The sequence below is a fragment of the Dermacentor variabilis genome, chromosome 8 (genome assembly GCF_050947875.1).
Source record: "Dermacentor variabilis isolate Ectoservices chromosome 8, ASM5094787v1, whole genome shotgun sequence".
NCBI lineage: Eukaryota > Metazoa > Arthropoda > Arachnida > Ixodida > Ixodidae > Dermacentor > Dermacentor variabilis.
Window position 1 is genome coordinate 57,358,602 of NC_134575.1, and position 72,089 is coordinate 57,430,690.

Here is a 72,089-nt window from a genome sequence, read left to right on the forward strand (position 1 = left end):
CAAGCGTAGCCGCAGACCCCTTATCAACTGAAGAGCTACAATACTTAAATAGTACAAATGCAAACCAGGTAGCATATACCTCTGCGTAAATTAGTTTGTGTGCTAGCTCGTCTTATGTGACTCTTCTAATTAGTTTTTCATGCTTCCTTACTAAATATATATAAACCACCGGCTAAGAAAGAAGCGTACAGCTATTTCGAATTGGGTGCCGGTAGTGCCATTGCCTTTTTGTCGATGTGTTTTCGGGCGATGTTAGTCCATTACTGCGAGCTACAAACTAAACTACACACGCTTTTCTTTAGGCAGCCTGTAGACATTCTCATTTATATGGTAGGGTATAGTGTGGTACATTGCTGCTATGGCTGTGTTATGTATTTTTTGGCCTTTCCCGAAGGTATGTTCTACTATCCAAAAGTATACCCATTTTTTTCGCTGTGTTCTTTTGTATCGACACTAAGGATTTGTAACTAGTGCAGCATACATAGTCGCTTGTGAATTTTTTTTTTATTTTTGCACTTCTTTCTGCGTTTTTATTTTGTATTATCTTGCAGCTATCTTGAAATAATCTTTCTTATATTGTACAGCGTTAGGCTCTAACTTGTTAATCGTAGTATTCTTTATCTTTAGACTGTTGTAACGCATTATTTTACGTCGTTTTTAGCATTGCAAGGTCATTTCATTACCATCTTTGTTATTGTGTACTCATTTATTATGTTCACTTTGCTGTTCCCAGCTTCTACCATTTTACTGGTCTTTCATAAATGAACGGACGGATTGTCTTTTACCTATGTAAATGCGTAAATCTCGTTGCATTTGCTTTAATTTTTTTGTTATGTGGGCAAGATAATAAGGTTACAGTCGGAAATATCTCAAAGTTTACGTACGGGTATTTCAAACTGTCCACAGAACCTCTGAAAAACACAAAAAGATTAGTAAACAAAAACAAAGCTCTCCTCTACGGATAACTAATAAGATTATGAACGACATGCAAGAATAACCTAATGGGCTCCTTATGACCGCACGTCTTACACAATAATCCGCTTCCCTTCAAAGGCAAAAGGTTTATTAAGACTGTGTGCTTCTTCAAACAGTGTAGGTACAACAGAACTTCATTGACATCGCCGTTGGAAGAGGAAAATACGGCTCTCAAAAGCAACAAACAAACCATTAATACGTGTTGCTAGTAGAAAGACTAAACAGTATATATTCCACTAATAGAAAATATAGTAGAGGCCGTTGAAAGGCTTACATTCAAACATATTGTTTCGAAGAGTTGCGAAGAAATTGTTTTATTTACAGGATATGGACGATGATCGTAGCGTGATCGTAGCACAGCCCGGCCTCTCAGACTCCTCGTTCTCTTCGTCTTCGCCTCTCTCCTCTTGACCGCGCCTTTCGTATCCATTACAATATTATAACCAAACAGCAACATCAGGAAAAAATATGGTATTAAGAAAGAGTCATAGTAATATTTAGGTTACGCACATTACACCAAGTGATCATTTGCATAAACACAATCAGTTCTCCCGTCATTCGACAAGAATGTGCATATATATATATATATATATATATATATATATATATATATATATATATATATATATATGCAATGGGTCACTCTCGGCTTTCCTCACTAAATCAATGAGATGTCTTCCTAAAAACACTCTTTTCCTACTTCACTTAGATTCATGCTAATATTATCTATATTTCCTTACAACTTTTCGTTCAGCAAGGTGACAAAGTGGCCTTCAACTAATGCTGAAACGGTACCGTAGTTAGTGCGGTGAGTGTGCACTTTCTAATACTCCTCCTTACACGTGCCCTAATCATAAGGACGTTTTCGAAATAGTTGACCACGTTCAGCGAAATAAATCCTGCTGTGTTATGAACATTGCATTGCGACGTGCCCAAACTCAATTTGTACATGTCTTCAATGCATAGCCAGCCTAATCTAGTGGCTAACGTATTGGAGAAGAGTAACAAACAAGATTGGTTAATACCTTGAATAACGTTTATTTGTTGCTAATTACCTTCTCAACAAAACACTTGGTTGTCGTGGCGTAAACTAATATAATGTAATCTGCGCGTGGATAAAGTATTGCTTCTTTTAAACGAGAAATATGGTGCTTCAGGAATATAATGTTTTTCTCTCCAAAGCAGTGCTATTACTGGGGTAGCCATCTAGATGTTTGCGACAAGTATCAGAAGCAAATTTGTCTTCCAATTCCGTTTTAGAGCAAACAACATAATGTTTGAATATGGTTGGAGGCCATTTACCTAGGGAAAGGAGCATATCACTCTTACATTGCTAGTGGTAATCACTAAACTCTTTTTTAGTTTCCCAAGACTTAATTTTCATTAGCGCTGTTTCTGTAGCCAGAATGTTCTCGGGTAGTTGCAGGAGCTAAATGACTACAGGTACTTTTTCGAATATACCACGACTTTGATGAGTTCATTCAGAATAACAGTGCCATTCGGACATAAAACAAATAACCCTTGTCCCACTATATTACAATGGCATACTTCCTCGGAAACGGCAAGCGATACTGAAGAGCAGCCATTCATGTCTACCTATTTAACGTGGTTGATGGATAACATTCGATAACCCTCAGTGCTTCCAACGAGCTGCACCACAGATGTCGGCGATTTTCTTTTAGGCGACGCGATTCTGCAGCGTGGTGCTCCGCACCAACTGCTCACAGACCGTGGTCGGACATTTCTTTCTCAAGTCATTGCCGACATCCTGCAGTCCTGCTCCACCAAGCACAAGCCGACTGCGTCTTACCATCCACAGACCAATTGCCTAACGGCGCATCTGTATCGTACCCTAACAGACTTGCTTACAATGTACGTCTCATCCAACCATATATAGTGATTCGGACCTTGCACTACTTTATGTCACTTTTGCATATAATTCTTCGCGTCACGACACTGCTGGTTGTTCCCCGTTCTTTCTGCTCTTCGGCCGAGAACCCACACTGCCACTGGACGCATCCCTTCCATCAGTCGTAGCGAAGACCAGCGAGTATGCACATGACGCCATCACCAGGACAGCCCAGGCACGCGAAATTTCCCGCGCTCGCCCCCTGACCTCTCAAGAGAAGCAACGGCGCTTGTACGGTCGCCCACACAGAAACGTCCACTTTTGGCGCTGGATCTCTGGTACTCCTGTGGTCCATGGCTCGTCACGTTTGCGTCAGAAAAACTGCTGTCTCCGTACACAGGCCCACATCGAGTGCTGAGGGCCGTAACTCCAATTACCTACGAAAACGCCCCAGTCTGTACCAGCGCCTCATCCACTGACGTTGAGCATGTCGCACGCCTCAAGCCATATTCATAACCATCATCATCATCATCATGGTTGCCCCCACTGCAGGGCCAAAGGCCTCTCCCATACTTCTCCACATACCCTGGTCATGTACTAATGGTGGCCATGTCATCCCTGGAAACTTCATAATCTCCTCCGCCCGCCTAACTTTCTGCTGCCCCGCTCCGCTTCCCATCCCTTGGAATCCAGTCCGTAACACTTAACGACCATCGGTTATCTTCCTTCCTCCTTACATGTCCTGCCAATGCTCATTTTTTTCTTAATTTCAACTAAGATTTCATCAAGTCGCGTTTGTTCCCTCACCCAATCTGTTCTTTTCTTGTCCCTTAACGTTACACTCATCATTCTTTCCATAGTTCGTTGCGTCGTCCTTTTTAAATAGAACCCTTTTCGTAAGCCTCCAGGTTTCTGCCCCGTACGTGAGCACTGGTAAGACACAGCTGTTATATACTTTTCTCTTGAGGGATAATGGCAACCTGCTGTTCATGATCTGAGAATGCTGCCAAAGGCACCCCAGCCCATTCTTACTCTTCTGATGATTTCAGTCTCGTGATCCGGATCCGCGGTCACTATCTGCCCTAAGTAGAGGTATTCCCTTGCCACTTCCTGTGCCTCTCTACCTATCGTAAGCTGCTGTTCTCTTCCGAGACTGTTGAACATTACTTTAGTTAAATGTAGAATAGTTTAGAACGATTTCTAAGCGGTTCCGGCCTCGTAGTTCCAGAGTCGCGCATGCGCAGGCGACACGGCTTAGTATTGTTCAGTCGTCCCAACATCGCGTTTCGGGAGTCACCCGTTCGCACGCATCCATGAACTCGGCTAGCTATACGCTGCATTTTCGGCAAGCTTGAACATTACTTAAATGTAGGGTAGAAAAAGAAAGAGAAAATGAGAAGAAATAAAAACTTTCAGCGCTTACCGGGAATTCACTAGTAGCGTGTTCAAGTCGGTACACCAAACAACTCACCGTCTCGGCTGCCTGTCTCACACATCGAAGTTATTCCTAACGAGGTGGATCTGATACTGAATCGCCACCCAAGACTTGGGCGCGAACTGAGAGAAGGGCGCCTAGGCAGAGACCTTCGCACAAGGGGCAAATCTTTAGAGTGGGGCGACGGGCTGCTACAATGGTGCTGAGCCGCGTGTAAGAAAGGCTTCCTTGAAAGGCGGCCTGTCTCTGTGGTTAGAAAGCGTCTATACGTCTCCTCCTTCAGCTACAGCGTAAGCTTCTGCCTGCGATGAGTTAAACATTTTTGTACAGTTCGCGCGGAGGAACCTATTGACGCCCCGTTTGCCGCCGAACTTGCAATACTTGTAATTTAGCAGTTGAGTGCACGCGTTCGTAGTCTTTTTGAGTACAAATGCAAACCCCCGATCACTAATATAATTTCGAATATAGAAGAAATACATGGGTGTGAACAAGGCCTTTTTTTGAATGATAAAGATTTGTATTGTGAACTTCGATTTTGTTGTCGCTACGTTATTTTTCTTGCGACGTGCATGATACTGTGAGCTTTCTCATCATATTTTCTTTTCCTTTCGCACGACAATTATTTATTTCTTCTCTGCGTTGCAGAGCCCTAATGTGTTACTCGAAATTACCCCGAACATACAACTAGGCGCTGAAATCTATATTCCACGTGTTCAGTCGGCTGATATGTAGCCTGCTCCAGTTAGTCTGCATTTCCCATGAAGTTTTGTGACCCCATAACCAAACCAACTACACTTTTCAACCATAAATCGACTTCCGAACCAAGCGCCATAGTCAATGCGTATTAACACTCGATTTACTGTTCCTGTTCCTCAATGCAAAAGCTGTGATGTCAGCTGCATACAAACACGAGTCACCGCTTCACTCCGAACCACCTCGAAAACATATTGAAGAGCATACGTTGGTGAGGGTGGCCATTTCTTTGGGGCACAATAAAATAATCAATACCTATTGTAATTAGTATCTTAGCTACGGAAGTGTTTGTGATATATTAAAACTGACTTGAAATCGCAAACCTATAACTGAAAGGTCATTTTTAATAGATTAATCAGAAAGTACTCTTTTAGCACCTTTGACAGACTAGGAGTTACACAATGTCAAAATAAGAAGCCTGTTTATCATTAAGCACTTACTACAGTCGTGTGTATGCAAATAGTGTGAATCAGACCTGTATTTATTGCGTGTTTTGTAACTATGGAGAAACACGCGCATAAGGTCAAATTATGAATAAAAATAACGTACGTTTTTTCTTTGGGCGAAGTAGCATCTCTGCAAAACAGCAGAAAGATAAAAGTTAGCGATACGACTTTCATAGTAGGAAAGTCTCAAAAGTGGCATTTTGCCCCGATAGGCAAAGATTCCGGCAGTACGACTGAAGTTAAAAATTTTTAGCGTGCAACTACTCAGACGAGTCGTTCGAGGAGTCGTTACTGTTGTTTTTGTCATTGAACTTGTGGCTCATATCCAGAATGTAGGATGAGCCACGAAATGGGTGAATTGCTGATTCACGGACTTCATTCACGCAAGAACCAAATTTAGCCAAAGGGCACGCAAATTTAGCCAAAAGTAGTGACTTGTATTTGAAAAAAATGAACTGCGATGCACAGCTCTAAAATGTTTCTGAATTTGCCCCAAATAATTTGCTTCATAGTGCGTAAAATGTATAAGTAATAAAATTATGAATAGTGATGTGTCTTATCAACATGCGTTTGGTTCCGAAAGGATGATAATCTGTGACATATCGGTTACAGTAGCACAGTGCCTCACCAAGTCCCTCGAACGCAAAGGCTGGGTGGCACGTGCTCCACATGAACCCTATCGCAGTAGCAGTTTATACACAGGATGTGATGCAAATTTATTGAGCTGTTAACTCCCAATGTAACATCTTGTAAAAACCGTAAAGCTAAATTGCTCTCAGAAAGCGGTGTTATGCCACGAAATGTTGTGGGGTGAAGGAAAATGTGTTGTCTACATGGAATAGGAAAGTACTTTTCAATGACCTCTTATTTCTCGAAACTGTAACAAGACATGAGGGACTGTCAGCACCTCCCCACTTCTCAAATTGGCGGATTCTTCCAAGATATAACCTAAAAAGCTCTCACAATGGCTACTGACTGGTGAATTCTGAAGCTGAAAGGTGATCAATGGTCCAATTCTATGGTACAATGAACGGAACCGGTAGTGCGTAGTAAGAGTGAATAATCATTAAATTAACACCACACAAGAAAAGCGCACGTCAGGACATTTCATTTGACTCTATCGGAAATTTCTGGATAGAGGAGAAGACTTTGCTAGGATCGCAGATTCATCATCATCAGCCTCGTTACGCCCACTGCAGGGCAAAGGCCTCTTCCATACTTCTCCAACAACCCCGGTCATGTACTAATTGTGGCCATGCCACGCCTGCAAACTTCTTAATCTCATCCGCCCACCTAACTTTTTGCCGCCCCCTGCTACGCTTCCCTTCCCTTGGGATCCAGTCCGTAACCCTTAATGGCCATCGGTTATCTTCCCTCCTCATTACATGTCCTGCCCATGCCCATTTCTTTTTCTTGATTTCAACTAAGATGTCATTAACTCGCGTTTGTTCCCTCACCCAATTTGCTCTTTTCTTATCCCTCAACGTTAGACCTATCATTCTTCTTTCCATTTTTATATAAGAGGTTGTGGCCAAGTACTGCACCAGGGTGGCCAATCCTGCTCTGGTGAGGGAGTGCGTTACCGGTTCAGGTCACCGGGATCAGGCCACACTCCAGGCCTGTTTGTGCAATTTTATCAACACGCGGATTTTTTTTAATCCGGTGGAAAATTGCCGGCACCGGGATTCGAACCACGGACCTCTTGCACGCGAGGCGGGTGTTCTACCTCTACGCCACCGCTGATTAAAAGCCCCAAAACAAAGGGTGCAAGCACAACGCAAGTTGTGCTTCCACCTCTGTAAATATTGTACAAATATATGTACATATTGGGGAGATACGGCAGCATTACACTACGCCACGTGGGTCTACCAATGCTACCCGGAAGTGACTCCACACCAAAGTCCAGCATTGACGGAGTGCGAGGTGGCCTTGATCAGCCTGGTCCTGAGGATAAGCACGCCTGTATAGGCCCAGCGAACAGATCAGCTGTCTACGTGGAGGTCATGGCCAAACACAAATGGACTTGGAGCGACCCACACTGCTCCCGAAGAGAACACTTTTAGGGCAAAAACAAAGCTTATTTTCTCACCACAAACCAGTTATGGTTTCGTCTCCCATGATGTGCATCCGTCATAGCACAGGACGGAGGAGGAAGAGATCGCAATGTTCTTGCATTCCCTCGGGCTTGCTCGTTCGTCTGCTATGCTGATGTTGGCTGCGTAACAAGCAGCAATACAGCAGACTACCAAGCGAGCCAAAGCGTTTGCCAAAACGTCCTGATGTCCTCCTTCTACATGAAAACCTACGTTAGAACTCATACACCTATACAGCTAGGCTGTCCATAATGTAATGAATATAGCATTCGCCTGCTGTCCTGAGGGAAATCTATTATAAACTATTAGCCCATTGAGTAACTGTGTATGTGCCACTCTTCAGTGAAGCCCTTTCACGACATCTTAGGTCATTAGCACGTGACACCACTCTTCAGGGAATCTTTTTCAACGCCAACTTAGGTCACTGGTTATTATCCGCCTTTCAGCCACCTTTTGCAAGCAAACTTGGATCACTGGGTATGCCTTATGGGTGTGTGTCATACTACAATTACGTTTTTTCTTAGTTTGTCAGGCACTGGGAAGAATTTAACTTTTTCATATACACTGAAACAATCTTCTCTGAGCATCTATAGACACGCACTGCGTGCGGAATTCACAGCCGCGCCACTAGATGGTGCAGCTGGCCTAAACGATTACCACAAAGGCGCCAAATAAAAGAACGGACGAAGGAAGGTTGTTGTGTTTGTCTCGTGCCTCCTTGCTTCATCGGTTTTTCATTTGGCGCCTTCATTGTAATCATGTATAACCTACTCGCCCACCAGCACGTGCTCAGTGGCCTACACAAATGAACGAGAGAAGAACCCGGCTGCCAACCCGCCGCATATAAGACGCGTTTCAGGGGTAGGCAATACGGTGTGCCACCATACTGATTCAATGGTAATCGCAATAATGTTTACATTTAAAATAAAGGGTTTTGTCGTCATTTTAACACGCTTAGAATATCACGCTTTCCGCCTCATACGAATAAATCAAAGAAATAACGAAGGCAGTCTAAATAAAGAACACTTTCTAAGAAAATAACGTACGCCTTGCAAAACAAGGGTCTCCGTACAAAATAGCTCTCTTCTCGGTTTTTGCTGTGTACTTACATTTACACGACGCGCAACCTATGAAATGTTATATAATTTTGTGATGTAGCCTGCGCGCAAAATAACAACACAGTTTCTAAATGTGTTGCAGCAGTGGTTCTCGCTTCGGTACGGAATGGGATTGATGCGGTCACACGGTCGCTTGCGGGCAATAACGGCTGAATTAAATTTAGGTGCACTTTTACCTAACCTGATTCACAAGGTATGAGCTGCGAGTCAACATTATTTCTGCTAATATTTTGCGGTTAGTGCATTGTGTTAATAAAGCTTTGCCTTTAGCGTAATTTCCTAATTTGCCAACAAGACTCAAATTGGTGGTTTATACAAATTCCAAAAGTAGAAGATATGTTGAATGGAATTTTGCTCTTGTAAAAAGCATGTGATCATACTTACATTTTGGGCACATATCTGTAGCAGTCCACTGTGCGGTGAGCTCCCGAGTCAGATAGTCTAGTGAGCGTTGATCCTAGGCAGTGACAAGGCTTATTGCGCCATTCTCGCCGTGAACTCTCGAAGAAATGAAAACTTTCATTGTTTTGAATGAACTGCATAAGATAAAAGAAGTGCCTATCAGCCCATGAAAACAGCATTTCATTATACATCCCCTAAAGTGCTCTGCGCCTAAATTTAATTGGAACAGCAAATACCCTCAACGTATAAGAATAACTTCAACATTTGTGTTTTTGTGTTATTTGAAATTATAAGGAACTGATTACGTCGCACTTGTTCCACATAAATATCGTCCACATAACGCAATATTTCTGCCAAAATTTCTTCGCATTCCGAGGGTCAGCGCCATTTCATTTTTTTCTTGAGTTTTCAATCACAGATTATGGGATTATGATAAACTGGGGCGAGCTTTTCGTTCTTCTCAGTTTTGAATGAAGTGAATGCACCTTGGTGCTCACCAAGGAACTTCGCAGCGGAGGCTTACTCGAGCTCTCCACTATAGCTCCTCGTGAAAAAAATTTCGTCTCCAGGGTTACTGTAAAAGGAGTCTAGCCTTGTAGGGTCATTAACATAAGTGCCCAAACCTATGATGGATGGTCCACTGTTCATTCTAGTGCAATCATCGCAAGTTATTGCGATGATTTTACTAGCGCCGGAAATGGAAAGCATTGTTTTTATGTTGTGGCATTGATGGCATAATCGAAGCCTGGACACGACTGCGTGCGTGTAAACACATAAAGAACCCACAGCGCGCCACGCGTTAGTTCAGAAACAATGCCAATGCGCGGAGTGACGCGTGCGTGTGTTAAAAAAGAAACAGCGCACCGCGTACAGTCAAAAAGACAGCAAAAGTTAACGGTGCCCACGGCATGGGGCAGTGAACCGGATCAGCCGGATCGGCATAATAAAAACAAAAACAAAAGGCAAAGAGCTCTTCGCTGTCGAGGCGCCGCATGGCGGCTGTTCGTGTCGCCATGACAACGTAAACAATTGTGTGCGTCACCATTTTCTAAAGTATCACCCGCCTGCTATGGTCTTAACTGAAGGGGACTTTAGCTCGCGTCGGAAGAGCGTCTCTATTTAATGCACCTTAAAAGCAAACATTAGGTCGAGCGAGAGTGACAGAATATTGCTTGATAATCTCTAAGGCGTCAATATTATCGTGATCAGAGCCTTATTCATCGGTAAACTGAGGTAAATGCAGAACATAATTACAGACTTCCCCAGGACATTCGAGCACTTGCCCGATGATGAACGCACTCCTCAATTAAATTTTGTCGCCACTCATTGCAAAAAACACGCTTGTACAGTATTATAAGACGAAATAAAATGCTACTTGCCCAGTTCCATTTAGATTTTACAAAAAGCAACTCATTGAAATTGCCCGTAACAAAGACTCAGGCGGTCTAAAAGTTTCCTTTTCGATCATCTCTGTGACGCCACACTGTCGCGTTTCAGTAGTTTCGTTATCGCGTACTGATGGCTCGCGAAATTCGCGCAAACTGCAAGTTGCAGGTAATTCAACTTCAGTGTGATTTCGCGGGATGCCAGAACGGTCTACGCCACTTCACCAAACCGCAATGTCCTGACTCGGTGCTGCCGCTTGTCGGGCACTTTTTTACTCACCGACGGCGGCAAAGGGTGGATATAGCGTATGAAACGTCACCACTTCCCGTGTTGGATCACGGGAGCTTTGAATTTCGAAAAGTGTACTCGGACATTCAGATGTAATTTTCCAGTAAAGAACTATTTTCTTGGCACGAAACAAGCGTTGTGACGTTTCTGGAATGGTATTTAAACAGTCCACGTCGTCTTAGTATTTGCCTTTACTGTCCCTTTAAAACTGTCAATAGCAGCCATGCGGAGATTCACCCCTCGAATAAAAGGGACGAAACCGATCAGACGCTAATTGGCGCTCCACTCTGGCAACTCTAATGAAATCCGAATAAAGTGTTTGTGCTGTGCGAGTGTCTCTCGCAAAATTTGAACAATAATTTCAGATGGGCTATATTGTATATGTTTTGTAGGATTTAACAAAAATTTAGAGGCACACGCAGCGGAAAATGTAGCAATTAAGAAACAATTGTAACAAATGTGTTAAATAATATTCATCAAATCGTATTGCTTTACAATAAGTAGGAAGTGAAAAATAAATTTTATCAAAAGTAAACGCAAACACTACTTATTCCTTAAAGAAAAATATAGTAATGTTTTCTTCAGGTGGCTGCTCATTTAAGGAAGTTGGTTTCATGCCCAGATTAACTTGTACATGCTGCCTATTCACGGCAACTAGTTCAATTAAGGCAGAGAAGCAATGATTTCTAAATATACAAACAGTCTTTCTTTTATTTTCTCCCATTTTTCATGCATTATATGGCAGGCTAAAATCTGAGTCACACTGGTATTGGCTGATGCATGTTAATGAACTTTTAACTTGCTTCATTGCGGCTCTACTGCATAGGCAGCTGGGGGCCATAATATGGCCGCAACATATACGGGACCCTAATATATACTACATTATTTTTATTGCCATAGCAATTATATGGACACAACAGGCAAATTTCTGCCGTCGACGTTGGCGTGAGGTTTCGTATAAAGTACAAGAGTCATAAAATCGTCGCAGCATGCGGTATGCCGTATGTGCGAGTGAAAGCGTGGGAGAGTGAGCCGGCGATCGCGGCTCTATCTCGCTCGCGCAAAGGAGGCAAGCAGTGAGGAAGCGTGCTGCAGTCGGCGCGCGCAAGTCTTCGGGGGTATGGTAGGGAGGAGGTGTGCGCTCTACTCCAGACAGCCTGAGGAGCGGTGCGCGCCCCCTCGGGCTGCTGTATCTTGAAAGCCTTGTGCAACGGGGAGCAACTGCACCGCGCGCTGTGTTTTGGCGGCTTAACTCGCGTTGATACGAGCTGCAGCACGAAGGTCCATTCGCTCGTTGCTCCTGCAGCGAGTTTTCGCTGTCATCGAGTGAGATGTGTTCATGTTTGCTTGTGCGCGCGTGACTCCATGGTTGTTAATTTAGGTAGCATGCGTATGTTTACAAGTTTATAAGGCCGGTAGAACTGCTATCCTTACTTCGTATAGCTAGGTGCCCACGAATTTGCTATCGCAATCAATTCTTCACCTTTCGGGCGAAACTGCGACTGTTTTTTTTTACTTGTTCATGAGTATTCCCACAGCGTCTCTGCGATTCCGAAGCAGACCGCATGATGAGCGCCAGAAAAGCTGTCATAGTTATACATAACATCCAGATGATACAAAGTAGCAGCTGCAACAGCTTGTTGAGGTATCCTATCTGTCATCCCGTCATTGTACCAGAAGCCATCTTGGTAAAATCACGGAAAGCCTCGGCGTTCTTTCGTGTCCCGTTTATCTCCCCAATACGAACTTCTAGAGGTAATAGGCGGGCGCAGGTGGAGATATCATTGGTATAGACACCCCAAATGGTGCACAAATTCTTACAGAATGTAAGTTTCTGGCACTAGCTCTGAGCCTAGTTTTGGTATAGCAAAGCAAGATTTTATCTTTTTCGCATACGAATAATTCCACAATAAGGGGCCACGTAAAATTGTGTACGCAGCTCTAGCGATCTCCGGTGACCACAGTAAAATTGAAATTGCAACATGGTCCTTGAACACTGCTGGTCTATGGAAAGGCTATCGATATACCACTCGCTAGCACAATGCCAGCTACGAATACAGAATCAACTTTAGTTAAGGTAATCGAAGCTCACCAACGCAGCAGTACATAACTTTACGTAGGAGATAATACAAAAGACATCTAAACTATGCGTCATACTAAGGAGGCGTATGCGCAAGTTATCCCTCGTCTTTGCGGATGACACGCCACGCGCACATGCACTTTCGGCCATGGTACGCAGCACTGTACCCTTGAATTTTTCCTCTGAACAATCGACCACCCTGCAATTTCCCGTGCGTCCGGCACACGTGGGTGCTCGTTCAATGAACGTGTAGCCAATGAAAGGTGAATGATCGTAGACATCATCAGGAAAAGTTTGCGGCCGTACCGACACCCTTAAAGGGCCCCTCCCCAGGCCCCATAGATCGTATCGGCTTCCGGCGGTTATACGCCGGAAGCCGATACGTGTCCTCTAGGGAACGCTCTGCAGCAAAAAAAAATTCAGATCCGCTCATTAACAGCCGAGATAGAAATATTTCAGTACCGCGAACCCGTGATTTCAGCAGGCGGGCTTCACTGCCAAGCAAGGCGCTCTCTCCACTCGCCCCGCCTAGCCTCGCAAGCGAACTTCCTTCCCCGCGTCCTCCAAAGCCACACCTCGCTGGCTCGCGTAACGCATACGTCAGAGGCACCGCGTTCATTTTGTTCTCCTTGCAGTTGCCTCGTTCGCGCAGCGCACGATTTTGCGCGCAGTGCACAAGGACACATTACTAGCGGTATAACTCATTGCTACACGAATACTGAGGCAGAACAAGTGAATGGCAGAGCATGGTCCCGGCACCGGAACATGGTAGAACATGGCATAGTTTTGTTAGCTGCGCGCTCGACTGCACGACCGTGGGAACAAGCAGACAAAGCGGTAGTACATCTCGCGTGCTTCAGTGCGAAGTAAAACAGAATACATGCAGTTATTCCGTTTGTGCGTTTTATAATTTCTATAAACTTTAACAGATCGCACAGATAACAGATGTTGTCTTCAATAATTCTAGCAGTCACGTGTCACCACGATTGACGTCACACTGCGGACACCTGTACGTAGGCTCAGGCACACGAGTACGTCATCCTCCGGTTTGGAGCGCGGTGGCCGCGAGGAGAAGGAAAAACGGTGCTCGGGTTGAAATTTCAGGTCTTTCCGCAGCTCGTAGCGATGTAATACTTTGCAGACACGATCGTTATTGCGCAATGTATTTTCTGCGCTTGTCAGCTCAAAATGGCCAGACCTGGTGAGGAGCCCTTTACAAACACTTATTCGAAAACTAACAAGCAAATTCGAGTTATTTAGCAAACGGCTTGGGACTGTTACTCTCCCATTTATTATCCGCATGTTGAACGGGCAGAATGAACAAAGAAGCTATTTACGGATAGTTTGACATTGTGGTTTAACATATTTATTTTTAAAGAAAAAGACATGTTCATCTACAAATTACCACATAGGCAAAGACAGATTTTGGTCGAACGTAATGTGCCCTTCATTACGCACTTCTATAGGATGATTTTACGTATTTTTACTGCAATGTTACGATAGCTCTCTTTCTGTGTCGTCTGGAAAATAACAATTGCATACGGTTTTTCTTGTAGATTCCAATAGGAATAATGATGTACAACCGCATGTAAATTGTATGTCACCTTTAAAACGTTTTGCAAGTCGGATGCTGTTGGCCGTAGGGCCTCCGGTATATCCTCAGCGTCTGTTGGCGGTTGCTGTGGAGTCGGCTGCTGAGGTTTACGGCCAACCTGTACTCGCTCGTCACCTGCGAAAGCAACTTGTTTATTAGAATATTGTCAGAGCTAAAACTAGGAACTCTTCTTAGGAAGAGGTACTTAATGGAAGCGTGGTAAACATCATAATGAATAGCAGCATAGTTGCGCTACATGAAAGCTATTTCGGTTTCCTTTGTTTCCGGATTTTCGGTGCAACTATATGTCCATAACAAGGTTTGGTATATTGGGCAGAAACGTGTATTTTAACAAAGGAACTCGAAGACAAGTTGAGGACTGCGCAAGGAGTGATGGAACGCAAAATAAAAATTTAAGGCCATTCCACTCTGCGAAGGTTGGTCACCAGCGGAGTTGTAAACATCGTGGTAAGAAAACTTCGCAATCACCGACAGGGCCTTTTCAAACCACAATCAGTGACCCATACGACAAATCAAGCTATACGTTTTGTACAGTAAGTATCGGCGGAATCGCGCATCTACACCACTGTAAGTATCAGACTTCCGAACGTGGTGCCTTCGTCATCGAGCTACTATAATTTGGGGCTTTCCGCTTGGGCCCGCCACTTACGGGCACAATCCTGGGCACGTTCCTCGGTGGTTCGTGCCACCCCCCGCTTTCACTCAAGCTCGCATCTGCGGTCACGAAGCTGGGCTTCGTGAGCAGCTTGTTCACCGGCTGATCGCAGCACACTCGACATACCCATATGAGCACACACGACACAATAAATGTTAATTCAGTTCTTTGTGCAGGCGCAGAAATGCAGCGGATTCCTTGATAGCAGCTACCTGCCCCACAAAATGATGGATGCGTGCAACCGCCATTGACGCTTTTCGGCGCAGCCAAAGCGAGCAGCAGGCTGAGTCATGAGTTGGGGTAGCTATCAAAATAGCACTGCGTGCGCGCTGTGCGATGTCTCGAACGTTAGCAATCACCATCAAAGCCTTCTGAAACCACAGTTTGTCGCACACCGCACATCTCAATCCAAAATGTCGGTCCAGAAACTCCCACTGCAATTTTGCATACGCACCCTTTCGCTCGTCCAATTTACTGGCGCGGTACCTGTATCGCTTCGACGTATTGTCCGCTTCACAACACCCATCTTCCTATCGAGCCCGCCATTTACGGGCGGCCTTTCGGACACGATATTCACTGCCACTCACTGCCTGTTTCCTAGCTTTCGTACTGCTATGCCAGGTGTCAGCAAATACTTTACTGGCTTGCTCCGCCTCCTCATAAGGGCGCGGGAGTTTTGAAGCACGGATAATTCAAAATGTATGGGAGGCTAGATATATACAGCTCCCCGTCAATATATTAGTTATAAGGTTAGCAAACATTAAGAGGGTGATGTTCATAATAGAGTAAAAGCGGACAACCGACAACATAGTTTACAATAAGTAAGAATGGAGCAGGACAGGTCAAACTAATGCGTACGGTAGATAACCAGGAGTCGGGGTATGAGCCACGGTATGTGCTGACGTGTCTCACATGTGCTCCTCAATTTTTCGGCAAAAGGCCCAGTAATTCACCCCAGCTCATACAAAGTCTCACACAACGGCATTCGTGAAGTTACAGGGACCGTGTGGATACCAAAAGTTGACGTGGGAAACCATTTTTCTCCTATTTAGGAGGATTTTTTACGAGCACAGTGTCGCTGAGAGCTCAGCTTGAAGAAAGCAGGGCCTAGCGGCCGTGCTTAGGCGTGCTCCAGGGGGCCTTCGATCTTGTCGGGGACCTAGAGGCGAAGTGCTTCAAGAAAATGGCGTCCGCTATGCGTGTAGAAGTGGAGGGTGACGAAATAATGCCGGAGGAAGTTTCCGAGAAGTTTGGCTGGCGCGTCGCCGGGGAGAAGAAGATCCAGGAGCAAGAGAGCACGCTAAGTCTAACGCCGGTCAAAGGGGGCCGGCGGCTGCCAGACATCATCGCCCGCCGCGGGAAAATTTCAAGAGCAAGCTACTCAAGGCAGCGAGGACGCCTGTGTTGCCGAAGCAAGATATCAAGGTCGTCATGCGTCCCAGCAGAGGTCTGAACATTGGGGAAGTATCTAGATTCGACATCAGCCGAGCCATCGTCGCAGGCGCGAACGTGAGTGGCGAGGAGGTGACGCAAGATGCTGTTTTCCCGAACAAACAGAAAAACATAGTCGTTATCATTACGCCTGAAAGAGAGAACGCAGACCGCTACTCGGCAGTCAGAAGCCTCACTATCAACGGCATGGCACACGGCATGGCACCACCCCCCACGGCACCGTTAAGGGCGTCATCAGGGCCGTTCCGATGACGGACTTTATTCAAGAAATCAAAGACTGCAGCGTTCAAGAGTACAATCGCACTGCTATGCAAGCCAACCGCATCGGCAAGACGATGACGGTGGTAATCGCATTCGACGGCGACAAGGTCCCGAACTACATCAGATACGGCAACCTGCTGGTTGAGTGTTCGCTGTATCACAAGCAGATCGATATATGCTATCGGTGTGGTCGCCTAGGTCACCGGATGGACGTTTGTCCTAACGCCGAAGGCAAGATATGCTGTGGTTGCGGCATGAAGAATCCTGAAGAAAGCCATGTTTGTAACCCTAAGTGCAGCCTCTGCGGAGGCAACCACCTCACCGCGGACAAGGAGTGTACAGCGAGATTCAAGACGCCATAAGTCGTTTGTAAACGGCATTGGGAACGTCAGCAATGAGAACTGGTGTAGCAGCAGCGGCAGCTGCCGAGAAGGCCAGCGTGGCAGCAGACAGCGTGGCAGGCGCCGAGTGGGCGCCGCAGCGGCTCCCAGATAAGGCGAGGGAGAAGCACGAGCGATACCAGGTCACCATCGGCAGCTGGGGCTTGCAGGCGAGAATCTCGTTCGAGGTCCAAGTCGAAGACCCGGTGGAGCAACGGTGCCGAGAAACAGGTGGGCTGGGCCGCGGGGCCTCCCGTCGCTCTTGACAATAGCAATTTCCCTACCCTCCCCTCCTCCCGCCCTTCCAAACACAACGAGTGTAGACACTGTTTGAAACTCAAGGAGATGATAGAGAGGCAGAACAATCAAATCAAGAGCCAAAACAATCCCATAAAAGCAATGATGGAGCGTATCGAGACGCTCAGTAGAACAGAGAACAGTAATAATGACGTCATTGCAGTTAAAAGCAAAGTACCCAAGAGGCGCACCACCAGCGCTGCTCCAGCGGCGACGAAGCTGATCACGCCACCGGCGCTGATCATGTCACCGGCGTTGACGCAGTCAGTGACGCAAACTCCACAGACAGAAACGGCAATGGTTGCCATGAAGGAAGAGAAGGCAGACGCCGCCGTTCCTCCGACAATGGAGTCGGTCATGAGCATGCTTACGCAAATCTCCAGCCAAGTTTCTCAAATGCCTGCGCAAGTGAACAGTGTAACAGTAAGAATGGATAATGTGGAGGCCAAATGCAGCCAACTTTCCGTTAGAGTCATGACGTTGGATGCGAAAAATAAGCATCTCGCCGTTGCCAAGATGAAGTCATTACGACTTAATCTACGGGTCAGGCCGCGAAAAGTTGGCGCGGGCGCTGTCAATGATCGCATGATGTGTGGAGAGAAAGTTCCGACCTAATATGACGTCGTGTGAACAAGATGGCAACACGATGAATTCTATGATATAGAGAAACTCCTGAATGACGACACGACCGGTGCAGGCGCAGGATGGCTCGACGTGCTGCGCGTTGGCAGTCCGAAGGAACAGTCCAGAAATCGGAGTCGTTGCTTTCCCTATCTAGACGCAAATACGGGCACCTATCGCCGAAAGTGCAGCGCCGGTGTCGACAAGTGCTAGCGTCAATGTTCCTTCTATTGCGACTTCAATAACGTTTTTCGGGGAAGTGTGAGGCCTTATACATTTCGCAGACACCGCAGTTCTCGCCTCCTGAACTGCGATCTTTAGTTTTCTTGGCGCAGAGTGCATGGCGCCGACGGTGCACGGGGGAAAGGAAGCGGCGGCGAGGAGAAGGTGAACGGCGACCGGAGAATATGGTCTCGATGGCAGGAGACTCAAAGGTGTCAGAATAGATGCGGCGTTGTTGGAAACGTGGCGCATATGGACGCACATTGTTGGGGACATTCAGTGTAAGCAGGCGACAGTGACGTGCTACATGCCCAGCACTGCCACAATAAAAACAAATCGGAAGATTGTCTTCCGCGCGCCAATGATCTTGTGGTCGTGCATACTGCACCAGTGGCCGGACTATAGCGGATAAGGGCGGGCGCAAAGGCGGGCGAAGGGGACCGTAGGACCGTCAGGGTAGCGACAACCGGAGTCTGCTGGAGAGAAGGTTGAATGTTGTCTGTTACCTGCTCCTTGATGACAGATTGCACAGCGAGCGCCAATGGAGAATTCGACTGGCCGTGTGTAAGGGGAATCATAGAAAGCTGACGAGCCCTCCTCTTAACGGACGAACTCCTTGATCTGCTGCAGCAGCGACGTGTTATCCGGGGAAATTGACGAGTTCAGAGACTGTCGCCGAATATTTCGCCAACAGCATCTGGAAGGCGTCGTCTTCAATGCCTTTTAAGATATGGCGGATCTTCTCGGCATTAGCTATTGTGACGTCGACGCGGTTGCAGAGGTCGACAACATCATCTATATAACTTGTAAATGTCTCCCCGCACTTTTGCGCAGGACTGTAGAAACGTTGCTCGGCGCGAACCTTGCGAACGGCGGCCCTTTGACAGTACGCTCATGTAATTGTCCGATAGACGTTCCGGAGAAACGTTACACAACGCTTTTGATCTGTCATGTTCTGGCCGACCGCAAGTTAACAACCGGGTAGGCTTCTGGCAATAAACTTCGTTGCACTTGCCCCTTGCCAAATCAGCTTTTTTGTGCATCCTGATGCTATCGTGGAAGTCTATGGGACCTAGCTTCGAGCAGAGACAGGTTTCCACCGCATAAACGCCAGGTCTTACTTGCTGTATTTGTTGCTTCTTATCCTGAAGTCGGGCCTTCAGGCAGTTGCAGCTTAAACCCCGTGCATCTATACCCTTTTGTTGTTAATATGTTAGGTCAGGGTAAACCTTTTTTAATCATGCCAGATGCGTAGACCATGGCGTAGTAGCTGTGGAGCCCCTCGATGAGGACCGCATTGAGCGCGACGTGATACTCTGCCACTGGTATGCTCCATAGGCAAAGAGGATAGCTGCGGACTATTTCGCAGTTATCAAGAGAGGGAGTCGCGAAGACGGCTTTTGCAAAGGAGGATTAAGTGATACCTTTCTGGTAGACAAGATCACCAGAGAAATATTCAATCAAATGTCAAGGAAGTGCGGGAAAGCACAATGTAGGTAGGGCGTTGCACTTGTGTACAGCTGCTAAATATGCGAGTGACGTTGCACAAAAGAAAAAACTGCCTTGTCCCGAAGTGTTTTAAGCTCTCCGCAAGTCGACGTAGCAATGAGAGGATTGATGTACCCATAAATCATTTAGAGTGTGCGGTAGAGGTCGGAACCGTGACCGACAAGACGACTGCTGGCCACAACGAGAGCGCATCGAAAAGCTCTTGAATAAACGCCAGACAACGTTCTAGGAAAAAAATTGGCTGAAGGCTTAGCTTATTTAAGCCTGGAAGGTTGCGAAAGCTTGGCTGCGCCTTGGTTCGGCTGATGGTGTGGACATGGTTGCCCTTTGTTAAACTTATGGCTATACATCATCCGACATAGCGCAAGGCAGCGCGCTGACCACTGCGAGGAGCCGAGCTGTAGCCCCATTTATGCTCCTAGCGTGACGTCCCACCAGCGAGCGCCCTCTCTCGGTAGCGCCGCAGCAGCGGCGCGCAGGGCTTCGCCTCCACCATTGTTGCCGCGAGCTGGGGCCCATCTCTCGGTCTGGCGTGACGTCACACGGTCACGTGACGCGCAGCTGTGTAAGGAGGCGCCACGACCACCGATGGGCCGAAAGTGTGAGCAGTATTGCTTTCGCAATAAAATAGGTGTCGCAGACTCAGTGACTCGTCTGAGAAGCCGACACGGCTGAATAAATTGATATTTGCAAAACCCTACTGGGGACGCAGAGAAAAAGTTGGAAAGCCGTGTTAGTCGCTGACAACGTGTTTATTCAACGCTCGTCCAAGCCACCAGACGAGAATGAAAAGAAAGGCACGCTCTGCACGAAAGGGGAAAAACGCGAGTGAGGAGAATTGCTCACCGTCGTTCGGTACTTTTCGAGCTGTAATATGTATGACACAGAATTACGAAGTGGTAACAGGATGCGAAACCGTAATAAAATGCAATCAAGTCGTAGTGCGGTCCCTAGAAGGCGTGTTGCCAATACGGAAAATGTTGGAGGGTCTGCGTCGACAGGATGGCTTACGTATTCTTTCTGTTCTTTGCATGAAAGGAAGAGCGTTTAGACCACGCCCACCCCTAGGACGGCTTAAAGTTGTTACGCAACCGTTACATTTTCGGAACGAACAGCGGCAATACAGGTCTTGTGGCAACTACAGCGTATTTGTGTGTTTACTTTAAGAGTTTCGTTCAAAGTTTTGAGATCTCCGAGACTAAATATTGATAAATAAGTACGTTTTTAGCATTCTACACATTGTTTATTTTAGATGCTCACATATGTTTACAAAGAAATGGTTTGAGCAGGCACAAGCCTTTGAATCCTTGTTTTCTCAATATGTCTTTCATCAGCTTTTTTCTGTAAAATAGGATTTGTAAGGTCACGTCCTGGTTACTTGTAAGATACGTATAGTAGCGCACTTCCGCGTCGGTTCACTTATCGGAAGCGCTGGAGAGATAGTCACTTTTTTAAGTAAAACTCGTTATTTGGAGGAACCGCTGTCTAGCAGTAATTTTAGAATGTTTTTGTATCGTCCGTCTAAAACGTTTCTTGTGCGGATCTCAACGTGTATTCAGAAGAAGGCTGCGTGCTTAGTTTCGCATAGAGCGTGCGGGGAGCGCTTGGAAATAAGCGCGAATATTTCTATAGTTTGAAGTGTGCAACACACCCAATGTTTATTGGTTTTTTGTTTAATACGTGTCCTGTATAGACAACAGAAAGAAAACACCAGTGCTTCAGCCCCACGTTTGAGTTTCTTCTGCAATATTACGACGACTCTGATGCTGTATCGGAGAAGTCAATTAGGATCTCAGCGTCACTAGTACGTGCGATAACAACGGATATTCTTCATGGTGTTTGTTTGGGTATGATATTTAAAATTATTTATTTAGAGTAATTCGTGCATTCTAAACTTGCTCTCGTGCTCCCTGTGACTTTTAAAACTCAGAGGAACATGAGAACCTGTTTTGGCGACACAATATATTGGGTGCACATTATTTGGTCAAACGAAGCCGAAGCCTCGTTGGTTTAAAGCGGATTCCGTGCGCTTGCGCGCCGTGTGTTTCTTTGCCACTAGGAGTTACTCTTCCGTGTCAGATGCTGCACAAAGGTTGTCAGTACGAGACCACTCTAAACATTGTGCTTTTCAGCGAAGGTTTAGGGATTTGATGGCTTCTGTCACGTTTTCATTAGATAGGGAAGGTGCGAAAGTTTTTTTGACAGACCTGATGACTGTCTGCGCGAGCCCGGGTCTGCACGAGCCTGTACCTTGTGGTGGTGCGTGTGCTTGAGTGTTCGCCGGGAGAAGGCCATACCAAAGCGAATGCTGGAACTTTAAGCTGCAATGCATAGTCAACCATCACTTCAACATCGAATCTCAAAGTCGCGACTGAACCGCGACGCGTCGCACAACCTGACATGTGACTGATCTGCCGGCGGTCGAGGAGTCTGTTGCGTCGGAAAACGGCAATGCACATTCCTTGGGGCTGCTCACGAGGCATATCCTTCATCAGCGCGTGCCTAGACGAAATCGAAGGGTGGCACCGAATGTGATGTGCAAATTAACCAGCTCACTTCGAGGTGACGACAACCGCCTCAGTCTGCCTCGAAGCGGTAACGACCCCGAAAGCCACTCTCATGATCCCGACCAGCTGACCGTTACGGAGAGCACGAAAGCAGTGGTGACAAATTTTGCAAAAGTAGTGGGAGCCCCTGTTTCCAGATTGCTTTGTCCTTCGACATCAGAGGCTGAGTCCAGCAAGGTGGTGTGAGAATGTGTGCGATTTTGCGAACAGTTCGACTATTATGGTTGCCTAAGGCACAGTCATCAGACGTCCTCGTCCGGTTAGCTAGGGAAAACGCATGTTATAAAAGATGACACCTTTGGTCCTGATGGGTGCCATATCTGGATGAAGTTATGTAATTATGTAAATTAAACCCGTTTCTCGTTTCCCTGAAAGTCCAACGTCATGCCCTCGGTAACAGGCAAATCTCGATTACAGAGCCGGGGGACGGCGGGGGTCCTCTTAGACTTTTCTGACGCTACGGTAGAGAGCAGGCCAGGTGTCATGTTGCAGGCGCACTAGTGACGTAGGCAAGCGACCCTTTGAGTGATGCGTGCTTCGAAACCACGAATCTCAGAACTGGATAAAATGTCTGTGCATGTTACCTAGGAAATGAATGGCACACATCCAAGCCTTGGGCATACCTCCTCGTAGGGGCCACATGACAAATAATGCGTAAATCGGGAAACATATTCTCAATAATGTATTTACATCATGATAAAGTTATGCATGATTTTTTTTTGTCGGGAAGGATACCTCAGTCTATACTGTATTGGCATCAATTGTCCTTCCACAGTTGCTTCTGCATTTTTATACCACAAATTTTCAGGTCGTGCAACGAAAGAGTAGACACATTAACCACCGTGACTTGTCTGAAGAATAGAAACATACTGCCGTTTATGCACTTCGCCAACAACAATGCACACGGCGGTAATGACGTGAATTATTTCTGGAAAATATTCAAATGCAAAATTCTGAAATACGAAACAACCAATAATTAGCAGCGCTACGTGAAATATGTCATTCAAAGTACATTAGCGTTACAAAGTTTCTGAAATAAGAATGCCACCGTTAGCTTAAAACCCTGTCGGAAACACTTTATTTGAGAACAACTCAGGATAACGCGATACATATCAACTGCGGCGACATCCAGTGAAGAATAACAGCACTTGAAAAATGTATCTATTCTGCTTAATTAAATGCCTGTCAGAAGAGTTCGTGAAAAATTGGGCCGAGACATGCACACTATGGTATAATAGTTAGAAACAGGAATAAGGTGCCACAGAAAACGAGTTGAGGTTTTAACGTTACCGAGTATGACAAGGCGATCTTGTCGTCCTTGGCAGGTTAGTTCTGAGAGCTAAGTAGAGTGATAGCCGGCCGAGAACGACCGCACGTGACGCCCCTCTAATAACCTGTTTAAATAAACCGGCCGAATAAGACAAGCCACCCTTTCACAAAGGTAGGTGCTCCTATCTAAACGTTAGCCAGTCTTTGTGAGGCACCTTATTCCTGTGTTGTAACTTTTATATGAGTCTCAGAAGCTATTACGAGGCAGACAACTCTCACGTTCTAAGCCACAAGCAGGCAATTGTGAAAACGAGCATGAGACAGTTACCATATTTTCTCATAAGCCACACGCAGGGGACCCGGACCATCAGATCTGCGTGTGCTCTTTGCAAGCTTGATTATCACTTCGAAGATATTGAAGCGTCTCTCTTTTAGTCTATTAGCTGTTGCACATAAAATGGAGACGTGGAGCTTGCTCACCACACTCTTCAGGTTTCACGCATCTTCCATCACTTGCTCTGAAAAGGCCAGCCATACAGACGCATCTTCCATAACTTCTCTTTTTACACAGCCACTTATCTTGTTGATCGACGTTTTGGCAATACGCTTGAGGAACGTTATCATTGCTCTGACAGAAACTTGGTTCCTCCCCCTCTGGACATGCTGAAAGCGACAAGAAAGGGCAATACTTGTAAAGAAATTCATTTTTTTAATACTGCAAAGATATTAGATGGTAACTACATACATTGCGAATATTTGACACAGATATAAATATTTCAAGCGTTAGTTTTAATGGGCTTCGGTTGTTCTGGTTTATTGACAAATAAATCTATACTCCAGAAGCGTTTGTGTAGAGGTTTGTAGCAGCTTTTTCTGTACAGCGCTTCGTCTCACTTTTTTGTTTTTCCTTAATGTTTCATCGCTATACTTAGCACCACGCATAAGCAGCCTGCAATCTAGTTGTTAGCAAGCATGGTCAAAGACGTTTCTGCATCTCGTGCAATTGCGCCCCGTCTGTTGGGAAAGCCCATGTTCTCAGCATTTTAATTTGAATTTTGTTATGGTATGCCTTCTCAAGGCATATTTTGTGGTTTTTTTCAGTCTACCTATTACTCTCTTGCGCAACGTATTAGTACTAGACACAAAATGTATAAATTGGAGGACGCTTAAGCTTCACCGTTAAGAGTGCAAGGTGGCAGCATTCAAAGATCCCTGACTCCACCTCACACGTCGCGGCAACTACAGCTTATATAACCTTAATGTTTTCCGGAGAATTCTGGCGGTGAACGTTCTGCACGAAGGTGAGCTTTCTGGTAGAAACGCGTACTCCTGCTTGGGTCGATTCCGGACGTAGTAAACAGCCACGTCAAAAATTACGTCATCTTCCGGTTTCTATTATTGCTTCGCACTTTTAATACTTAACTGTGTGAAAATTTAACAAAAAAAACCTTGCAGTGTCAGTGTTTTGTTTCATGACAATTGTTTGTTGGCTGCCGTTCTCAAAATTCTGAGGCATAACATTGTGAAGAATTTAGGACGAGCAAATTTAGTGATAGAATGCGTGGCAATATAACCCGCATATATCGCATATATCAAGGCTTTGCATATACACATACCTAAATATATACGGAAATTTTCGTTCACGCACCACCCGATTTTTTTCTACACTGGGCCCTTAACGTTGTGGCGTTAAAAACACTGTTTTGTGATGAACTAGTCAACCACCTGAGCATGCTTGGAAGGACACGACGAAACCAATCAAGGAATATCTTGAAGGCATAGAGGCAAGAGGAGGGAGAAGGGCAAAATGGCGTCATCTGAGTCGAAAGATTATATGTTATCTTTTTTTTTGGGGGGGGAAACAAAGTAATTAGTGCTTCGGCTGGAACTTCCACTGGAAGTTCAAAGCGTTCGAAGCGTGCTTGTGCCTGAGCTTCCGAACACTTGTTCCGGTCAAGTAGCTGGCGGTTTTCTTTTAATCTATGTGCTTTGCGTAATTGTTTTTGACCTTTTGTTTCAATATCTGTTAAGTTGCCAGTGTGGTTTCCTATTTTCCTGCAATGTCACTCTCATCGCCAGGCCAGGAGGCTTCCACATGTTCGGCTTTTTTTCCTAACTCTTATTTGCCGGTGGAGCTTTTCTTACGCAATGGGACGAGCAGCGTACGTGTGGCTTTGGTTCCAATTGATGGCGGATTGATTCACATAAAGAATCGCAATGCAATTCAAACCCAACACCCGATGGCCTCGGAAAATTTTGAACAAATCACCGAGGTTCGACAGTTTAGCCGAGGGGGAATTCGCTGCACGTATGACTGGGTTTGTTTGAAATTTTACGAAAGTGCCATGTTTTTGCGACACATCCGGTGAGCAGTTTCATTCCTCATCACCTTGCACGTACCAAAGGTCTAGTCCGTGGTGTCGACATAGATCTATGTCCAGTAGAAATTTGGGAAATGTGTCCAGCGGCAGCCATGATTTTTTTTGTATCGTTGCAGCCTTGTCGTTGATAATAAGCGCATTCCCACAGAAACAGTCATTGCTACTTTTGCTGGAATGAACCGCCAGTTGAAAATCAAGGCATGGCCACTTATATACCAAGTTGAGCCTCTAACACCTCGTGTCCTTCACTGTCTAAAGTGCTGGCGGTTTGGGCATACCATAAAAAGTTGTAGCTCGAGCACACGATGCAAAATTTCTGGAGACGTCCATAATTAAAATGACTGTTCTTCCCGAAATGAATCCTGCTGCCTTTCCAGTGGTCACCGCCGTGCAGATGAGCCCAATTGCCCTGCAAGGTCAAAAGAAGTGCAAATCCTGGAAATAAATCTTCTCGTCGTGAAGCCATTGGAAGAATTCACAGCAGCACTCAAGGGTATGCTGGTATAACGACACGTCAAACACTGTTTATGGTAAACTCAATCTCTGAGGCTGTGGCAGCTTCCGTAAAAAAGGCGTTGGAGAAAGCAGTGGAGCGCATTGTCAGAAATTCCACCGACTCCCTTATTCAGGTGCTTTCCTCACAACTACCTCCATGATTTCAACTAACAAATAAAGTCAATATTGAGGATCCGGTGTCGGATCTACCGCGCAGTCCAACTAGCGAAATATCGACCACTCAGCCATTCACGAATAACGATCCATCGAAGCTATCAACTTCTGAGAAAGTCGACCACATCTGACTCTCCGACAAAGATCGGATGGAAAATCAAGACGTAGATATGGACCTCGGATCTCTTAAACGAACAACGTCACCGACATAAAGAAAATCCAGTTCTTCGACCAACTTCAAGGCAAAAAAGTACGTTAGAGAGATTCTGACTAAGAAGGACTTCTTGAAAGAGAGGGCTTTAGACCATGCAGTTTCTGCTGCTCGGATTTATTCACCATATGAACTTTAACCGTAATTCAATGGAACTGTCGTTCCATACTTTGAGCTTCAAGAGATGTATTATAGTTTACTTCTAAATATTTTCCACACATTATTATTTTACAGGAAACTTGGCTTCCTGCTGGTCAGACTCTTCACGTAAAAAATTTATGATGTTTATATTGGATCGCCTGTCTCCAGGCGGTGGTTCATTTTTGTTTGACTCATCAAAAGTCAGAAATATGGCTACTATAACATAGCATATAATGTCCCCAGACTGTGCAATCTTAGCACTAGATATAACTAACCGTTCCTGGTTGCACAGATTTTTATATAATTATTACGTACTTCCCCGCCTGTGTGCAACATGCCCGTTATCTAGATACATCTATTGCTTGTAGTCAGGAGAATATCATACTAGTGGGAGATTTTAATTCTTATCATGTATCCTGGGGTTTACGAACGGTCACTTGTGGCAAACGCTTGTGGGACTGGGCCTTAATGAATCATTTCTCTTGCTTAAATTCGAGAGCACATACTTTCGTTCGAGTTCAGTCGCGATCTGTCCTAGATCTTACGTTTGCTACATCGAGTGTGTCTGTCACCTGCTGGGCGTCTGTAGATCACGGAACTAACACTGATCACCTCCTTATAATTTTTGAACTGCTTACTTCGTTAACTAGTTTAGATAGTAATGTGCGCACTTTTGTTAATTACTAAAAATGTATAAATGTGTTAAAATCAGCTTTACGCGCTCAGGAGGGCATGGAGAGTGATATTAAAGCAATCATCCTCTGTTCAATTCTAAAACAATTATAGAAAAAGCTCGAGTTGTTGTGTAGTCTACTAAGAGTGGATCATATTTTTCCTGGTGGAATTCTGACTGCGAGAAAGATTTTAGACGTAGAAAAGCTGTGTGGAAAAAACTTTTATACAACCAATCTCCTGTTATTTGGGCTGATTATAGATATATTCCTAATACATTTGAACGAACACTCTTAAAAGCTACGGAGGATTGTGATTCCAAGCAATACACATACCTTTCGAAATCTAGCAACAAAAAAGCCCTATTTAGGTGTCTTCGAGCTCGTAAGGTTATACAGGCGCCCGTGAGTGTCGACTATCTTTCTATCAACAAAATAATTATCAGAACTACAAAATACTATCAGAAAGAGAAAATTGCCCAAGGACTTGCGCGACGTTTCAAACATGAATTGCCTATGGGATTAAAGAAACTTCCCTTGGAAGCCGACTTTCTAACAGTAACAGCGATAGATCTTGAAGGCATTATTAGTTCGTTACACGCGTAAGCCCCAGGACCAGATGGGATTACAACAGGAATGCTAACAGTTTTTTTAATATGGGCCACACGAACTGCTAAACATAATAAATTTCCCTCTCAAGAATTCATGGGTTCCAACATACTGAAGAGTAGCTAAAATTAATCCAATACTGAAGAAAAAATCAGCTCGACATGACTTAGACAACATGAGACCACTTTCTCTTACTTCCAATGTCGTTTAATTTATTAGAAGGAGTTGTTCACGGCCGTATAATAAATTTTATGTAGGATGATACCCTTCTCAGTCCTTGGCAGATTGGATTTCGTCCCAACCACTCCATATGGGGCGCCCATGTATATTTATAAAATCGCATTAAACTTGCTCGCCGCAAAAGAGAGTACGCATCTTTGGTGATGCTAAATGTATCAAGAACATTCCACTCTGTGGAACATTGTATTCCATTCAATGAGGTGCAGTCTACAAATTACCAAATATACAACCATTTAGAACTATCAATTTATAAGGTATAGAGAGTTTTATTGTTGCCAACTCATTATATCGACGTGCAAACACAAGCATACAAGAGGCGTACCACAGGGTTCCGTTCTTTCCCCTCTATCATTTAACATTTTCCTAAGCGCCATTCCTTTGTCTCCGTGAGTACGTGTTTATGGTTGTGCGGACGATGTCGCTCTTTTTTAGTCCGCAAATAATATACATTCACTACAACAGTCGTTGCAGAATTGCATAGGAATGCTGGAGACATGGCTAGATGGGTTATCTATGTAGTTAAATATTAACGAAAATGCGGTGTTAGTATTCCAATTAACTGCACAGGCTCATATATCTTTACAATACTGATAGGAAATCATTGCTCAAGTTGACGAAGTCAATCACCTTGGTGTTATTTACGATGTCAAGCTCACCAGGCTCAGTCCCGTTGAACGTATTAAAACAAAGGCAGAAAGACCTGTAACAATGCTCCGCCGGCTCAGCCACCGTCGCTGATGATATATAATATGCATGTTCTGCCTATATTAGAATTCTGCTGCGTAATATTGTTACGCGAACGAAGGATTCAAACTGGACACTACTTATAAAATATATTTACAAGGGATAATGCAGCGCTGGCCAGTTCTGCCGACAGCTCGAGAGCCAGAGAGCGTTCTTCCTCCTCTTTTCTCGAGTGATAGCGCTCACGCGCCTCGTTCCAACAAGCAAATACCACACGCGTGTAGCATATTCCCCAGCGGTAGAAGCGACGCACCGGAGCGTCCAAATGTCATCGCTGGGAGGGTGATACTGGTTCAGTCGTGTAACGTGCACGATATCACTGTACTGGGAAGCAGGTGAGGCGTCAGGGGTGATCTCGTAGGCGACGGGAGTCATAGCACGAGGCACTCGGTATGGGCCTGTGTAACGAGACAGCAGTTTTTCTGACAGGCCGATCTGACGGGACGGAGACGATAGAAGCACCGAAAAACCAGGCGGGAAGTGCAAGTCTCGGTGTCGCCGGTGGTACAAACGCCTTTGACTCTCTTGGAATTTCAGAAGGCGGTCACGGGCAATTTCCCTTGCGTGGGCACAACGAGCGATGGCGTCAAGTGCATATTCACTGGTCGGTGCCGCGTGAACAGGATAGTTGTGTCGAGCAGCAGTGTTGGTTCTCGGCCAAACAGAAGGGAAAATGGAGAATAACCGGCTGTGTCATGGCGCGAGGAATTATAAGCAAATGTAACAAACGGTAGAGTGAGGTCCCTGTCAGTGTGGTGCGAAGAGACATACTTCAAGAGCATGCCTGTACGTGTGCGATTGAGACGCTCCGTGAGGCCATTTGTTTGCGGATGGTATGACGTGAATAGCTTGTGCCTCGTCGCACAGGACTGCAGGATGTCCGCGATAAGTTTTTATAGGAATGTCTAGCCACTGTCGGTGAGAAGTGGTCGCGGAGCTCCATGTAATAAAATCACGTCGCGTAGAAGAAAATCGGCGACATCTGTGGCGCAGCTTGTAAGAAGCGCTCTGGTGATGGCATAGCGCGTGGCGTAATCCATGGCCACAGCAATCGACCTGTTCCCAGAAGTATAAAGAGGCAAATGGCCAAGTAAGTCCAAACCAACCCGAAAGAATGCTTCCGCGGGAATGTCGAGTGGTTGAATGTACCCAGCAGGGAGTGTCGATGGTGTCTGGCGTCACTGGCATTTCTCACACGCAGCTACGTATCTTCGAATGGAGCCAGCCAGCCCTAGCTACAAGAAGCGTCGGCAGATCCGGTCGTAGGTACGTGACGCACCCAGGTGACCGGCAGTGGGGAGGTCGCGAAGTTCGTGGAGAACAGCCGAGCGAAGGTGTTTAGGGACCACAAGGAGTAATGTAGGGCGGTCGGGGTGAGCGTTGTGACGGCAGAGTACGCCATCTTGAAGTGTGAATAAGAACTCGCCACGTCAAGACAGTGTCTTTTGTGTCTCTGAGGATATCGTCATTCCCCCAGTATGCGCGGTATGCGTTCCCGTCATTTGCCCTGGTACCAACCCCGCCACATGTGATATCTCAACGGCGCCTTTTCATTCGGCCTGTATAAATAATGTTTTGGTTCCACATAGTTTAGTGTCGATAGTTCAAGGACACTCTCGATTATGGGCAATGTACTACGCTGTCCAGCCCATACTTCACTCTTCTGGCATGAAGCTCGCACTGGCTGTACTTTAAGCTGCAGACGAGTCCCTTCATGTCCGCCCATCGACTCGAAACTACTTCACATGGTAAGCAACTGGCTCAGCAAGAGGGAGCGCTACACATTATTGGATGTTCTATCCAAGCTCTCGCAAGTGTTTGATTTTTTAGACTGACAAGACGTCCCACATTCGGACGTCTCGAATACGCCATCGTAAATGCCTGGTCAGCGCACCCTATACGACAGAAGCCGTACAGATTATCCCCGACTGAATGCAAAATTATTGGCGGGTAAGTTGAGGAAATGCTGCACAAGGGGATCATTTTTGTAGAAAAGGACGACGTTCAGCCCCGGCACCCACTTGCCCTATGGCTTCTTGAAATAAACACCTGAAACCTGAAACACCTAAATTCTGAAAAGCCAAAAGTCACATGTGGTTCTTGGTGAATATTGTTGTTCCTATATGCATATATGCATATAATAATATATTGTCATTAGTGCAATAATATATATTGTAGGTAAGGCAGGTGTGGCTCGGTGCTGACGCGGTTTTAACAGAGCTGCCTGCGCATCCTTCTTGCTTGTTAAACAAACCGCGGTACACATTTAGTGGACGTCTCCACGCTTTTCCCAAGTCTTGAACTCCGCTGTCGGAAGTAACTGTCCATCATGCCTGAAGACGCCAGCCAAACACCACAGCCGGCCTCGCCCACCCTTATGTGTTGCGGCGCGCTTTGTCAATGGAATCCAGCAATCTTTGGCGGCTCCCACGAAAAGGTCATTGAAGATTGACTATCATCCTACGAATGCGTTAGTGGTCACAAAAAGTGCGACGAGGCGAATAAGTTGAACAACATAGTCTTCTATCGCACGGGCACACGAACGTGTGTTTCTGCAACCACGAATCTTACCTTCGCACCTGGTCCGACTTCAAGACGGGCGTCACCCGAGCTTTCTGTCATCCCCTGGTGCGAAAACTTTGTGCGGAAGAGCGCTTGCGCAGTCGTTCCCATAAGCACTGTGAGAACTTGACCAACTACATACAAGGCGTCTTCGACCTTTGTAAGCATGTTTATGCAGCATATACCGTATCCAATAAGATCCGTCATATAATAATGTTGCTTTTCCATCATCCGGCATCGAAAACGACGCCTTTCAAATGCCTCTATCCAGAAACCATGAAACCGTAGTCGAAATTGGTGATCCTTGTCAAACTTATGATGAACTTCGTAGGCATCGTCTCCTGACACGGCGTTCCTCCTCACATAACGCCTCGGTTTCGAGCTTAACCACTGTCCCCGACCACGGCCTCCTGTTTTGCGAGATCAAGGAGTTCATTCGGGCCCAAAGTCGCTTGGCAGCTGCCTTTGCTTTCTACAACTCCAAGCCTTACGCTGTCCTTTACTCCAAGTCTGCGACAAGTGATACAGGAGCAAGAATCTGAGGCTCTTCCGTCCCTGCGCCGCACCACAATGCCTGCCCCTCTTCCTTACGCTGAAGCACTATCACTGCCCCTTACACCGACGTTCTCACCATATTCCCCTCTGTACCATCCCGTCGACTTCCTCACGCGCGTCCCATCACGTTACCAGACAGCACTAGACCATGGCGCATGCTGCCAATCGTCCAATATGTTCATATTGAGCAACCCTAGTCATGTCACACGCTTTTGTAGACGTCACTCATGACTTCCTCGAGCTGACCAGCCTGCAGTCTAGTACACACCTCCAGTTCCGTCCCCCTCGTCACCAAGTATATACCATCCAACTTTTCCACGCAGCCAATCTTTCTGCCCATGAACACTGCTCTCCATCTCCCCGACAGCGTTCGCTTGCACCAATGCGTCATCGTCCTTTTTCTACGGAACAACAGGAAAAGTAGTCGTAGCAGTTCATGAAGCGAGAACTGCGACCATGCCGAGCAGCGCAAGGGCTCGCTATTCATCGGCGAACGTTATCGTAGTATGTGTACACGGAATTGTTGCACTTGCACAAGTCAACACAATAGCCATTTCGGTAATTACCAAAAACAAGCTCAAAGAAAGTAATGACACCCTTGCCGGCACTGTCGCTCTACACAGTAAGCGCACAGCACCTTTCATCTGTTGCTACATGCAATGCCCGTATCACCAGTGAAATACTGACGTGCCTTGTCGAATCGGCTCTACTGTCACACCGGCGAGTGGATCCTATTACTCAAAAAGCCTCTAAAGCTTTCTTGTAGCTTCCTCAGTGGCTCGATGGCTGTCGCAGTCCCGTGTCGATTACGCAATCATCGGCTTCATTGCCGACAAATGTGACGGCATTACTTTGCATGTAGAAAAAAAAGAAAAACATAATCTTGGAGTAAGACTTCCTTTCCAAACGCCATGCCGTTATTGACTGTTCTCGCGCCGAAGGCGAATCTTGTGATATGACTAATAATAATGGAGCCCTCGTTTTCCTTTCTTCTCATTCAATATATATGTATATATACATACATATCGTGAGCGAGCAAGTAAATTCTGTTCCTTTTGTAAGTATGCGCGTAGACAACTTCGCACCACTTTATGTTGAAAATGTAAAACGTCAGACGATAAAATATCGATGTTTGTAGTGATAAATGCTGGTGCAACAAGAAATGTCAAAGAGCCAATGTTTGCACAAGTGAACTTACCGTTTAGATACAGACAAGTTCCAATTACATAGCGCGAGCGTCAGAAGCATCTCTTGTTGAACCCGTGTTGATTTCTTTTTTAGATATTTAGCTGCTTTTTCATGTACTCATTAAAGCCTATAGTATTTATTATTTGAACAAAACTAAAACAAAGTGCAGTAACTTAGCACACGATGAAAGGAATCAATAATCGAATATGGAATAAACGGGTGCGAAGGCTATTCTAATCAAAAACATAATATGAAAATGCTTCATTCCTAAGGAAAACATGGTGCCTAGTTTATTTGGACACTCCGCCTTTGATATATGATATGCTTGAATCTTAATTCTACTTTTTTAATTTGCATGCATACTTTGTTTTAGCGAGAATTGCATAGTAAATTATTTGTCTTTTTTACCTTCTCGATAGTCTGAGGACAATATTAACGCTTACATAACTTGATACAAAGCTCAGTGTTATAATCATTATAAAAGGAATCATTGCCTGTATTTAGTATTTTCACGAATTCACTGGCAAAAAATGCGTTAAGCGCCTAATAAATGGAAGTAGTTTATTGTAGAGCGCGCATAATTATAACCTACATTCTATCATTTAGGATTTAGGTAATTGCCATGTATCGTGACAAACTATATAACAGCACCATGACGCCAATTTATTCAAAATGGATTACTTACATGATGTGATAAGCGAAATCTGCCATGTGGAAAACGCAATGAACAGCAACAGTGATACCATAGTCAATCTTTTCCAAGTTTGAGCACTGTAATCTGAGGAGAAAAGAAAAAGTAATTGAAAGAAAAGTTCGGCAGCATGTTACACTCCTGTTAACACGTGAAGGCGACAGCCAGCTACGCATTAGTAATCAATTAGGTTGCATGTTCGGAGGAGTCAGATGACTACAGTGCTTGTTTCTCTTCAGTCTCGCCCACGGAGAAAGCATAGAGAATAAAGTATAACAAGAAGAGTCACTCGGCGAAAACTGGCAACAAAAAAGACGTCACGCTAGTTTTGACGCCGAACGTTTGCTGCCGCGAGCATCGATAAAGAAAGGTGAATGTGAAATGAGATTAACAGAAATTGTTTCATTTTTTAATTCTTTGCCGGCAACAGCAAAAAATATTTGGGTGTAAATTAAATTAAACTTTGCGGCTTACTTTCGTTGCCTAGCGTCAAGCGAATCGGCGAATGACAAACCAGGTGCATGCGTAACTCGTCAGGCACACCGCCGAAGCGTGCGAGACTGGCCGTGCATCTGAGCGTTCGCCTGTTCGGTAATCCGTCTGCCTTTTTTACTATTTTTAGATTTAGCCTGGTTTGCTGGGCTCCCGGTCAATTCTTGCGTTCCTTCTGAACTTGGACATGGCAACACTACATTATTGGGCTAACGCAAGGTGAGAAATTTTGTTCGACAGTCTGCGAGGCATTTCAAGCAATTAGGCTTACGTTACGGTTCGTATAGGGCTGATTTGTGACGCAGTTAACGAAAAACAGCGCGGCCATCGTGGCGCAGCTAATTTGAATTAATGAATCCTGCTGGGAAATCTCTGCGACGCTTTCTATGAGCCCCAATATTAATTTAACTTATTTCTGCAGTTTTTGAGCGCGCTAGTCGCACAGGGTGCTGTGACGCAGTTTCGCGGGTACTGAATCACTCTACAAGTTTTGACGTTTTCTCTGCCCGCCAACACTATTGTAACTAATTTCGTAACTTTTTGGGGTAGTTTTGAAGCCCAGTGGCTGCACCTGACCTTGTTACGCAGTTAGCGAAAAGAAGCTCGGCTGTGTGGCGCAGTTTTTTTTTGCGTGTACTGAATCTTACAGGGACATGCTCGTGACGCTTCGTCTGACTCCCAACATAATTGTAAATAATATCGGTGCATTATCTGATAATGTTGAGGTACACTCGCAGCGCCTGTCGTGACGCAGCGAAAAGCAGCTCAGCCATAATTACATATTTAGTTAGGCGTGTACTAAATCTTACTGCGACAAATTTGTGACAATTTTTATAGCCCCGCCACAACTTAAACCTTCTTTCGGTGCTCATGCTTGTCGAAAACACAACAAGCGATTGCCAAAAGTAATAACACGAGAGTGTGTGACTTGCGCAGGCAGAACGCGCAAAAAATAATGCCAAGTAGCTCAAACACCGGGAACTAGTGACTAGAAAATTCTGTCTTCTGAACGGCACACACGCATTTGTCTTGAGTGCGAGTAGAAAGAATTCTGCGACCGTCCAGCATGGTCTGGTTGAGAGCCTGTGTTGTGGTCACCTCTGTGTATTCGTAGCGTACTATCGCGTCGGTTGTAGCCAAGTTCTGCAAACGTGCAGTAGCCCCTGTATTCGTGCTATTAAAGTGCTGAAAATAAGGCCCTGGAAGAGGGGAATGCTTGGAAATAGAATGTTTTCGTGGGATGTACGGTATGGTTTGGGATGAGTCGGGTATTTTCTACACTATGTGTGTAAAAGCGAACTGCTTTTGTTTGTAATGCCGCCCATTCACCACTTTCGCACGCTTCTCCTCTACACGCATCATTCTTACATGTTAATACCAAAAGGACACTTGCATGCAATTTAATTTTTTTTACAGCTGGCGTCGTCTGGTAAAGCTTCCTGCGGGGGCTACTGCTGCTTACCTGGTGCCACAGGGTTGGATGAATGCACAAAAACCCGCTACTAGCGTTTGTAGAGAATAACATTTCCTCATTTCACAATGCATCTTGCGTCTTTATGAAATTGCACGTGGAAGATATTCGATGGAGGCTTGTAAAGATCGTTCGCACTCCATTTTACTTAATAATAAAACAATTTTGCATGAAGATCGTGCGCGGTTAAGCTGTAGAAGCAAAGCAAAAAAAAAAAAAGCGCAGCCGGCGTGACCCGTACCAGGTAGTATTCAAAACGCGCTCGCACAAAGGCGAAACCAGAAGTGTGGTTCAGGTATTAACACCGACGGCTTGGTGCGCGGCTGTCAATTCGGCCGCTGGGCTCTATGGGAGTGTCTGCTCTTGGTGTATTTCCTTCCCTATGGAGAAATTATTTGAGCACAGGAATCTACTAGGCCGCGACAGCGCGCGCGGGCAGCGCGATAAAGTCACGTACGGGCGAGGAGGAAACGCAGTTTTCAACGCAGCCCGACAGATGACGCGTTCGGCGCGTTGCTATCGTTTACATGCACTTCTATGGACGCGACGCACAAAAATCGCAATATCTTCTCCAATATTGTGCATTTCGTTTTTGGTACTGCGTTATTTTGTTCATCCATGTCTTTTTTCATTTGGCTTACTAGTAATAAACGTGTCACGCATTTCATATACTTTTGTGCCGGCATATAAGTTCTTGTTTTTTTTTGTGTGTGGGTGCCAGTAAAACGACCTCAGCATTTTATTCTATTTTTTGCGTATTTTGCGTGTCATTGATCTTGAGTATGTCATACTCATCGTCCAGTATTGTGCCATATCTCAAGGAGTTTATCAGAAGCTCTCAGTACGCATATCATAAACGCTTGAACACTTTGGTGTTTAGAGCACTATATAAATTTATATATTTATATGTGTATACATGAAACGGCTTTCGCGTTTTCCTTTTTGTTTCTTTTTATTGCTATTTCACTTTCTTTGAAATTTTGTGCTGTTCAGTGGTTATGTGCATGTCATGCATTCTTCACTTTTGTTCAGTTTCTCTTTGTGTATCATACCTTGTTATGTAAAAATGTTTGCTTTCGGAAACGGAAGTCAATAAAACGAGGCTTTAGATCTGTTGTGTTGGAAGTGGCATTTATATATGTTTTGGCTAATGGTGGCTTACTCAAACTATAGACAAGGCTGCGTGCGCTCAAACACACGAAGAACCCACGGCGCACCATGCGCCAGTTCACAATGTCGATGTTTTGCGGAGCTCGCGCGCGCGATGAGAAAAAAAAAGAAAACGCGCCACGGACAGACAAAAAGAACGGAAACGTTAACGGTGCGCGGGGCGTGGGGGATGGTGGAAAGGGAGCGCTGCTGGTCTGCATAATATAAAAAACAGTACTGAGGAGGCGCCGCGCGGCTGCTGTTCCTGTTGCCATGACAACGACAACAATCGTGTGCGCCGCCATTTTGCCAACGTATCGCCCTCCTTCTAGCGCCGTAACTGAAGGGTACCTTGGCGCTAACGTCGAAAGACCGTCTGCTTAAACACAGCGAACTGCAGCCATGCAGAGATTAACCCCTGGGGTTTCGACTCCTCAAGAATTCTTGTTCCGTGGTTTCGCCCTTTTGAGCCAAGTACCGCTGACAACGACCGCACGTGGCGTCACTCCGCTCGCCCATTCAAACTAACCTGCTGAGGATGACGAGGCCACCTTTGAGGAAGATAGGGCCTCCTATGCAGGACTGGGCGAAGGTACTTTGCAATTTTATCATGATATGATACAAGATACTTGGGCAAGAAGTATTTCCCATACAGATAGATGATACTAACGCAGTTATTGTATCCGAAACAATACTTTCCATTTATCTCTTAAGATATTTCACTACATGAGCAAATTTTTCTATTGATGATCTATATAATTTAGCATCACACGCTTTGGCAATAAAATGTTTGCTTGGAAATTTTTCAACTCTGACCAACGTTGTGTTACCTGAATGAAATCTGTGTTAGTATGTCAAAAATATCTGAGGCGATAGCGTTAAGGCTTCTTGTAGCACAATATCCGGTGTCGGCGGTCTTGTAGGTCGTAAAATTTTCGTATATATTGAAGTACATGTATATGCCATGCCATGCTACATGACTTGCGGTATATGCAGGGTATATTGCGACGCCATTCGACCAATAAATTTGCTCATCCCTTGTGTTACGTTCATGATAAATTTATTCCTCAAGATTTCGAAAATGGCCGCCCACAAAGAAATGCTATGAAACAAAACACCGACAGCGCCTGCCTTTTGTGTAAAATCTTCTCGTACCTAAATATTAAATTTTTGAAACAATAACACAAACCTACGAATTATATCTCTTTGGCACTGCTGTGCCCTACCTCCGGTATCGGCCCGCGCAAGAAGCCCTGTTTCTGCCAGAAAACTCGACTTCGTACATACCGTTCGCCGCCATCATTTTCTGGCAAATATTACGGTTACGTAATCTACAGCTGTAGGGAAGCGTGTGAAGCAGTCTCGGATCTTTTAATGCTATCGTGTTCCAATTTTAAAGGCGAATTTTAAGCATAGTCCAAGTTTTACAGCTAAAACTGTATATGACTAACCTTCGGTAGCTTTTTCGGGGTCCATCAAAAGAAATGAATCATAATGTGGGCCAATCCCGGTGATAGTGCAGAAAGTCTCCAAGCTCAATTGCACCTAACGCTCTGGGCTTTGGGATCTATAACGCGCACTTGAACTGCCCTTGCGGCACGTGGGACCCAGAGAGGTCCCAGGCGCAAGGTTTAGAACGTGCTTTTTCGGTCTCCGGCAGCAGAAACGTACTTAGCGATTTCTAACGAACCCATACGGGTGCAGTGCGGTGGTGCAGATGTCAAAAGGTGGAGCCGGTTAGAACGCTCGCCGTGAACAATCGCGTGACGTCAAGGTTATTCGAGTATATAAGCAGGAGAAGTATCGGCGCTAAAAACAGCTGCGTTATCGATGGGGCGGACACGTATAGTTCGTACACCCCAAGAACAACCTGCGTACGAGGAACGCCGGGGGGAACAGCAACGGGAATGTAAACGAAGCCAGCGTGAAGCGTCCACCGACGAAGAACCTTCCTGCGATGCTGAAAGAAAATGACAATCGCGAGCCTGCGCACCTCCGAACGAGCAACGACACCAGACTACCAACGCAAAAAGTGACAACCATTCCACTCTGTGAAGATGGACTGGTACAGAAAGAACCTTGCGTTTTGTTCGAAAGCTTTGAGAGCTGGGGATGGAATGGCAGTTTTCGCTGCCATTCCATCTTCATGGAGTGGAATGGTTGTCATTTTTTTCTTACTAGCTCAAAGTATAATATTTCCATTCCGAAAACAAGTTATTGAGGTTGTTTCTAACTGCTTAATATAAAACCCATTTATACCCTGCACTGTGAAAGGCATTTGCTTTTTGCTTTTATAATTGATGGGAGTCGCTGCTTTGCTTGCCGACATGCCAGCGGGTCACCATCTAACTACAATAACACCCGTCGTGATTGCTTTGTGACTATAGCGTTGGGCCCCTAAGCACGAGGTCGCGGGATCGATTCCCGGCTACGGCGGTCGCATTTCGATGGGCACAAAATGCGAAAACAACCGGCTACTTAAATTGTGGGACGCGGCAAACAACTCCAGGTGGTCCAAATTTCCGGAATCCCTCACTAGAGCGTGCCTCATAATCAGATCGTCGCTTTGGCACGTAAAACCCCATATTTTAATTTTTTGACTACAAGAACTAGAACAAGAAGCCTCTGCGCGCTGGCGGAAATACCGTTGTGAAGTATTACATTGTCCGTTAATATATTGGCGTTTACACAATACCGGATCGCCGGTATGTCGCAGCACCAACGCTAATAGCGAAATTTTTTTCTGACGCATCGTGTATACACGCTTTACGCAGAGCACTTAGATGCGTCAATTAATTATTAGAAGAACCTACTCTAACGACTCAGTACGTTTTCAGAAAATCGTCAAAGTCGTTTCAGGGTCCCTTTCAGTGTCTGTGCCGAATTTTTATTCAGGATGTACAGTTTATGGCGGATTATGTAGATTGCGTGAGCCGTCGGCTGATTATGAAATATTTTGCATAGACAGCAGTAGTGGAGGCGATGAGCATATATAACGCACCCTTCTTTTTACTAGAACGGGCGATGTAAATTACGGGGTTTTCCGTGCGAAAACCGCTTCCTGATTATGAGGCACGCTGTAGTGGAGGACTCCGGAAATTTCGACCACCTGGGGTTCTTTAACGTGCACCTAACTCTACATGGGTGTTTTCGCATTTCGTCCCCATTGAAATGCCACCGCCGTGGCCGGGATTCGATCCCGCGACCTCGTGCTCAGCAGCCCAACACCATAGCCACTGAGCAACCACGGCGGGTAGAATGGGCGATGTAGGTAGCAGAGTTGTATGAAAAGCCGATTTTATAGTTATTACAAGTTATGAAAATATTAAGCGCCGTTCGCTCTGGTTACGTGAAGTCGCTTCTTAAGCTTGCTTATTGCTCAGGAGGCTTGACCCTTATTCCGGAACGAGTACTTTGAGGTACACCTGGCCGCGTTTGCATTTAATGGATCGAATCCTTCAGTAAACGCTAGTATACTTGCCTCAACAATGTCATAATCCTCTGGTGAAGCTTCTGTTGCGGTATTTTCCACAGTTATCGGTCGCAGATCAACCAAATGCAGCGTCTGAAGAAGATACGGTGTCTTGTATGTACAGCGTATGCACGAGGCTGAGGTACTGACGTTCGCCGCTGTGGCTTTTTGCGAGTTTTCACTGTTGCAGAGTCACGCAGGCTGACCGGGGAATAGTGACGGGAGATTTATTGTGCGGAAGTCTACGTGCTGGTTCCGCTCCTTTTGCTTTTGCTGGAGTAGCGCATGGTAAGGTGCAGTTACAAAGATCATTTTCCGGATACTGGGCAGGGGAGGTAAGAATGTACACAGCTTAGTTCCCATAAGACGCTCAGCTGGGTGTTGTTCGTCTCCAATTGGCGTCTAGTGGTAGTTAAGTGGCACCACTGTGAGGTCCTTGCCTTCTTCTGCTGCGCTTGTCTTCTTTGGACTGGCTGTTTGAATGGTCCTTTTAGATTGATCATTCCCGTTCGACGGAAGTGGTGGGGTTTCAGTGGTCTTCATTTAACCTGTATGTGCATGCATCAATCTCTTGAGGTGTGAGTTGATGACCAAGGTACGTGGTTCTGGTTACACCTAGTAGGAGCTTGCTTTTGTTGAACATAAGGTTGTTGGCACCTGCTAGTGTGAGGCTATTCCTGAGGTCAGCTGCGCGCTCTTCAACGTTTCGTGACTCCACTAGAACGTCGTCGGAGTAGGGCTTCAAGGTGAGTTGTTTTTCGAAGGTCCTTTCAATGGTTCGACGGAATAAGTCGGAGATGTTGCAAGACCAAAATCGAACAAGAACAAATCGATATCTTCCCCAAGGAGCAGTAAACGTGCACAATCGTGAACTATCTTCATCTATGGCCAGCTGTTAAAAGGCACTTTTCACGTCAAGAACATCACAAATCAATCAGTCAAGCACCAAGCAAGAGCTTTTCCGCTGCTTGCACCTGGTAATGCTGTCTGTGAAAAGGCTTAATCAAGTTCCCTTTGTCTAAGCACAGACTGACGATCCCGTCTTTTTGTTGGTGACAACAGTCGAGTGTACCCAGTCGCAAGGCTCTGTTATTCCGTGCTTTTTCCATTCCGTTCCATTCGTTGCAGTTCTGCTTTGACATTTGGCTCTAAAGCGCTTCGTAAGCGGTGAGCTGGTACCATAAGAGGTACTCCTTTTTACTCTTATGAAATACACTCCAGGTAGTTTTCCCATGCCTTCAAACATATCAGAAATGTGGTCGAGCCCATTTTGAATCTTGTTCCTGTGCATACAGCTACTTCATTCGCTGCCACTATTTTGCCCTGTTGAGATTCAAGGCTTTGCATCTGTTGGCGTCGAAACCTGGTTTCACCGGTCAGCTAAGGGTATGGAACAATAGAGTGCACTCGTTTTCTTCAGATGAGCAGCACAGCTGCCATTCAGCGTCGATGGAAAGTGTCTGTCAGTCGCTCATGCCGTTGTTGGCTTGAATGTAGGTTACCATGGCCATCTGCAGAGTTCACCCTTGAATACGAAAACATTGACGGCGGCACCGGTATCATGCTTGAATCGCACCTTGTGTCCATTTACGCTGACCCTTTCTATCCCCTCCGATTTCTTGTTTATGTTGTGGCGCTCTATAGAGTTTCCTAAAAAAATGTGTTGGTTATGCTGCTGTGGAGGATCGAGGAGACCAATGCGCTGGAGGGAGCTGATGCTGCCTCGTTTGTCCTGTCTGCACATGCTGGCGAAATGCCTGAACTTCCGACAGTTGTAACAGTTGCATGAAGAGTTTGCGGTTTCACCTGTGCTCTTGCAGGTTCCTCGTTACAGTTGGTGCTTGTGAGTTTCATTTGAATTCTTCCTGCTCTTGTATGATTTCTACTTCCAGCTTCGACTATTCAAGCCCTTATACGCGCTTCTTGTAAACCTACACTCCCTTGCAAGTAGCTATTCCGTCAAGAGTCAAGTATCGTTTGGGAAAACGGCACTGTCGGAGTACTGCCTATCTTTTCACACAACAATGCAGTCATTAATGAGTCGGTCCATTTTATCCACAAAATAGCATTTTTCTAGTCGCCTCCGAAGGTGTGTTACAAACACGTCGGCTGCCTGATTTCATTTTGGTTCATTCTGTTGAAGACAGCAAACGCCTCTATTACGTGTTTGTATGACTTGCGGAGGGTGCGAAACTGTTACAGGGGTAGGCAATTTGATCATTTGGTTGCACGCCACCAGCCAGTGTTTTCATAATTTCATAATTTATTTATTACTATTAATACAAATAAATATATGTGCGTAGTATACATAAGGAGGTCCCATAGTCAAAGACTGTGTCGAGAACTCCTGTTAAAGGCGCTTATGATGTTATACAATGTTTAAAGCAATAGTAGCACAGATGAGAGCTAAGAGTAATGTCAAAACATGTTTATAGCATATGAGTAATAAAAACACTTGTTAACAGCATGAAAATATAAATATTTAAAATATTAAAATAGACAATATCAGTAACTATTTATTATGAATACTTCTAGTTCTCTTTTAAATTGACATAATTTATTGCATTTTTGATTATAGGTGGTAGAGTATTCCAATAAAATATCGAGGGAAATTCCGCAGTCTGTTTACAATAGTTAGTTCGCAATTTAGGTAGACGGAAATTATTATTGAGTGCAAATCTAATGTGACTATGATCTATCAGGTCACAAGGTGAGAAGCAGATTGATGGTATTTCCTTAGTCATAGATTTGTAGAATACAATCCTTAGATTAACTTTGGTGAGTTCTGAAATGTATAGGATCTTGTTTTCGTGCAGTAGGGATTTTCCATTTGCAAAGCGTGAACTACTTGTAATAATTCCTATGGATTGGTTCTGGATTACCTTGAGGGATTGCAAGTGAGCGTTATAAGTGTTACCCCAGCATATCATGTCGTAGTTAATATGAGAGTGAATGAATGAGTGGTATAGCGAGCTCAATGTATTATGTGTAAAGAAGGGACGAGCTTTAATTGGAGCGCGAATATCGTATGTTTTTATGTGAGAAATGAGATCTTTATACTTCAAGCTGCAGTCAAGAGAAATCCCAAGAAAAGATGAGCATGGACTGGCAGAGATAGAGTGTGCGCCAAAAGTTAAAAAAGGAGAGGATGCGGAATGTTGTTGATGTGAGAAAAAATACAACAAATTTAGCCTTGGTGGCATGATTAGATAATAGGTTAGCATTACACCAACTTAAAACGTTTTCTAGATCAGTATTTAGATTGTTAATAAGAAGGGACAGGTTTTTATCAGAGGCAAATATGGTAGTATCATCAGCATACAGAATGCACTTGGTAGACGACAAACATTTAGGTAGGTCACTGTTATTGTCACAGTCGGTAATGTGGGAAAAGGAGGACGATGAGGGTGGCCTTGGAGGCAACGAAGAAGAGTATAGCATTATCACTGCTCCGCGCTTGCTGGCTCAGCCATTAAATGCCATCTGTAAATAGACGCATGCTTCTTCCTTCCCGTAACGTCTTTGGTGGACGTGCGGGGTAATCACTTGCGCAAGACGGAGCTCCACAGCGGACGTAACCTGGCCGCCATGTCATCCGAAGGAGAGAGTTCAACCACGGCCCCGTCGTCGCCACCGATGGTCATCCTGGCCCAGCCTCGCGACCCTGGCCTGTTTTCCGGGATCGACAACGTTGACGTCCATGACTGGTTGCAGAATTACGAACGGGTCAGCGCGCACAACAGGCGGGATAACACGCTTATGCTGGCCCAATGGTGGCCCAAGAAAATGGTGCGGGTCTGGTTCGAAACACACGAAGAAGAGATTACGAGTTGGGACCAGTGCAAGCAGACGCTTAGAGATTTGTTCGGCAAGCCCGTCGGCCGCCAACGTGCTGCGAAGAAGGACCTTGGGACCAGTGTACAGACGTCCACTGAATCTTACGGACATCCAGGACATCCTCGCCCTTTGCCGCAAAGTGGATAACAATATGGCAGAGGCAGACAAGGTCAGCCACGTTTTAAAAAGCATCGCGCACGACGCGTTTAACCTGATTGTTTACAAGAACGTAACAACGGTCAATGAAATCAGTAACGAATGTCGCCGCTTTGAAGACGCTAACAGTCGCCGCATAGTTCAACACTTTACGCGTCTACCTAATACCGCAGCTTCACCGACATGCGAAGACGTTTGTCCGCCGGGTGAGCCCACATCCTGCGAGATCGTCGTACGTATCGTTCGGTGAGAAATCGGAGCAGAGTCTCCTGCCACGCCAGTGACGCAGTGCTTTGATGATTCCCGGCCGCTTGTGTCTCTCATTCAGTCAGTAATTCGCCAAGAACTTGCCAGTGTGGGCCTTCCGTCCATCTGCTCCGCCAGCCGTCCTGACTTTGCTTCGTCTGCTGCCATATCCGAGCTATCGCAACCCGGCGGTATGGCGCACACATGACGATAGACCCATCTGCTTTAACTGTGGACGTGTGGGCCACATCTCTCGCAACTGTCGAAGTTCCTGGCCATCCCACTCTCGACCAAGCTTTCCCGCCTACCGCCGCTCCCCACTGAATCCTCGCCCGCCATGACTCTCCACCGAGGTTGAAGACGCTTCTGACAACGCTCGAGCCACCGCGACCAGCCACTCGCCATCACCACATAGTCGCCGCTACCGTTCGCCCCAGCTGCGTCGCTCTCCGTCCCGAGCTTACCATCGCCGCTCTCCGACGGAAAACTAACTGGGGCAGCTCCTGGAGGTGACGCTGCTCTAGAGCCCCGGCCTGAACTTCCTCTGCTGACCCTGCCTACTAATCGGAACCTTCTGGACGTGGACGTGGATGGTTTGCTCGTTACAGAACTCATCGACACTGGAGCCCAAATTTCCATCATGAGTGCGCAGCTTCTAACGCGCTTGAAGAAAGTACTTACTCCTGCTCCGACTCGACTGCTCCAGGTCGCCGACGGTGGAACTCCGGCTGTACTTGGAATGTGTACTGCTCGTGTCAGTGTCGCCGGTCGCCACACGCCCGTTTCGTTTAGCGTGCTCGAACGTTGCCCTCACAATACCTTACAATATCTCACAATATTATCCTCGGACTCGACTTTTTGGCCTCCCATTCTGCTCTGATTGACTGTTCCGCCGGCGTTGTACAACTTGACCTACCACTACCTGTCCCCGTTGACCTTCCTGCTCTCTCACAATGTCTCCTTCCCGCACACTATCGTTTCTGTTGCGTACATTCAGACATGTCTTCCCATCCTAAATTTCGGACATTGCCAACAAATACTTCCTCGAGGCATGTCTCTGGCCACGTTGTCACCGACGCACGAGTGCCACATTTCCGCTCGAATTGTTGCGCCGTCTTCGACCAATGCTCATTCTGCGCCTTCTGCATCAGCCACGACCGACGACTTTACAAAGGTGATTGCACCAGACCTCTCAACCCAACAAGCCGCAGAGCTCCATGGCCTCCTCAAATCCTACTCCGACATTTTCGACCTGAACGATCGCCCTTTGTGTCAAACTACGGTCGTGAAGCATCGTATAAATACCGGCGATGCAGCACCTGTGCGCCGACGCCCACACCGGGTGTCGCCTTCTGAGCGACAAGTTATCGAGAGCGAGGTTGACAAGATGCTTGCCAAAGGGATTATTGAACACTCTTCCAGCCCGTGGGCGTCCCCTGTTGTCGTCAAAAAGAAGGATAACAGCTGGCGATTCTGCGTTGACTATCGTCATCTAAACCCGATCACCAAGAAAGATGTATATCCACTTCCCCGCATGGACGATGCTCTTGATTGTCTTCATGGTGCCACTTATTTTTCATCAATAGACCTTCGCTCTGGATATTGGAGAAATGCCGTGGATGGAATGGACAGTGAAAATACCGCATTCGTCACACCAGATGGCCTATATCAGTTCCGGGTAATGCCTTTTGGCTTGTGCAATCCCCCTGCGACCTTTGAACGGATGATGGACAGGCTCTTACGTGGTTTGAAATGGTCCATCTGTTTGTGGTACTTGGATGACGTCATCGTATTCTCTTCAACTTTTGCGACGCATCTTGAAAAACTTGCATCTGTTCTTTCGGTTTTTTGCACCGCTGGCTTACAGCTCAACTCGGCCAAGTACAACTTCGGTCACAGCCAAACAACCATGCTCGGACACCTCGTCGATTCGTCAGGCATTCGCTCCGACCCCACTAAAGTTCATGCTGTGCAGAATTTCCCCGTACCAACTGATGCCAAAGATGTTCGCAGCTTTATTAGCTTTGCTCGTACTTCCAGAGGTTCATGGGAAATTTCGCCCCATGTTGCCCGTCCCCTAACTGACCTCCTGAAGAAAGACGTTCCTTTCTGTTGGGGCTCTAAACAGGCGTCTGCTTTCTCGCAGCTCATCTTTCTCGCCTTTCATCATCTCGCAGCTTTCTCGCCTCTTATCTCCCGCAGAGCGCAATTACTCGATTACTGAGCGCGAGTGTCTCGCCCTCATTTGGGTGGTGGACAAGTTCCGACCCTACATATATGGTCGACCATTTACAGTTACAACCGACCACCACGCCCTTTGCTGGCTTTCCTCCCTCAAGAATCCCACCTGACGTCTCGGTCGCTGGGCCTTACGGCTACAGGAATACACATACACTGTGTTCTACAAGTCGGGTCGTCTACATCAGGACGCCGACTGCCTGTCTTGTCATCCCGTCGATGTACCGGACGGTTTATTGGATGTGGCACTGATCTGCGTTGTTTCGCTCTCAGCCTTGCAAGACATTGGCGCTGAACAACGACGCAATGAGTCGTTACGCCCCATTATCGAACGCCTGCTCTCTGATCTGTCTGACCCATCCCTTCACATGTTCGTACTACAAAATGGCATCCTGTATCGCCGCAACATGCACCCCGACGGGCCCGAGCTCCTAACCGTCATTCCGTCTCATCTGCGAGAGATTGTACTGCAGCAACTGCACGACGTTGCCACCGCTGGACACCTTGGTGTCCCGGGGACCTATGACCGAATTCGGTGACGGTTTTTCTGGCCCCGTCTCAACTACTCCGTCCGGCGCTATGTTGCCGCGTGTGAGTCGTGCCAACGCCGGAAAATACCAGCTCTGCCCTCACGCCGGACTGCTGCAGCCTGTGGGTATACCGGCCGACCCTTTTTATTCGCATGGGCGTCGATCTTCTCGGACCATTCCCCATATCAAATGACGGAAATAGGTGTATTGCCGTGGCTACGGAATATACAACTCGCTATGCTATTACTAGAGCCCTACCGACCAGCTGTGCCACAGACGTCGCTGATTTCTTGCTTCACGACGTTATCTTGCATCACTGTGGACCTCGTCAACTTCTCACCGATCATGGCAGATACTTTCTTGCCATAGGCGACCTACTTCAATCTTGTGCTACTAAACACAAACATACTACTGCTTACCATCCTCAAACTAACGGTCTTACCGGACGCCTTAACCGCACATTAAATGACATGTTAGCAATGTATGTTTCCTCCAATCATCGCGACTGGGACATTGCTCTACCATTTGCCAGGTTCGCCTATAATTCCTCGCGCACCGACACAACTGGATATTCACCCTTCTATCTCCTCTTCGGTCGTGAGCCGACTTTGCCTTTCGAGACTCTCCTTTCGACCACACACGACTCGCCGACAGAGTACACTCGGCATGTCATAGCAACAGCGACCCAAGCACGCCAGATTACCCGCATTCGTCTTTCTGCTTCACAGACACAACAGAAGTGCCATTACGACCTGCGCCATCACGACGTGTACTACGAGCCAGGTGTTCTTGTGCTAGTTTGGTATCCAACTCGGCGTGATGGTCTTTCGGAGAAATTCTTCTCGCGGTAATATGGCCCTTACCGCATCCTTCGCCAGGTGACCTCTGTCACATATGAAGTGTCTCCGCTGGATGCCACGGTGCCTTCACCTCTCTCTTACATCATCCAGGTCAGCCGCCTCAAACCCTACCTTTCTCAGACCGAAGAGCCGCACCAATAAGGTGCTTTTTTCCGACGGGGGTGATCTCATAGTCGGGAATGTGGGAAAAGGAGGACGATGATGGTGGCCTTGGAGACGACAAAGAAGAGTGTAGCATTATCGCTGCTCTACGCTTGCTGGCTCAGCCATTAAAAGCCATCTTTAAATAGACGCACGCTTCTTCCTTCCCGCAACAATATAAATAAAGAACAATAGTGGTCCTAAGATAAATCCTTGAGGGACGCCAATGTTAGTGGTTTGTTCTCCGAAATAGGCATTAGACACAGACACAATCTGAACTCTGACAAGTAACTTTTTTAATAGAACGCAGGACCACAAACACCGATAGCCTCAAGTTAAGCAAAAAGGATATGGTTTAAGCAGTCTAATGCATCTGTTAGATCAATGAAAACTGAACATGCAAAAAGACCATCGTCAATTATTTTTTATTGGGCAATTAGATGTACGAGTGCCAAATCTGTGTAGTATCCATTACGAAAGCCAAATTGGCATGAAGAGAGAATATTAAGAGATATTTGGCCAGACGGAATGCGATTAATTTCTCCAGAACTTTGCCGAAAAAATCTGAAATACAAATAGAGCAGTAGTTATGTATTATAGGTGTGTGACCCTTTATTAGAACTGGAATGACTTTATCGCGCTTAAGCTCGTTAGGAAATACACCAGTCTTGAATATCGAATTAGTAATATAAGATATGGCATCAGAAATTAGGTGGGCAATCATTTTAATGGTAGCAGGTAGGACTTCATCTATTCCCGCACTGGTAGGTCTTATGTGACATATAAGGTTATATATTTCTTTTGGCATTGTGGGGCTAATAAAAATAAGTGAGACGACTAAGTTGAGTTACTTGTGAATGAGAGGGTGTGCCATTATCAAAAATTACGAGCTGAAGGTGTTCGCTATTGGGATAGAGGAGTTACACGCTAAGCTATTGTATATAATTTTTGATAGCAGTTCTGGTTTAGAATTCCTGTGTAGAAAGGAGTTGACGATGTTCCATTTAAATTTGCTGTTATTTCTGGCTTGTAAGATTTTCTGTTCAAGATATAATCGTTTTGCCGTTTTTAACTGGCTGTTCATAGAGTGACGTAACTTTTTATATCGGGCAAATAATTTGGTATTAAAAGGCTGGTTGTTACTTTTTTTGTGGTGGTTATCGCGTTTGCACAAAGCCGCTAATAAATTTTTAGACATCCATGGACTGTGAGAGAATGCAATGGTTTTCTTACATTTCATTTCACACGTAAATTTATGAATGAGTGATATAATTACAGTAAGAAATTTATAAAATGCTTTTTGAGGATTCATAAAAGTTTTAATTTCAGAGCAGTGTATATTAGCAATGGCAGTTATGAAGCTCCCTTTGTCCAGAACGTATTTAGAGTGTGGAAGAGGGCAAGGACTGAAGTTATATTTAAAACGTAGAAGCGATGGCTAATGATCTCTTATGTCAATATCAAGAACTTTCATCTCTGGTGAAGTTATTAAGTTAGAGAGGGAATTGATCAATTAGCGTCTCTGTACCATTAGGAACCTGTCGTGTAGGAACATCAATTAAGCATCCATATCCGTAGCTTTGTAGTATACTGGTGTAAAAAGTAACTGTTGGTGATGTGCCATTGAGTAGGTTAATGTTTATATCACCCATTATAATGACATTTTTATTTTCTAGTGAAAGGGTATGTAAAGTATGATCAATATTTTGAAAAAAGTCATCTACTGATGATGAAGGGGAACGCTAAATGCAACAAAATATGAAATCTCTGTGATCATTAGAGGGAGAACAATTAACCATTTCAATCTCCTCAGATTCGCAATTAGTGATGGGTAAGTGTAGATCATGTCGTCTGTGATAAGTAAGATCAGGAGAGATATACATTGCTGCACCACCATGGCTGCTAGTTATTATTTTACAATATTCTGAATTGTAGTTGAGGAAGCAATAAATATTTTTGTCCTTGTCTGATAACCCAGTTTCAGTCAAGGCAATAATGAGAATGAGCTAGAAGATGATAAAAGCAAATGATCAATCTCATCAAAGTGTTTGCGAAGACTTCTAGCATTGAAATGAATGACGGAATGAAATCCAGTTATGAGTTAACTTGATTAGGTTCCAGGAAAGATGTCATTATTGATATGATAAGTGGTGAGACAATGAACACTGGTTGCTATGCTATTAGTCTATTCTACTCAAGTCGGAGTGATCACGGATGTGCAAAATCTGCGGTTAGTAGTCTTTCTAGCCTTGATTTGACAGTTGTCAGTCCAAAGAAACGTCCACTTCTTTTCTTTCTTCAGTTTTAGGGCTTTGAAAAACAGGGCCTTGTTACATGGGGTCATGTGATTGTTTACGAAGATAGGCGCGTTAGAAATGCTAGAGAAGCCAAGATCACTCACACAAAGGTTGGGCTTACGTGCTTTACTGATGGTCAGATTTCTTAGGTTGAAAGCAGATACGTGCAATGTTTTTTTTTGTCAGTGGACCGATTAGGCACGCGATGAAAAATGTCGAGATCATTAGGCGATATGGCGACATCCAGCTTTCTCCCCTACCATTTCCATGACTGCGACGCAGTCCTCCCCTTTTGAACAGGGAACGCCCTTGATTGGAAGTATAGGGGGAAATGTTAGGCGACATACCAGACGCGGGCCCCATGAACATGGACAAAGGGGGCTTTCCCGCGGCTACGGGTTCGGTAACGTATTCATAGGCTTGTTTGTAGATTGTGTGCGCTTCTTCCTGTTCATCCCAGGCTTGTTACAGGTGGTCACCTTGCTCGAAGAGTGCTGGTGTTTGCCAGAATGTGTTTCGCATAGTTGCGGGGTGGTTCCGATTACTCGACACCATGATATGTGGTTCTGCTGGAGGGGTCACACGGGACCAGCTGAGCTGAATGCTGACGTGGAACTGTGTTTCTTCAGGATGTAGAGATTCATGACGCGCTATATAGTTGAAGACAGCTATCGGCCAAATTGAAAGATGATTAGAGGTCAACAGAAGAGGAAGCGGTGCGCATATATAACAGGCGTGGCAATGTAATAACGCTGCTTAATCGCTTCTTCATTATGTATATTTTAAATCCCAATATATCTTATTGTCGTCATCATCCCTGCCGTACTACAGATGCTCATTATGATGACAATGGCAAAACAGACGCGTGACAACTGCATATGGCAACCGTGAGGCGACAGACAGTGTGATGACTATGGTTTAACGACGACGGCATGGTGACGGTCGCATAACACAAATAAAATTAGAACGATAGACTGACTCCCAGGACACCAGGCTCAAGCTAGAAGACAACTTGGTTTACTGAGTTGGCATAAAATGTTGCATAGATAAACCCCAAATTATTGAAGTTGAAATGTAATGCCAATGACAATTAGAAACGATTTAAAAGTTCCACAGTGGTGGGCGTAATCAAAGCAGTTTCAGATATTTCTTCAATAACAGCTGGTTGTTGCCTTTGCACACTGCACCATAAATGCCCGCGGGCAGCAAAGCAACAAAAGGAGCAATTCTCAGTGTTTGCGCACAACTGCACGTAGCGCATCTCAGAGATCTCGTGCGGACTTCCTGGCGGTACCGACAGATGGCGCAGGCTATCTAGAGGGAACTGCAAGCGAGGTGCCCAGCATCTGTGCATGGTCCATAAACAGTGGCACGCCACCACAAAATCACAGAATCTACACCAAGGACTTCAAGCAGACTTCGCGGCGGTGGCCTAGATGACGCAGGCTGTCCACAGGAAAGCAGGAGAGAAGAGTTTAGCTGCACTACACAACACACAAATGAGACGTTTCAGCGACAGCAATATAGCGTGTCGCTACAATTCTTCGCTGATAATATCATTAAGGTGGACAATCACCAGGAAACGGGATCTGTGAAATTTTTGCAGTCTTTGACGGATTTTGTAAGTAAGCGCCAATGAGTATAGAGTTGATAGTAGTCTAGGAGTTCTATGTTTCATATCTATATTTTCTTGATGATCATAATGATTTATTTAACGAGAATTGAAAGCAAGAGTATGATTTACAAAAAGCTGTAAAATACTGTACATAGTGATGAGCGCAAACCACAGGTCATTGTATCAATACGTCAAGTGCCGGCACAACACCTATCTTTCACTTCGCTGCTTAGCCAAATCAGGCATCGATCCCCTGAGGAAATGTGAAGATTCCGCCTTTCATACACTTTATTCCTAATTATTGTAGTAAACATCGTTGTCATGGGTTCTAATAAAGTAGAAAAAGCATCATTAATTGTTACAATACATATTACACGCAAAGAGTGCGAAAGCATTTTGCAATTTAAACAATATAAATTTAATAAAGTTTATTTTAAGAAATGATGGCTTGAAGCAATAATTGCCATGCCACTCTACAACAATGCAGAAGCTATGAGCCCGAAACATGAACGAATGAATTGGATCGCTCCAAACGACGATGAAAATGTGGTGATATACATCCCTATCGGCCACCATTGTTTAATTGCGGCCGCTCATTGGCATATACCATGCGGCCGGCGGCACCACAAATTATGACCCCTAATATCTGCAATGATGGCCCAGCGCCACATTATCGCCTCAAGTTAGCGTTAAGAAAAGCTGTCTACGAACTGACATCGGGACTAATTCATATCGCCAGCATGAGTTCGCGGAATTGTAAGAGTAGCGCCAGCACATCTGCGCGTGAGCGCTGTATTTTTTCTAAGCATTCAAGTCACAATATTGGTGCCAAATCCAATGACGAATTTTGAAGAATTTGGAGAGTGCAGCTCCAAAATCACGTTTTTTGATCTTGATGAAAATGCAGAAGGCTTTTTCGCAGTGCTTCGTTTTAGCGACGCGACTTTTTTGTTTTATTGCGTTACTAATTATATGCTTACTCGAGGCGCATTTCTGCCATCACCGTGGGTTTGCGCGGAACCTCACCGCCGTCAGGTTCGGTACGAAGCCCAAGAGAGATAAAATCGTCACCGCGCGCCGTATGCTCTATGTGCGAGTGAAAGCGTGCGAAGGGGAGTCAGCGATGGTGGCTCAACGTCGCACACGCAGGGCACTGTGTTTTTGTGGCTTCGTTTGCGTTCGTGCCAGATGCAGTACGAAGATCAATTCGCTTGCTTGTGCTGCAGCGCTTCTTCGCTACTGCGTTCTGACAGCGAGTTTCCAGAGTGATCGGGTCATATATGTTCACATTTGCTTGTGCGCGCATGATACCATGCTTGTTAATTTGTTAATTTGTTGAGTTAGTATGCCTATGTTTAGACGTGTACATGACCAATAAGCTGTCATCCTTATTTCGTATAAATGTCTGCTAACTTACTATCACAATCTATGCTTCGCCTTTCGGGCGAAACTGCGACTCTCTTTTTTAATCAGGAACTCTCAACGACCTATCAGAGGACCCGCCGGGTGCATGTTGTCGACCAGGCAGCGGGAATGAGTTGCAATAATAATAATAATAATAATAATAATAATAATAATAATAATAATAATAAAGCCGTTCCAGCCTGCTGTCACTCATCGTGGCTTCCCCTGTCATCGGGCCGTATCATCACAGAGGTAGTGCTGCATAAAGCAGTTAGATAGAACTGCACGCGGGGAAGCCCAGCCCGCTAATAAATTGCAGCTGTATTGTTCCAGCTTCGTACAGTAGGGGGCACTAATATTTTTTGATGCGAGACAACGATAGTATGAAAACCATCTTTCGCATACCTGACTAACTCAAGCAAGCTAGGTGACTGTTTGTCACCGCCCCGTTTTAAAGTGAATATCATTAAATGATCGGCAGCAGCAACACAGCACTCCGATGCTCCGGACAACCGCGACGGAGGCTGTACTCGAAGAGGCTGGATCGTTTAGTAATCGCCGTCTAGGGAATGTCAGCTTGCGATAGGGGTATCTGGTGGGCAATTTCACAAGGTTTAATTTCCTCAAAACGTGCACCAATAGAAGCTGGAGGGGGAGGCATGAATAAGAAGAAAAGCACATCTGTTGTGGGCCGTCTTAGCGCTGAGCTTGAGAATCACCCCAAGACGCCTTCTTTCGGAACATATGAACAGGTAAGCGCTATTAGAGACTGGGCGCATAATGCATAACACAAACAAGTGATGGCCAGGCGTCGCCGACAAGATAGAACAGGGTAGAGCCATTGTGATGGCTGTGTTCTTGCCGGACATTTCCTCGTTTTTGGTTTAATAATTGCAGGAAAATCAGCTAGAATTTGGTCAAGTGGGGAAATTTTGAGAGAGAGAGAGAGAGAGAGAGAGAGCACTTTATTTGCACCCGTCACGGAGTATGGACTGCAGACGGGTACCTTCCCAAACCCGTATATCCTACACAAATGGCATCCTGAGGTGCGCTCTTACAAATGCAAAAACTGTGAAGGCATAGCGACAATAAACTACATGCTCTGGGCTTGACCAGCACTAAACGGTCTACATGGAAATAAAGATTCATGAGAATCCTCCCTCCGTAACCAGGAAGAATAAGCCCAAAAACAAGTCATCGGTCAAGCCCAGGCCGCCACCTGAAGCCAACTAATTCCGGCCGGCGTCTAGTGGGGAGGTAGACGGTGAAAGGGGTAACTGCGTCTCACCCCGATCGCCCATACGCCCTAATGGGAAATTTCACGAAACTTGTCTTCTTCCTGCTGATATGACAGAAGAGAACACACCATTGACAGAAAGGGCTGAACTCTGAAAAGGTGACACGCACGAACATCCACGACAACTGTTGCGTACTCAAGATAGCCGGTATTGGTGATTTCTTGATTTTTACTAAGAACCGTCAAAACCAGCGATGGCTGCGGCGCAGTGCACGGTTACAAGTTAGGGACCGTTGATCGTATGTCAAAATCTGCGAGAGATTGGCCGCTTGGAGTTGCTATGTCAATTGCCTTAAGTGGAGGTCCTGTAGGCAGGCACGGAGTAGGCTAACCTGTGTTCGCGTGTGTAGAAGACACTGCTTACCGCGATGAGATGAATGAGGTAGCAAAGGAGTCATGAATAAAAGTAGGACTAGTTAGATTGATTTCATACAGCGTGCAAACAGCGCCAACAAAGAGCAGGAATAAGATGGACAATTCGTCTTTTTGTGTGTGTTCTCGCTTTGTCTCCTCGTAATACAGAGAAGGCGGTTGTAGACACGACAGCTGATACTTGTCTGGGTGAATTGGCCTGGTTGCCCACCAGCATAACAAGCTGTAGATATTTATTGTACTAATTTTAAATAGTAATAAAACGCCTTCTAATTTTAAGGCAGAAGCCTTAGATCTCTCGGTTCAAGATTGCATTGTGAGGTACATAAAAACGGAGCCAGCCGGGACAGGGAAACAGCAGCGCTGGAGAATGGTTCTGAGAAAAATCGACGGAGCGCAGTCGGAGAGTAGAGGGAAATCTCAGCGGCGGTGCTTGTGGGCGTAGAGGGAAAGGGGAATGGCGTCGCTGGGGAGGAAGACGGAATTTTCAGCGGTTGCGGCCGTACATAAAACGTTCTGCAAAGGGCGACAGCCAAGCCCCCTTAATAAAGCCAAAGGTAGCGGCATGGTTTTACCTTGCTGCCGCCGCTATTGCGAGGACCATGCGAGAGGCAGGAGAGAAAGCCTGCATCTCCCAATTGGTTAAGTGCCGTCACGTGTTATTTTTCGCACCCTTTTCTCCATTCCTCGTTTTCCCGTCTCGTTGTACTCGCCACCATGAGAGTTGGCAGCCCACTTTTCGCGGCCGGGCATTGGCAACGGATCTCGCATGTTTTTGCTAAGTTTTGTGGCTCCCCGCGTCGTCGAAGAACTTTTTTTGTTCAGTCTTATCTTACAGATTGATTTTAGGAGTACTTGAGGCGCAAACGTGTACGAACGAAGGTTTTGTCTTTGTTGACGCGCTACGGAGCTAAGGCATGGGTAAGCTTACGCATAGATGCTATTCACGGCGCCGTTCAGATTATTTTTCCTGATTGCGCTATCGTCAAAAGGTGTACAACTCTATGGAGTACGTAGGCTGTGTTCTGTCATATGTCGCGCTGGAAACGCAACAGGTGTTATTGTTATAGTACTGAAAGTGAGTAGCTTTGTCAGTGTATGCTTTTGTTAGGGGATGTAAAGAAATTTTGCGAGGACAAGCTGTTCATGACGTAGTGTAGATGATTTTGACTAGTGTGAGTAGGCTTTCTGCCCTTCGCCATCTCGGCAGAAAAAAGTGGTGCAGGAGTTTCTTGGCTCATGTTGACTTGGAACTGTGCAATAAAAGGGGGAAAGTGCTCATTGATGGAAACCATTTCCGTGTGCAATTTTCGTCCTTGCATATGGTTACATTACAAGTGAGGTACAGGTTCTATTGCGATATTTGCGATTGAGAGCCAACGGCACCAGTTTGTCATAAAAGCGTAGGACAAGTTTCACTGCATAAAAAGATGCCAGCCTCGTGACGAAACGACGAAAATAGTTGACATGCTCTGCATTGATCACGCACGTTTCTACATGAGGATCACATTATTCAGGAGAAGATGGTGTGCTGTGTGTTAGGTGATAATGCTACTAAGACAAATAAGTCATCAAGATGCACAAGCTCGACAGGCGGCAGTCGATTGGGTACATGCAAGTAGACATGTGCACACTTCGAGCAGCGCAAACAAATCAAAGTTGTTGAATCGGCAGCTACATAGTGCTCCGCACTCGCAAACGCATCACTTCTCGCGTGTACCGGCGAAACCTTGACTTCTTCGCAGCCCTTTGACGCCGGGGAAGTGTCTTTAGAAAGACAAATAAAGAATCTGATCAATGCAATAGAACTACCTCGCGTATTGCCTTGGTTTGTTCAAGCCGCGACAGTGTGTTGTTTGCAGGTACTCTAGTCGCGGACGACATGAGACTCATAAAGCTTTGGCAGGTACATGCTCATTGTGCACATCATGTATGCATTATCGGCGAGAGAAGGAGTTGTGATTTTTGTGCTAGTACTCGACACTAAAGGGTATGTGTTCACTAAACTTGCCTCAAGAGACTTCCAACTGGAAGCAGGCAGCCAACCCGAATCGGCAAAACAAGTGGGTAGTGACTCGTCAAAAAAGCACGAAAATTTCCAGCTTCTGCCCGTTTCATAGCGTTCAATCAACGTTCCTAGCACAACATAAAAAACTTAAATACGGTAAATAGCTATGCGCAAATACCCAACAACAATTTTTAATGTTTCACCTCGTGCAACTCTTAAAAGCATATGGGCGGCCCCGCACTGTAAGACCAAACTGCGAGGGCGAGCGGCGTGAGAAAAAGCGAGAAGTCAGGAGGCCAAGAGGAGGAGAGGCCGGGTGGGGAGGAATGTCGCTACCTTTAGATTTATTGAAAAGGCTTAACGACAGCACGCTCATGGCACGCTCCCCGCGTTCATTTTACGTCCCCGCGTGGGCTCAGAGCTTCATTCCACATCGCTGTGGGTGAGGACGCACCAAGCCCTAGTCCCGGGCGGAGAAGAACGAGAAAGTACGCCTGGTCGGTAGGGGCAAGGTCACCTAGATATATCGCTCATCGTAGCAGTCTTCGGGAGGAAGCAGCTATGGGTGAAACGGCGGCGGCTGCCCAACGAGAGCAACGCGTGGCCCTAATGTGGCGAAGATGTTCTGGGAGTGTAAATTTGGTAGAGAGAGAGGCTGCTACCGCACGAGCAAGACAAACCGCAAAGTTCAGCAGCAGGTCAACAGAACGGTCATCAAGGCTTTCGCCTTCACATTCTTAGAAAGTTCTAAGCACCCCTAACTTTTTTTAAGTTATACCCACCTTGGTAGATAATTCACGTGTGGCGACAGAATTGAGTTTATTTTGTAGGGCTTTAAAATGTTTCTGTAAAGAGACGCTAGACATTGAGCTAACCAATGATAGGGACATATCCAGCATTTTCCACTGGCTTAAGGATATATTTGAGGATACACCTTTAATATATACGTTTTTGAGCTTGGCATCAGAAATTATATACAACCTTATGAAGATGGCAGTAGAATGGCAAGCATAAATGACTACTCTATGGTACTTAAAGTTGGCTGCGAAGCCAGGAAGCCTAGGAAAGATATTCGAAAAGAAGTTGTTTCTATTTGCATGTCTAACTAGGTACTCAGCGCAGCTGCATGTTTTATTGATTACAATACAATGCTGCAGATGTTGCCACATTGTGAAAAATTTTCTTTTACATAATTCCGGTCATGTCAGTGGTCACTGCAAATGTTCATACTGAGAGAGCTTGCCATGATCTATAGCATTCACATCACTGTTTGGTTGACGTTTCCGCCACTTTACTCTCTCAATTTTCAGCGTTGTTCGCCGAAATATTAAGATGCAGGCGAAGAGTGCAGTGAGCAAAGCACTACATCAAGTGCTCTTCCGAGTGCGCACTTAGCATCAAACCACACGTATTCAGTGAGGTCTATTTAACCTTCTTTGGTAAGCACAGATTTTGCCGAGGAAAGATCTGCTGCTTCAAAGGGAGCAAGGAATGATAAAGAAGGAAAGTAAACTTCGTAAAAGCCATTGTAAATTGCTTAAGGAAGGAAGGACTAGGTGTGCGTTATGCTGACACAATTATGACACATGTCCTCATTGTTTAAATGTATATGTGTTTTTATAAACACAATATCTTTGAAGAATACTCATCAGATTACGATTAAAATTACAAAACTTATAGAACAATTTAATGTCCATATTCTGAATGATGTGGTATAAAAATTATTTATTTTCTGTTCGCGAGAAGTGGTAATATATTGAATTTGACTTTTTACTACTCACGGCAAGTGTGAACAAGAGTGTTTTCTTTTACTATGCCTGCACAAACCATACTTGAATGTTTCATTCAAAGACCGGCAATATTTTAAATGTACCTAACAATATAAAGGGTTGCCCTCTCAATAATTTTCCGAAAAAAGTAGATTGAAATCTAAAACTTCCTATCTAGTTCATCAGATTCTAAATGAAAGTATAAAAAGTTACTTGTCGGGGTACGTACTGAGATTTAAGCTCAAGGACACTCCTATCCAGCGCTCAGTTTCAGGACCCGTGTTCCCAAAGCGCCCTTCCATGTAAATTCTCTATTCTCTTTCACGGAAGCATCATATGCTGATGCTCGATACATCAATAGCGAAAGCGACAAGGTAATGACCGGTCAGACTGCGCAAAGCTTCGGGAAATCTACCTCATTTAACCACGCAAAATAATGCTACAATATAATGGTTACATCAAGGTGACATATATATTTATCCGACTATCCCGCCTGAGCAAAAGTGATCCACGGAATCTTCAATGGTTTCAACTAGCTCTATTGAAATACAGGCTTAAAGGAATGGAGCGTGTCTGTCCCTATGTAAACCTCTCTGTCTATCTCTCTCCTTATATATATATATATATATATATATATATATATATATATATATATATATATGCTCACATGGTGAACAGGGATATTTGCCATGCAAATGCAATGCGCCAACGTTTCCCATCAGTTCCTTAGAGGCGGTAAGAATGAAACGCAATTATATGGAAATAATTATACGTATTTCATGAATGCTCAAACGGGGCAATGGGATAAGCCAATGATTTGTAATGTTTTTCACAAGGAGAATGCTTAAATACCACGCAATATGGCTTGTGCTGAGACATTCATATTGGCAAAAAGTTTATCGGTAATGCACTTTAATCAAGAAAACGTTTGCGTTTTTGTTTTTGCATTTGTCGAAGGCTTTCGATTCCTCACAGTCAAACAAAAGTTGAACTGACAGGCATATTCTGTAATAATGTCATAGTTATTTGTCATTTATGGGTATGCAGTGTTCAAATATTATTTACAGCATCAGCAGCGTAATAGTTGTATAAAATTATGCACTTTAACAGTTCAAGCTGCCCACGCAACAGTTCTTGTTTATTTGGAGCTCATACACTATACCACGTAGTTATTGTTTTATGAAACACTTTCTTTTGAAAGTTATTATCAAATATAGGACCCAGCCGGCAATAAAACGTGTTACGAAATGCAGTGGCAACTAACTTAACACTTTCTAAAAAGCGTATGTGCCTCTAACACTTAGACGAAAAATAAACTTAAATAACGAGGCATCTTATTTTTGCAAAAATGGGAAGACACTTCTGCAGAAAGTGGCGCTAGCCGTGAAATTTCTGCTAGGCACACATGACTTAAGTTCACCTTGGCTTCAGCTTCCCGATTAAAAAATACGTCCCATTGTAAGCAATTAAGCAGGTATTGAGTATCATTCATTTAATTATCGTAATTATTGTAGAAAGCTTTCTTCCAGGTTATATTCTCCTAGCTACGCAGTTTCAACTACAGAAACGACATGGGCCTAGCTACAGTTTCTTTTAAAAGAAAGTGTTGCTCCCAAAAAATACAGCCGGTATTTGACCGTTTTCCTTATGTAAATTAGGAGTGGAATTACTACTGTCCAATATTGCCGTAGCAAAGTACTTAAGTAAGAAGGAATTGTAGCGACTTATAAACAATACTTTATCTTCGCAGCCAATAAATTAATTTGAAAATCGACAGAATACTTAATACTGTATGCAAAATAGTGAATTTGTAAGTCATTGAGGATATTAGTAACCATGCTATGCAGCTTAGGCAAGAGATGATATCTGAGAAAGTAAGACACATCAAGCAGTTAGCACGAATAGTACCTTGACTGACCCATTTGTAAAATTATTTCGTTAAAGATAAGGTACGGACGATCAGGCGGTAGAAAAAGTTGGTTCCCACCTCCCCACGCGGACAAGCCTGTCAATACTAGCGAGTAAAAGCCAAGATAAACTCACATTTGCTGATGTTGACGGCGAGAGCAGTTCACAAAGATTCATACTGATAGTCGCTAAGCATCTTAAATACGTTTGGAGTCAGCGCATTAGAATATCAAGGTTGACATTTTTCTAAGTGTCGTAATGTATTGGTTACTCTGACAATAAACAACAGTTTATAACAATAAGAAAATGAAAGCGACACTCCGCAGAGTCAGTCGCACTAAAAATATGACCTTAGACGTTTTTACTACGGTCTTTACTGCAATTAAGCCCACATCGACGCACTTAATTAGGACACAATGAAGACACTGCCTGTCATTTAAATGACGTGCTTTGAAAATTATATTTGCAGCTCAAGTTTTATGGTGCTTAATGTGATAAGCAATACCAGGTTGATAATGACATCGTTAGAAATTGTCACCAATAAGGACATTTTTTTTATTTTTTATTTACAATACTGCTACTCTCATTTGAGAGCGTGGCAGTTGGGCAATACAGTGTACATGTATATGAGTACGCATTTAGGCAGAACAGTTAATTGAAAAAAGGAAGAAAAAAGAAAACAATTGCCCATGGATGGTAATATAAGAATGAAGCTGAGTTTAGAAACAAAAATGCAAGTTTTCACATGACAGTAATTAACATGATACTGGCAGTTAAGAACACGTATGTAACTATTTATACATAAAATAGGAGCGAACTGAACGACAACACTTAACGCGCGAAGAAATTTTAAAGTTGTGTGAAGGGATACGCTTAAAACATACACTTTGAGAGCGAGAAGACACGAATGGAAAAAATAAACAATCTAGGCAAGCAATCAGCAGGAAATGGCAGTTACAACAATTATCTTAGGACTAGCAGTAGTACAGTAATGAAAATTTATTTTGGGAACACAGTGTACCCTATGTCCACATAACGACAATTAACCAAAAATGGAAAAAGAAAAGTGGGAAGTCGAAAGCAACACAATGCAAAATTTGTGACGGTGACAGGTGCGATGATAAATTGTTTTGTTTACGCACTGCAGCTTCCACTTGTGAAGTAAATTCGGACAACGAATCGATGGCGGTTATAACAGGATCAAGTCAGTTCCATTCAGCAATTGTAAGGGGGAAGAATGAATACTTAAACGTGTCATTGTTGCATGTGCATTCTGTTAAAGTGTGCGAATGTTTGTTACGTGTTTTTCGAGCCTCAGAAAATGAAATTTACCTGGACACATCTATCTTATAGTTATATTTAGAAGCTGAAACAAGAACTTCAGGCGAGCGTGTTTTGCCCTGGTAGATAGCATTTGCAATCCAGACTGCGTTATAAGATTAGTCGGTGAGTCAGTGCGTTTATATTTGTTGTGAATGAACCTTATAGCCTTTCTTTGTTCTGCCTCTAATATTGTTATGTTAGTTGTTGTATGAGGAAACCAGTCTGTGTTTGCATATTCGAGCACCGGCCTAACGAATGTTGTGTAGGCCGGGTGCTTCGTTGATGTCGTAGAGAGCGCTAGGCTTCTTTTCAGCAAGAATAGTTTGCGTAATGCTCCTGCCGTGACATTCGAAATATGTCTATCCCACCTGAGGTCTCAGGTTAATGTAACTCCCAGGTATTTATGTTATTCAACTTTAGTTAGTGGTATGCTGTCAATCTCATATGTAAAGTTAGATGATCTTGTTTTCCTTGTTACGGTCATGACCACAGACTTTTTTACGTTAACTGACATCTGCCAATTGGAGCACCAAATAGCTAGAGTATTGAGGGATGTATTAAGTGCGATGTTGTCGTTATAATTAGTGATTTGGCTATAAATAACCCAGTCGTCGGCGAACAGTCTTATATTACAACCAATGTTAGCTGCGATATCATTAATATAGATTAGGAAGAGTAATGGCCCAAGAACTGAGCCATGGGGAACTACGGAAGTAACGGTGACAGTATTAGATAGCATTTTTCCGTAGGTTACAAATTGTGCACGATTGGCTAAAAATCATTTTGTCCAGGCTTAAAGGAGCCCTTTCCAAACAACGCTTTCAACTTTAGCGATTAATTTGTTATGGCATACACAATCAAATGCCTTAGATAGATCAAGTAAAATCATGTCAGTCTGGCCGCGGTGATTGATAGTATATGCAAGATCGTGGACTTGTTCTGTTAGTTGGGTTACTGTTGATAAACCACTGCGAAAACGATGTTGGTAGGGAGAGGAGAAGCCAATGCTCTCTAGAAAAAACGTTATGTGCTTTAAGATTATGTGCTATAGAATCTCACAGCTTGTACTAGTTGATGAAATGGGTCTCAAATTTGAAATTTATGCTGTGTCGCCTGATTTATGGATAGGTATTATCTTTGCAATTTTTCAGTCGTTCGGTAGTTGAAGTCGTGAGTGATTTACGAAATATTATGCCGAGGTATCTACTGCAACATTCCGCATACCTTTTCAGAAAGTCGTTAGTTATGTTGTCAGGACCGCTGCTTTTTTAGGGTCAAGATTAAGCAGAAGATTAAATATGCCAGCGTCCGTAATGTCTAATTCGCCAATGTTTACGCTCTGTCTCGTTTGAATCGGGGGAATAATGTTATTGTCTGTAGTAAATACTGATTGAAAAAAAAATGTTATAAGCGTTGGCTTTCGCAGTTTCTTCCTCTGGGCTTAAGTGGGACGCTTCTCTATCATTGGTGCGAAAGTGCCTCCAGAACCTTCGGGGATTATTAGTAAGAAAGCTCGGTAACGTTACATTAAAATAATAATCTTTTGCTCGTTTGGCTGCAAGCTTGAATTCCGGGATGGCACTAGGAAGTTTCGTCACCCTGGATTCGTCTCCTCCTTTATTTTTATTGTTCTAAGCAATCTTTTCAGACGGCGCTTTGCCTGAAATACTTCTCGGGTTATCCAGGGAATATTTTTCGGCGGCCGCTTGGTTGCAGTGGGTACGTAGTTCGTGACGCAGTAGAGGACGATAGATTTGAACATAAGCCAAAGGGAACGTACGTCAACAGAGGCATTGGAACCCATTTGGGAAAAAGGCTGGAACTCGTGGTCAAGGTATGTTAGTATGCTGTTGTCATCAGCGCTTTGGAAGTCGGTTACTATGGACACAGGAAAGTCGGTAGTAATATCAACGAGTGGTAACACGCATACGTGTACGTGATTATCTGATATGCCACGAATTACGTCAGTTCGTACATGGTTAATATCGAAATGATGGCTGATAAATATTAGGTCAAGAATGCTTTGAGTAGTTCCCAAAAAACGCGTTGGACGGGAAACAACCTGATGAATATTCAAGGTTAACATGAGATCAAATAGTGCATCCGAGGTTGCTGACGAGTAGTGCATGTCATTCCAATTGATGTCAGAAAGATTAAAATCACCCATAAGGGCGATGCGTGAACCATGGGCGTGACGTTGCATGTAGTCGTGAATGGCACTGATACACTCGTCACCCGAGTTCGGGCTCCGATAAACACTCCCTAAAACAACGTTTCTACCTTCGCAAAGCAATTTACAAAATGCCGCCTCAGCGTCTTTTACCTCAGGCAGAACGAAAAAAGTAAAACATTTTTTATTAATAACGCCACTCCCCCACCACGTGTGGGACGGTCTTTTCGGATAACGGAATAATTTGGCGGCGCGAACTCTTGATTAAGAATGTCAGACGTGAGCCACGTTTCTGGTATAGCTGCTACATCAGGCTCATAATCAATTAACAAGTTCTCAAGAGCCTGAGGTTTGTTGACGAGTCTTCTAGCATTTACAGTGAAAAGTGTTAGATCGCCGATTTTGCGCCTCGGCGAGTTACAACTCCGCTTTTGTCTTTTCCGATGATGTTCGTTGCTTTGCCGGCACGGCGATTTTCTGACCCTCTTTCTGAATCGTTTTTTTCAAGCGGCACTTTGTCATCCTGCTCGTTGCTCCAAACATACGGGCGATTGTTAATGTATAGTTTGTCGAAAACAAGCGAAACCTTTTGATGATTTTGCCGGTTTACCTTCGCGCTGTTCCAAAGTTTTCTTCTGATGTCCCGCACGCGTTTTGGAAAGCCTTCTGCAATAGAGAGTTGAGTGTCCTTAATTTTGTACCCCCTTTTCAGTATTGTATACTTATCTCTTGAATCTAGTAATTTGAAGATTACAGGCCGAATCTTGTTAGGTTCTGCTCTCTCTATCCTATGTACGCGTTCGATGGCTACTGCTTTTAATTCCAGAGGGCCTTCAATAACGTCTTTATTCACTGTGCGTTCCAGTGTCAAGGGTGTCTCTCCAGTGGCTTCTCGTAGTCCGTATATTATCAAATTAGAGCGTCTGCTACGATTGTATAGATCATCGATTTTATTTTGTAGTGATATTATTACCGAATTCATGCTTGCTATTTGCTCGTGACAAGAATCAATTTTTTGTGCTAGGCTTGTCAACATGTTCAACTTCTTATCGATTTTAGCTAGATAATTTTTCTTAATGTCTTTAATACCTATGGCTATTTCGTTTAATTGTTGACTTATTTCGGGGACGGGATTAGTTTCGACATCTCCGCTAAGTAATAGAAGCTTTAGCATAAGCACAACATGTTCAAACACGATACTACACAGCCTTGGGCACGGCAGCACTAACAAGAATCGGTCACTAGAGCGGATACATTTTCTGTATCGCTTTCTCACCTGAAGAGTTAAGACAAACGCATTATTAGGTGGCTGCATTCCTCGACTGCTGTCGTGTCTTATGAGCTCGGCTTCCGTGTGAATGGCTTTTATAGGCGGGCTGTAGGGTGTCGCTGAGCATTGATTGTGCGCCCAGCGATCTGCTCAGGTTGCCGACGAACGGTGCAGCAAAGAATCCCATGACTTTATTAGCGTGACATCCGGCACGTGGCAGCTGGTCACATTGAAGATCTTCGTTCTCCCGATCATTCTTGATGGTTCAAGGCCAGGACTGGCGTGAAGCAGCAGTCCGAGAAAAAGCTGAAGAATGAAGACAAAAGGATTATTAAGTGGTTGCATTCCTTGCGTGCTTTCGTGCCCAATCTTAAATTACTCATAACAAAATGAGGCGAGAATTTAAGTAAAGTTGAATTTGTGATTTATCTGAGTGCCATTTTTAGTATCACGAACGGATGCGACTATTTGGCATGAAGTTGTGGTAAAGGTCATTAGGGGCAAGTTATCCTGACGTGCACCTTAACTTAGCCAGCAGCCTTCAGCTTTCTTAGCTCACCTTCCTCTTCATTTAGAGTGCTTAGAATACATACATCGCACGCAACAAAAGATTTTCAGGCTTGGAGTGGTGCCTGACAAAGGGGAAAAATGCCGAGATTCGGTGGGCTGTATTAGTCCAGGTACAGCCAAACTAGGCAAGCCCCTAAGCTTTAACATTGACACTACCTCAAAAGAACAGGAATCGGCTTCTCTGGTGCTATATTCAGCCACTACCCACCCCATGACATCTAGTCATTGAGGACCTTACGAGAAGCAGCATATGAGTGCGGTTAAAGATTAATATGCATAAGACAAAGATAGCCTACAAAGGGAAAAACAGCTCAGGGTCGCCAGTCAGCCTCTAGAGTGTGTAAAGGAGTACGATTAGGTAGGTTAATTACTCACAGACGACCTCGATCATGAGAAGGAAATTTACAAAAGAACAAAAATGGTTTGCAGTGGCATTCGGCAGACATTGTCAGATCCTGACTAGAAGGTTACCACTACCATGGAAAACAAACGTGTACACGCAGTGCATTCTACTGGCATTAATATATGGGGCAGAAACTTGGAGGTTGACAAGGAAGCACGAGAGCAAGTTAAGAACTTTGCCAAGGGCGCTGGAACGAAAAATATTAGACGTAACGTCAAGACACAGGAAAAGAGCGGTGTAGATCAGAAAGCTAACGGGCAAACCGGATATTCTAGTAAGAAAAAAAAAATGGAGCAGGATAGGCCATTTATTGCGTACGGTGGATAATTGGTTGGCCATTAGAGTTAAGGAATCCGTGCCCAGAGAAGTGAAGCGCAGTCAAGGACGACAAGCCTAGGTGAATTTATGAAATTAGGAAGTCTGCAGGCGCAATTTGGAATCGGTTGGTGCAGGACAGGCGCAATTGGAGATCGCAGGGAGAGAGGCCTTCGTCCTGAAGTAGCCATAATTGGTATGATGATGATGATGATGAGGATGATGATGATGATTATCTTAGGTTCTTTGAGTGGCCTTTCTAACGAAGACTGCGGTTTCGAAAAATACCGAGCACCACGCCTCAAAATCAAATTTTGTATGAGGTGCAAATTATCTGTCGCTTGCAAGCTGGAAAGTGTCGCCTTGTGCAAGACTTTAAAAAAACTCAAGGCTGTTCGGTTGGAAATATATGCATATCGGCATGCGTCGTGTGACGCACTAACATGCGCTAATCTTATGGTTGTCAGTGGCTGTATCTGTTTGAAAGGACTGTATGCATGCCATTGATCAGCAGCGACCTTCAAGTTGCCACTTACGGGTATCTTCTTCGATGTTGAAGAATCGATAGTCTGTGCGCCCAGTAGACAGCGGAGCCGGATTAGGAGCAAAAGTGAAGTGTATCAGCTAACGACTCGTTGGTTGCACCTACGAGAATTTACTAGAAGTTGCACGTCAGGCGCTTTAGAAGCTTTCAAGCTCGTGTAATAGGAGTGTTCCTAATGATAGATGACCTGTTTGACAATAGGTGGAAAGGTATCGACTTCTGCGTCCGGCCGATCTGGTGTGTCCAGTGTCGAAGCATCCGATGAGTGGTAGGGAACAAAGGCGCCATAACGTATTGCCAAATGTAGTTAGCTGCGGTGAAGGACGGCGTTGGGCAATTTCAGGTGTGGGTGCCGTGCAATACATCATATTCAGTGCACTTACGTCTGGTTGGCCCCTGATCTACTCCATGGTCCCGCTGCATGAGTAATATATGCGACCATCCGGCGGTGTCGAAGCTACTAGAGACGCCAACTAGATCACTACTGGCTGGCTGCTTCTGTAAGCGTGGATGCCATGATGCAAAACAAATACCTGAAACAATCTATTTTGGCAAGCAGCTTGTAGAAATGGCAGTACGCTTACTCATAATCCCTGAATAGTACGTGACATCGAGCATTATGCCAATCGAACTTGTGTAGCAGAAACAAAACACAAGGCAGAGTTCTTTCCGATGCGCAGCCAGCAGCGTATGGTAACGAGTGAATAAAAAAGGAACGCGTCTCCGGCTCACTATCAAAACTGGCCTCGATTTCGTTTACCTCGAGTTTCCTAAGTCTCGCTTGAAAATAGTTTCTTTATTTTAGAAGCCGACTGCTGAATTTGAGGTGCAGGAATAAAGTACATATGCAGCTTTTCTGGACACGCACCAACTAGCGCCCCAAGCTGCCCCGGCACAAAGCTAGCGAATTTTCGATGGAACGAGCGAGTTTTTCGCGAATCACTGAAGCTGTAGGTGAATTATTGAAGAACACAGGTGACAGATAGGTTCTGAAAGACAATCTACACGAGCCAAACGCAGTGACCATGATGTCGCAAGCAATTATTTTGATCCCAGAGTGGTTAAAGATTTAGCAATTGCACCCTATGGAAACGACGAAAATTTGTACTCAATTTTCGAGACAGAGACAATAGCTGTGATAAAACCACGGCTGCGATCATAACAGCCGCTACAGGGTAGGTAGTCTGTAGACTCAGCTTTCTATTGATGGATATCTCACCTAGCTACACAAAGGAGTTTTTGGAAAGACAATCACGAGGTCGCGGGATCGAATTCCGGCCACGGCGGCCGCATTTCGATGGGGGCGAAATGCGAAAACACCCGTGTGCTTAGATTTAGGTGCACGTTAAAGAACCCAAGGTGGTCGAAATTTCCGGAGTCCTCCACTACGGCGTGCCTCATAATCAGAAAGTTGTTTCGGCACGTAAAACCCCCTAATATAATGTAAAGACAATCGTGCACGTTCACGTGGTATATATAAGAACCCGAGCATACCACAGGCGGTACCGTTGCACGCATTAGGCGACTCGTTTAATCCCTCACACCTATCCCTCTGTATCATGCTGGCACTGGTTAGATACCGCGCTACGTGATGTTTTCTTTAACTTCACGTAGGATGGAGTTAGACAGTCTCCCACCAAATGGCCGAAACACAAACTCAAGATTTGGTTTCAGTTTTAATTTCTTTCGGAGTGCTCTTCAAATATTATATTTTCTACCTTTACTTCGTAAAACCTAAGTACGGGTGGCTTATTTGTAAGTCATTGCTTTTATTATCTGCTTTTATTCCTTGGACAACATAATAACAAGAATGCCCGTGTCTGTGTTACGTTAAAAAATTATCTTGCCTTGTAGCATGTGTAGAGCCAACCACAGTTTAGTCCCGTTTGTTAGGCTGCCACCAGAGTGTGGCGCAGCCTGTGACATGTGTGTGCGTATATATGTTTGGGCCCAAAAAATAGTGGGCTACCTTTTCGCCTCAGCAAGCGGCGTGTTTCGGTGCGTCTCCGCGTGCCCGTGGCCCCGCGGCACTAACCATGTGACATGGTATCAGAAGTGAACGGATAAGACCCCCTTGCCTTAGCCCTCACTAAGATAGGAAGACACGAACTGTACGGCGTAAACTTCCAGCCACTGGCACCGTTCGACTTCGCGAACCCGCCAACACGGGCGACATGGTTCAGCAGCTGCAGACACTACGCAGCGGTTTCAGTACTGATACAAGCGCCGGTAGACATGCAGGTACGCTCGCTTCATACCAAGACGTTGCCACCCGCTTCACTGAGCACTTCGTGCACCTGGCAAACAGGGAAAACGCGTTGCCCCAGAACCCCACCGAGCACTCCCACGAGGTCAATCTTTGGGTGCTTGAGAATAAAAACTAGCACATCAGGGACGTCCGAGGGACGTTTCTACGGTAATAGCTCACCCCCCCCACCCCCCCACCCCCCCTTCCCGAAAGAAGAAAAGCTTGCGAATAGGGGCACCATAAGATCAAATACTACGGTGCTTGTTGATCGGGTTCAAGATGACGTCAGCGTTTCATTCATCTTTCCTTTCCGAGAAAAAATGTTCAAGTTTCATTTATTTATATAATAATGCTGGGCGTAGTCAGGCAAAAAAGAGAAAGTATTTCATTGGAAGGTGCCTGAGCATTTTGTGTAATTACGTATGACAATGACAGCAAGAAGACAAGATTACAAGAGAATGTAATTCGAAAACAAGTTCAGTTATAATTTCAGGGTAGTAAAAGGGAAGTACCTGCACGGTATAGATGTGAAGGGGGCAGGTAATGAACAAGCTGAAATAAAAGCAGTCTCGTAGGTTTGTAGTAAGCTGGATAGGCTATTCATCATCATCATCATCATCGTCATTATCATCATCAGCCTGGTTGCGCCCACTGCAGGGCAAAGGCCTCTCCCATGCTTCTCCAACAACCCCGGTCATGTACTAATTGTGGGGATAGGCTATTAGCTTCTTAGCAACAGAATAAGGTTGCTCCTGAAGGCACAAAGTCTTGTGGGCAAGTCGACCAGTTGACTCTCATAGCTTAGAAATCCCGCAAAGGGCGCGATGAGGCCACGACAACACACCACTGTACGCCAACAAATAAAGAAAACTGTTTTAAAGGGAAGCTTTTTTTGCTTCTTGCTTCAACTTTTTCGTAGGTGCTGTTGTTGTCTTGGACAGAGGGTCGGAAGGAGGTTTAGAGCGTTCGTATATATGGAAGGAAAGTGTAAATGTGGAAATGGGGCCCCAGAAACTCGTTTGGACCTTTCCATCGCGTAACATGTGCACAGTGCCCTCTGGAGCTCCATGGGCTTCGTCACATTAGCCTCTTGACAGCTGTTATTATCCGTGACCCCCCAAAAGGATTGCATAATTGCATCGCTTGCATCGCTTACCATTATCCTAATATGTAAGTTCTGAAGAGAGGTAGATAAAATAGTGGAGAGGGGGCAGGGAGGAGGGGGCATAGAATGGGGTAGAAGAGGTGTATTCGCGAAAAGAGTAAATAGTCTTGCAATCCTTCATTCGCAGTTCTCACGCAGGGGGGAAGGACGGGGCAGGAAAAAGTTGACGTGAGAAGATACGAGACGGTACTACGATGGACCCAACAGCAGTTGCGGGCAAACTGAAGGCACGGTACTGTACGTTTATGCTATTTGTCAAAAATAAACACAGTGCAAATCTGAAAGGTGCGCAATTGACGCAGAGCGTGCAAACGCAATGGTGCAATACATCACCGTGGGGTATAGGAGACACTAGAGAAGCGGTCAAACGCCAAATAAACACTTCTGTGCCCGCCGCGGGTACTTGAGGCTATGACATTGCTCGAGATCCAGGGTCCGATCCCTGCCGCCTGAGCCGGATACCTACGGCAGAGGAATATAAAAA